Source organism: Bubalus kerabau, chromosome X (genome assembly GCF_029407905.1).
Source record: "Bubalus kerabau isolate K-KA32 ecotype Philippines breed swamp buffalo chromosome X, PCC_UOA_SB_1v2, whole genome shotgun sequence".
Classification (NCBI taxonomy): Eukaryota; Metazoa; Chordata; class Mammalia; order Artiodactyla; family Bovidae; genus Bubalus; species Bubalus kerabau.
The window spans coordinates 928,068-1,000,156 of record NC_073647.1 but is presented as its reverse complement, the minus strand read 5'-3'; the positions used below and the strand labels follow the sequence as shown (position 1 = coordinate 1,000,156).

At 46.4% G+C, this 72,089-nt stretch overlaps 1 protein-coding gene and 1 pseudogene across 1 annotated transcript; both read right to left on the bottom strand.

Moving 5' to 3' along the window:
* Positions 1 to 6,326: 6,326 nt before the first annotated feature.
* LOC129639126 (heat shock transcription factor, X-linked member 3-like) lies at positions 6,327 to 7,795 on the bottom strand (annotated as a pseudogene).
* Positions 7,796 to 19,952: 12,157 nt separating this feature from the next.
* LOC129639469 (melanoma-associated antigen 9-like) lies at positions 19,953 to 40,392 on the bottom strand. The gene is made up of 4 exons (XM_055564626.1): positions 40,277 to 40,392; positions 37,611 to 37,773; positions 32,504 to 32,614; positions 19,953 to 20,666 (listed from the first exon to the last, which is right to left on the bottom strand). Exons 1-4 carry the CDS (start codon positions 40,390 to 40,392, stop codon positions 19,953 to 19,955), a joined length of 1,104 nt encoding a protein of 367 aa, XP_055420601.1.
* Positions 40,393 to 72,089: the final 31,697 nt, after the last annotated feature.

The window sequence follows — 72,089 nt, the reverse complement described above, 5'->3', positions numbered from 1 at the left end:
ACCCATCCTGAGAAGGCTGGCCCTGGAGTGGTCTGAGGAGAGGTGGCAAGATCGGGCCTTTGTACGGGGTTGAGATCCCCTGCGCCACTGATTATGAGGAGCCATCCTAGAGATAGTCGGTGTGCACTCAGCCCTGGGCTCAAGGCCACAGTCCAGCTGCTAGAACTTGCACTGGGCTGGCAGGGGTAGACGAATTCCCTGGCATGTGAGAAGATCCAGGTGTGTGGGACAAGGGAGGAATAGAGGGAAGTAACTTCTTTGCTCTACTCTCCTCAGGGAGATGAGCAGCTCAGGGTGAAGAACAGTCAGAAACAAGGGGGGAGGGTCCAGGGTCTCCCCACTAGCTGACAAAGCCTGAGAGTGGACAAACATTGGCCCAGGATTCGACAGGAGTGGCTGAACCTCAAGAACACTGAATATTTTGCCAAGGCAGGCCTGACCTGCTGGCATCGGAGGTCCTCTTGGGAAAAGCTGCATCCATGACACGAGGGTCAGGGAGACTGGGAGGCAGGCCCCTGAAGACCGGGAATCCTCAGACATCTCTGAACTTCTGTGCCTGTGGCAGCAGCCCACTCATCCAGCCCCATAAAGAGCTGGTGACCCCCCGCACCTCCACCCTAAGGGAGCAAACGGGAGTGGAGCCCTCCCTCACAGGTGCCTTCCATCCCAGAAAGAAGGGGACCTGGCTGTCCCTGATCTGCTGCAGGACCCACAGTACTACCAGCAGGAGAGCCCAGGAACCACGGGAAGAGCTGGTCACCTACTGCCTGGCCACTAACCAAAGGGAAGTCACTGTGTAACACAGGCCAGGCTCGCCAGGTCTCATGATGGAGGAGACGGACGACACCCCCACCCCCACCCCCATCCCCACAGTAGAGACTGCAGGGTCACACTGAGCAGCCAGAAGCCAGGAACCAAGACGAGTGCTGCTGCCACCCAGGAGGCTGGACCCACAGAGCAGGGCAGGTGGTCAATAATGGATGGGCAACCAAACATGGCACAATCTAAAATGACAGTGAAGCCAAGGGCTGCCACCACAGTAAACAGGTCAAGATCCTTCATCCAGTTTGGCCTCTGAGCCAGTTCTCAGGTCTGAAACCGAGGAACAGTGATGGGGCAGGTGCTGTGGGAAGGACCACAGCAAACAGACACAGGAACAATCCCAGTCCCTCCTAAAGGGGCCTCAGGCTCTGCAATGGTGAACCCACTCAGGGAGGTGGGACCACCAGAGGGGTGGAGGTTGCCAGACCCAGGGTGAACTTGACACTGATGTGAGAGACTCAGTTAACTCTGCCTCTACGGCTGCCTTGGGAGGACCCCCTGGACTGGAGTTTCTGGACACAGGGGGTCAAGGGGGAAGGGACACAGGGCCAGTCCCGAGGATTTGTTGGTCAGTCTTGAGCTGGGAGAATCTGGAATGCAGTATCACCCAGAGCCAGGTGCAGGGCTTAATGAGATATTTGTCCAGGACTCCTTCAGAACCTGGGGGAACATGTGGCATGAGGAAAAAATGGTAAGGCTGAATGGAAATCCTGCATGAACTCCAGAGAGTAAAAGAGAAACACACAGAAAAAGAGGGGGGATACTCACCCCACTCATGAACTGGAGAACTTTCTCATCTCTGGTGTCACCTCATGGGCATCCTCTGCTCCTGATTCCTCACACCCTCTCTGTGCTTGGCCAAGTAACCACGGTGGGCAGGAAAGTACTCAAAGGATAGACAGATGGGGCTCCCACCCAGAGCACAAGAATCCACTCACTGAAGTCCTTTCACCATTGGTATGAGATGGCAATGTGCACTCCAGACCACCCTCTCTGCTCCTCAATCTCACAAACTAAACAGATGGACCCATTCAGTGGGCCACAGCCTGGTGTCCAGAACCCTGCTCCCATGGTGGGCTGCTACACGCTGACCCTACCTGGGTCTGACCATACAGGGCTCAGCTGCTTGTCTGCTGTTCCCCTCCTGGTGGCGCCCAACCATGAGTCCTTGGAGGGTGACCCACTGACTGTGGCAGCCTCTGGATCCTTCCAGAGTGCCAGTGTGAGGGGAGGAGTCATTTTCTCTTCTTCCTTGAGCGGTCTCCTGTGCTGTAAATCTCCATCACTCCTGGAGGATGGGTTTCTATGCTGCGGGATTCCTGTCACATCTGCATGAGGATAGGCCAGCTGCTGTGATGAACAGAACCCCCCCCCCCGAGGTAACCTGCATGTGTGTTTCTCACTGGTTGGGCCTCCTAGTTCCTCATGGTCTGAGGCTCCTGCCAAGGACAAGACCGTGATGTCTTGTCCAACATTGCTGTCTTGTCACAGATTATTTTCTCCCTGTTCCTCTAGTCCTCATGCAGGTGAATATGCCGGACAAACAGGCAGGAGAGTGTTTTCTCCTCTGGCCCCCAAGAAGGCACCCTCTGCTTCAAGTGGTAGGAGCAAGCCCCTTCTTGCTCAAGGATGCCATCCACACAGGTGAGATTTGGAGGTGCCCAGGAGGAAGGGGTTGGGTTGACTGAGACACTGAATGGTGGAAACTGGCCAAGCTTGGGATTCAGTAACATACCCCAGTAGAAGACATAGCAATGGCCAAGCCCCAGGGGCCAGCCAGGCTTCCTGGTAACCAAGCCAGACCCAGTGAAGAGGGAGACACTTTGTCACCCAGCAGGTGGGTAAAGGTTCAGCCGAATGATGATGCTCAGGGCCAGCCAGTGTCTGAGGTCATGGCACTCTTGCCTGTGGTTGGGGAAGTGGACATGGGGGAAGCCTTTGCAGAAGGCAGTTTGCTGGTATGTGTCAGCACTTCGGGTGTGTGCCTGTGCCCTGGGCCTCTTCCTGCATGGCTCTTCAGTCAGTGTGTGTGCAGTCATGGCTGTATTGGAAGAATGAGTTTTCCCTTTCCTTCCATCAGGAAGGAAGAGTCAGTACTTTGTGGGACCCTCGACACTAGGAGGTGTAAACAAACACCGTGTAAGGGTGAAAACAGATACACGAAGATGTGCAGATGTGGAGGAGTGTGCCTGAGGTGCTGAGAGTGTAGAAGTCATCCCTCCACTCCCCCTTGACCCTGCAGAGAGATGTCCAAACAGAGCTGACCCTCTGCCTTCATTTTCAGGCAGTCATGTAAGGATCGCATAGGCCAGGTGGCTCAAACTATGAACCGTGTTGTTTTAGGAGGCTGGCAGTCGAAGTCGAGGTGTCTGCTGACATTGGTTCTCATGAAGGCTGTGGAGAGTCTGTAACATCTCTCCCCCCTCACTTCCAGGACAGTTGGCCATATTGGGCACCTCTGGTCTCCGAGAGTTCTGCCTTCCTCTTCACCCGAGTTCTCCCGTGTGCCTGTCTGTCTCTAAATGTGTCCTTTTTATGGGGACAGCTGCCCTGTTAGATGAGGGTCCATCCTAATGAGCTCACTGGACCTCCATCAGCTCTGTGAAGACCTTTCCTTTGTCTGTAAGGTCACCCTGAGGTACTTGTGATTGAGACTCCAGCACCTGATTCTGAGGGGACGTGATATGACTCTTTACACCCTGCAAAGGCTCTGTGGTAGGAAAACATTGGAATGTTCTAAGGATGGAAGGATGGCCTTAATGGCTACCAGGGTGAATCCAGGGGCAGGTGGGCAGGCCACCAGGGTAGGAGCCAGATCACGTGAGGCCTGGTGCATCTGTGAAAACTGTGACTCTGCTGTGCTCGGGGAAGGAAAGGCCCAGGAGGCTCTGGGCTGGGTGCCTCTGGGGCATTGTCCACGTCCTCACAGCCATGTGGAAATGAAGGCTCCCTCACAGGTGCTGAGAGCCTGCTGAGGTTAAGCCCTACAGCTCTGCTCCTCTGCCTCAACCCCCCTCCAGTGAACAGGGACCCCCCCCCCCATCCAGGTACAAGGAAAGAGGTGAGAATGGAGGTGTGTGTGGTCAGATCCCCTTCAGTCATGGGCTATCTCTCAGCACCTCTTCAGTCATGGAACGAGGTGACAGTGACCTAGCAGGTTTTTCAGGTTTGAATTCTATGATTCCTGTGTGGTGCCATCCCAGACCATGGCGGGGACACAGAGCACGCCCATCCCAGTTGTTCCTGCTCTCCTTTGTTCTTTCTATTTGCTCTGGGCAAGGGCCAGGGCATCGGCTGACAGTGGAGGCCATGGTTCAGGAAGGGCTGAGAGGAAGGTGGCTCCCAGTGGTGTGGGGAGGACTCCTGGCAGGGCCGTCTAAGGTCCAGGGTGGCCCCAGGTCCGAGGCCAGACAGGTTAGCACAGGTCTGCCTCAGTGACCCTTGGCTCAGATGTGGGATCTGCAGAGCATGGGCAGGGATGGGACCCGGGAGCTGAGGAGTCTTTGTTAGCTGTGGCTCGGGAGACAGTGGGTCCCTGGGCTGGGAGACGGTGGCCGAGGTGCCTGACCACCACTCTGGGCCTCAGTCCTAGTTGTGCTCTGAGGCAGAGGTGGGTCCATGTCTGCATGTGTCACTTATCTGTGTGTGTGTGTCCATGTGTGTCTGTGTGCCCGGCAGAGGCCATGAGAGGCACCACAGCACCCAGGCTGGGTTCCCCACCCACCCTCCCTGAAGCCAGGCCTGAGCAAGTCCCCTGACTCCCAGGGGTGAGATTCCACAGCAACACCTGTATGCTGGTGATTCGCTTGGGGACCTGATGACTGCAGGTTCCCTGCCAGGGGCCTCCTGCTCTGTCTCTTCAGCCTGCAGTGGGCAGACTATCAGCTGCCCATGTCCTGGTGGGTTCATGGAGCACCAGGCCTCTGCCTTTCATTTCACTACCTCTCTCGCTTGGCCTTGCCCTGACTTCCCTTTGTCGAGGTGAGCCCTTCTGAAAGGCTCAGAGAGAGGACCCATTTCACCTCAAGTCCCGTCTGTGATATGGTCTTAGCCTTTAGCAGTTATGACATTGAATCACCTTGTTCTCCTTCTGTGTCCTGTCTTTGCGCACAAGTCTTGTGGACATTGGGGACACTTTGCTGTGCCCAGAAAACCTAGGGCCTGACGAGGTGGAGGAGCTGGAGAATCAAGCCCTTCTGGCTGACCTACGAAAGAAGTACCTGATTGTGCTTGCCGACCCCTGCTGGCAGCTCAAGCCCATCCTGGGGAGGGCCGGGAAGGACATTTTCCAGGTGGACATCCCCGAGCACCTGATCCCCTTTGGTCAGGAGGCCTTTCCAGATTGGGCTTTCCAGAGGAAGGTGACAGAGAGAGCAGGACATGGTGATACCATCTAGTTGCCACCACACCCTAGGCATGCCCATCTGGTTCGTTCTGAATCGGCACTGTCCTGGGGTGGGCTGGCCACTTGGTGCAGGGCCAGGGGCTGGGGACTCCCCTCGTGTGGTTCTGCTCTGGACTCAGTGAGAGTCTCTAGGGCATTGACCTTTATGAAAATATGGGAGCACCACTCGTTTTGGCCCTGCTGGGTCTGGGTGGTTGAGAGAAATGTGTTGTTAGGAAACCAGCTAGTGTTTTTCCCTCTCTGTTCTGGTCCAGACTCCCCGATGTTGGAACCGTGTCCAGGGGGTGATGAGGGAAGGCTGGGGGCTGGGCTGAGTGTCAGCAGGCAGAGAGGCCTGCAGGCCCAGAAACAGGCCACAGTCTGTCCTTGCAGGTGACACTTGCCTTGTTTTAAATTGTCCCTAGGCTCACAAAGCATGTGTGTTGGACATGGTGCCTGGCTGCCTCATGTCAAAAGACAGGCTCCTAAATACACCTCTGAGGGCAGAGAGACAAGGGCAGGTGCTCACCTTGTGGAAACTTTGTACTTCTCTTTGGGTTTGGGGTCATGTGTTTGCAAGACCTTTGATGAGTCGGGTGACCCTGCTTTCCAGTGAACCTCTTGGGGAGGTCCCTGAAGCGGGAGCTAGAGACACTTAGCTGCTGATCAGAAACTTGTGGCAGCATTGGGGAGACCCATGAGGAGCCCCTTCTGCTTCAGGATGCATGAATCATGGGAGGTGACACCCCCAAGGTCAGGAGCCCAGTTGGGCCATTTGCTGAATGGCAGGCAAGGCCCAGGGACCAGCCTGTCCTGGGCTTGCCTTAATGCTTGGCTTGTGAGCCAGACCCTTGGCCAAACGTGTGAAATGCTACTGCTTCAGATGAAAAGCGACCACAGGCACCGGACTGAAGCCTGCCTGGGGCATGGGTTTCCAGCCTTATTCTGGCTCACCCAGTGCCATGTGTGAATAGCATGGACAGATGGAAAGAACACAGACTCACAGTTCTTGTTTGATTCCTTATTAACTCCAGTGGAGTTTAGCTTTACTTTATTAGATTCAGAAATCAATTTTAGATTGCAAAAGAGTGCTTTTTAGTGTCCCTAGGGGCCTGGGAACTCAGGGATTGGGCTTTTCCTTGACCTGCTCACAGAGGACACACTTATAATCTGAGGACTCTCCCTGCTCCTCCTCTGCCTCAGAGGCCTCATTTGGGGCTGTGACAGAAAGGGCTGCCATCAGGATGGAGGAACAGGTGTTGTACAAAGCCATCACTGATTTGTAATCTGTGTACTCTGGGAAGCTCTCAGGAAGTTCCCCTGGGCCATCCCTTCCAGAAGTACCTAGGGGTACAGACATGGCATTGCTGGATGTATCCTCTCCACTGGGGCTGCCCTGCTCACTGGGGAGATGGTTTCCCTTTGCCCGCCCGTCTACACTGCCCATAGACCAAGGCAAGAGAGCACAAATGAGTGCAGGCAGGGGGTTCTGTGAGCAGCTGGAGCTCCCTTCTGGACTTTCTTGCCAGCCTCTTAGGAGCACTTCTTGTGATGGAGTTGAGGAGAGTGTCCGGTTGCCACCACTCACTTCTGCCTCTTTGGGGTTGTTGTTGCACCAGTGGTGGGCTGAGCAGTTGTTCTGGGGTCACCTTTCCTCTGGGTGATCTGCAGGAAGAGAGGCTTGTCTCTCTGAAAATTGGAGTTGTGATAGATCTGAAAGGAAATGAACCACTTTAGCCATTGTGGGGGAGAGGAGCCCTTCCTCGCCACCCTCCTCCCCACCACCGTCCTCACCCTGCCTAACTATGGAGACAAGGTCTTTTCATGCCTGGCATGTTATGAGGCCCTGGCATGTCACTCCCTAGAGCTCACCTGGGGCCGGCCTCCCTTGAGGTGCTACTGGCCATCCCTGACATCAAGCGGCCCCTCAGGGTCTGGAGTCACCCCTGGGCATCCTGTCTAAGGGGGTTTTTGGAACACGACAGGCCCTGCTTTCTCTTTCATTAGCCACCCTCTCACAAGAAAAACATTCTGCTGGGAAATGAAACCCGTCCAGCACTTGGCTTATCTAGTCTAGTCTTCCTGGAATGGCTTTCTACGTTACCATCATCCTCTTCTTCCCTGCAGAGCTACCCAGAGGGTGGATTTTCCTGAACCTACAGAGGTTCAGTTCATGGATGAAACTCTTGATAGTGTCTGTCTCAAAGATGATCTCTGTGCCTCTGTGCTGGAGGACCTCCCTCTGGAAGAGATCTGCCTCAATGACCACCATGTCTCCCTGATCATTCCAGTGCACAGAGGTGAAGGCCACATCCTCCACGATCATCCAGAGCTTCCTGGGGAAGGACAGCCCTAGGACAGCATTGTTCTCTTCCTTGTTGGCCATTTCTGGGCTCAGGCCCTGTGGGGATGGTTTTTCTTGGGAGCCCAGATATGGGTCCTAGGGTTGGTCACCCTGCTTTGCCAAAATTTCCCCCGAATCCACATGTACATCAGGGAGGAATCAGGGGGGTCCTCTGCTGTGGGCTCCCCATCAGTTGATGTGGCCAGTGGGGTGTCACGTGCCTCATGGGGACTCTGACTAGTCATGGAGCCAGTCTAGCTCAGGAGCATTCTCTACCCAAGCAGTGAACACTCATGGCAGAAGGGCCTCAGGCCAGGGTTGAGGTGTCCCATACATAACCTCTGGAAATTCTAGAATCTTTGTTGAGGGTCAGGCAGCCAATTAAGTGGTCAGCCCCCTTATTGTTTCATGAGGTCACAGAGGTGATGTGGAGAGGCAGCCCTGGCCCAGTGTGGGGGAGGGGGATGGAGACAGATATGGGATCCCCAGCTTGTCTCTTGTCTGAAAGTACATAAAAGTATTTTTCTGATTGCCTGCAAAAGCTTCCATCTACTGCCAGGTGCCTTGTTTCAGGGAGTCAGGCCCTGGATGGGCTGACAAACATACCACTGTCCCCACCCCCACCCCTACAAATGGGCAAGCCTGTGGCTGGCTTTTCCTGAAGGCCAGGCCCTGGTGTGTCCTGGCTCAGCTACCACTGAGAGAGACCCCAGGGGTCAGATGGACCCCTGGCAAGAGACCCTCCCAGAAGATGGGGTCCGTAGCAGGCTTTTTGGCCTATCCTGAGTTGCTGGTCCCACTCCTCCACCCCTGGCCCAGCCTTGCCCCTCTTCTGGCTTTGGTCTCTTCAAGCTGATGCTGCCAGTTGGTAGGTCCTGCTCAGATGGCCCCAAAGTCAGAGTCCTGTTGTCCTGCTCCCCCCAACCCCCATGTCGAGCTCTCCCCAGAGTAGGGCTGTGCTCGAGCACAGTGGAAGTGACCTCATGTTCCAGTTGACCGTTCCCAAAGCACCTGAGACACAGACTCCTCATGATGCTGTGTGGGAGGGCACAGTCAGGCGCTCCACTGAGCTTGCAGCCTCCCCGAGCTCCACCCACCCCCAGATGGCATCCATAGGCTGTTGTCCTCAGTTTCAATTTCTTCCCATAAAGACCCCTCTTGTGGCCCTAGGGTGCTCACTTGGGAACACCTGTGTGTGCTTTTCCCATCCCCCTCCAAGAGCCTCAGATTCAGACTCCCTGAGGCTGCCTCAAAATTCCTGTTTCCTTTCATCAATGGGGTGGTTGGGCTTCTGGTATCCCTGCTCCTGGCCTGCCACATCCAACTTGGGTCTCCGTGGGTACCTGCCCTTTGAAGGACTTGACTGGGGGCTCAATGCACAGCCTGTTCTGTTGAAAACAAGCACTTCGAGGAGGAGCCAAGATGGCGGAGGAGTAGGACGGGGAGAACACTTTCTCCCCCACAAATTCATCAAAAGAGCATTTAAATGTTGAGTAAATTCCACAAAACAACTTCTGAATGCCGGCAGAGGACATCAGGCACCCAGAAAAGCAGCCCAACTCTTCGAAAGGAGGTAGGAAAAAATATAAAAGACAAAAAAAGAGACAAAAGAGGGAGGGACGGAGTTCCGTCCCGGGAAGGGAGTCTTAAAAAGAGAGAAGTTTCCAAACACCAGGAAACCCTCTCACTGCCGAATCTGTGCCGAGCTTTGGAAGCACAGAGGGCAACATAAAAGGGAGGGGAAAAAAATAAACAATTAAAAATCGCGGATTGTGAGCCCTACGGTAACTCCCCCAGCGGAGAAGCTGCGCAGACGCCTGCACAAGGCATTAGCAAGCGGGGGCTGGGCAGGGAAGTGCGGCGCGGGCTGTGTCCCTTAGAGTAAGAATCGGGCCGAATGTCCTGAGCGCTATCTGAGCGAAATAATTTGGGCTAGCAAACCAGACTGTGGGATATCTACCACACGAAAAGCCAGCCCTAACCTAAGACACTGCCAGGCCCGCGCACGGAACAAAGGACTGAACAGAGATAGCCGGCTGCAGACCTTCCCCCCTCCGGTGACAGGCAGCCAGAGCCAGAAGGGGGCAATCGCAGCCCCAGAGAGACACTATCTATAAAACTGTAAGCAGGCTTCTTTGCTAACTAAAACGTCTTGGGGGTCTGGACGGGCAACATCTGCCTGAGAAGGTGCGCCGGTTTTACACCCAGATAACCGAGTGGCGGGGAGGCGATAAGTCGCAGCATTGGCGCCCGCCAAACACCTCATCACCTGAGCTGCTCGGATCTGGGAAGAACACAAAACGCAGGCCCAACCGAGTCTGCGCCTCTGAGGACTACCCGAGTGCCTGAACCTGAGCGGCTTGGACCTGGGAGCTCAGCCCAGGGCCGGCCTCTGATTGTTCCCGGCGGAACAACCTAGAGCCCAAGCAGTGTGGGCAGGGAGGCTACACGCGCCGTGAGTGGGGGCAGACCCAGTGTGGCTGAGGCACTGCGAGCGCACGCCAGTGTTATCTGTTTGCAGCATCCCTCCCTCCCTTCCCACAGCGCGGCTGAACAAGTGAGCCTAAATTAAAAAAAAAAAAAATAGTGTCCTCAACCATCCCCTTTGTGTCGGGGCGGGAACCAGACACTGAAGAGACCAGCAAACAGAAGAAGCTATAACAGAGGGAAACGCCTTGGAAGCTACAGGCCATAGATTAAAACCCTGTGGTTACTACGGATTACATAGGAAGGGGCCTATAGATCTTGAGAAATATAAGTCGGACTAAGGAACTGCCAAAAATGAACTGAACCCACAATACTCACAACAAAACCAGAGAAAGACCTAGATATATTTTTACTATTTTTACGATCAATCTTTCTTTCTTTTTTTTTTAATAAAAAAATTTTTTAAGTCCTCTATTGTCCTTTAATTTTCACTTTTATAACTATTACTTTGCAAAAAAAAAAAAAAAAGACCCTATTTTTGTTTTCCTCTTCAGCAAACTTCTTATATATATTTTATAATTTTTTGACCGTGTTTTTTTTTTCTTTTTTCTTTTTCTTCTTTTCTTTAACATTGTATTTTTGAAATTCCAAACTCTACTCTAGATTTTTAATTTTAGCCTTTTGATATATGTTATCAATTTTGTACCTATAGTTTTTTTCATAATTTCTGTGACTTTTTTTTCCCTCTGTTTCTTTCTCTTCTTCTTTTATATAACATCGTATATCTGCAATTCCAAACTCTACTCAAGATTTTTAATTTATGCTTTTTGGTATTTGATATCAATTTTGTACCTGTATTTTCTTTATAATTTTTGTGACATTGTTTTTGTTGGTTTGTTTTCTCTATTTTTCTTCTTCTTCTTCTTCTTTTTTTTTTTTAACGTTGTATTTTTGAAATTCCAAACTCTACTCTAGATTTTTAATTTTTGCTTTTTGGTATTAGTTATCAATTTTGTACCTGTAGTTTCTTTATAATTTTCACGACCTTGTTTGTTTTTCTTTGTTCGTTTTTTCTCTCTTTCTTTTCCTTCTTCTTTTCATTAACATCGCATTTTTGAAATTCCAAACTCTACTCTAGATTTCTAATTTTTGCTTTTATGTATTTGTTACCAATTTTGTACCTTTAAGAACCCAATCTTCAGGACCCATTTTTCACTAGTGTACGAGATTACTGGCTTGAGTGCTTTCTCTCCCTTTGGACTCTCCATTTTCTCCACCAGGTCACCTGTATCTCCTCCCTAACCCCTCTCTACTCTACCCAACTCTGTGAATTTCTGTGTGTTCCAGACGGTGGAGAACACTTAAGGAACTGATTACTGGCTGGATCTGTCTCCCTCCTTTTCATTTTCCCCTTTTATCCTTCTGGCCACCTCTGTCTCCTGCCTCCTTCTTCTCTTCCCTGTATAACTCCGTGAACATCTCTGAGCGGTCCAGTTGTGGAGTGCACATAAGGAAGTGACTACTGGCTAGCCCACTCTCTCCACTATTGATTCCACCTCATCTCATTTGGGTCACCTCTAACTCCCTCCTCCCTCTTCTCTTCTCCATGTAATGCTGTGAACCTCTCTGAGTGACCCTCACAGTAGAGAAACTTTTCATCTTTAATGTAGATGTTTTATCAGTGGTGCTGTATAGAAGGAGAAGTTTTGAAACTACTGTAAAATTAAGACTGATAACTGGAAGTAGGAGGCTTAAGTCCAAACCCTGACTCCAGGGAACTCCTGACTCCAAGGAACATTAATTGACAGGAGCTCATCAAACGCCTCCATACTGACACTGAAACCAAGCACCACACAAGGGCCAACAAGTTCCAGGGCAAGACATAACAAGCAAATTCTCCAGCAACAAAGGAACACAGCCCTGAGCTTCAAGATACAGGCTGCCCGAAGTCACCCCAAAACCATAGACATCTCATAACTCATTACTGGACATTTCATTACACTCCAGAGAGAAGAAATACAGCTCCATCCACCAGAACATCGACACAAGCTTCCCTAACCAGGAAACCTTGACAAGCCACCTGTACAAACCCACACACAGCAAGGAAACGCCACAATAAAGAGAACTCCACAAACTGCCAGAATACAGAAAGGACACCCCAAACTCAGCAATTTAAACAAGATGAAGAGACAGAGGAATACCCAGCAGATAAAGGAACAGGATAAATGTCCACCAAACCAAACAAAAGAGGAAGAGATAGGGAATCTACCTGATAAAGAATTCCGAATAATGATAGTGAAATTGATCCAAAATCTTGAAATTAAAATGGAATCACAGATAAATAGCCTGGAGGCAAGGATTGAGAAGATGCAAGAAAGGTTTAACAAGGACTTAGAAGAAATAAAAAAGAGTCAATATATAATGAATAATGCAATAAGTGAAATTAAAAACACTCTGGAGGCAACAAATAGTAGAATAACAGAGGCAGAAGATAGGATTAGTGAATTAGAAGATAGAATGGTAGAAATAAATGAATCAGAGAGGATAAAAGAAAAACGAATTAAAATAAATGAGGACAATTTCAGAGACCTCCAGGACAATATTAAATGCTACAACATTCGAATCATAGGGGTCCCAGAAGAAGAAGACAAAAAGAAAGACCATGAGAAAATACTTGAGGAGATAATAGTTGAAAACTTCCCAAAATGGGGAAGGAAATAATCACCTAAGTCCAAGAAACCCAGAGAGTCCCAAACAGGATAAACCCAAGGTGAAACACCCCAAGACACATAGTAATCAAATTAACAAAGATCAAACACAAAGAACAAATATTAAAAGCAGCAAGGGAAAACCAACAAATAACACACAAGGGAATATCCATAAGGATAACAGCTGATCTTTCAATAGAAACTCTTCAAGCCAGGAGGGAATGGCGAGACATACTTAAAATGATGAAAGAAAATAACCTACAGCCCAGATTATTGTACCCAGCAAGGATCTCATTCAAGTATGAAGGAGAAATCAAAAGCTTTTCAGACAAGCCAAAGCTGAGAGAATTCTGCACCACCAAACCAGCTCTCCAACAAATACTAAAGGATATTCTCTAGACAGGAAACACAAAAATTGTGTATAAATTCGAACCCAAAACAATAAAGTAAATGGCAACGGGGTCATACTTATCCGTAATTACCTTAAACGTAAATGGGTTGAATGCCCCAACCAAAAGACAAAGACTGGCTGAATGGATACAAAAACAAGACCCCTACATATGTTGTCTACAAGAGACCCACCTCAAAACAGGGGACACATACAGACTGAAAGTGAAGGGCTGGAAAAAGATTTTCCATGCAAATAGGGACCAAAAGAAAGCAGGAGTAGCAATACTCATATCAGATAAAATAGACTTTAAAACAAAGACTGTGAAAAGAGACAAAGACGGTCATTACATAATGATCAAAGGATCAATCCAAGCAGAAGATATAACAATTATGAATATATATGCACCCAACACGGGAGCACCGCAGTATGTAAGACAAATGCTAACAAGTATGAAAGAAGAAATTAACAATAACACAATAATAGTGGGAGACTTTAATACCCCACTCACACCTATGGATAGATCAACTAAACAGAAAATTAACAAGGAAACACAAACTTTAAATGATACAATAGACCAGTTAGACCTAATTGATATCTATAGGACATTATATCCCAAAACAATGAATTTCACCTTCTTCTCAAGTGCACATGGAACCTTCTCCAGGATAGATCACATCCTGGGCCATAAAGCTAGCCTTGGTAAATTCAAAAAAATAGAAATCATTCCAAGCATCTTTTCTGACCACAATGCAGTAAGATTAGATCTCAATTTCAGGAGAAAAACTATTAAAAAATCCAACATATGGAGGCTGAACAACACGCTACTGAATAACCAACAAATCACAGAAGAAATCAAAAAAGAAATCAAAATTTGCATAGAAACGAATGAAAATGAAAACACAACAACCCAAAACCTGTGGGACACGGTAAAAGCAGTCCTAAGGGGAAAGTTCAGAGCAATACAGGCACACCTCAAGAAACAAGAAAAAAGTCAAATAAATAACCTAACTCTACACCTAAAGCAACTAGAAAAGGAAGAAATGAAGAACCCCAGGGTTAGTAGAAGGAAAGAAATCTTAAAAATTAGACCAGAAATAAATGCTAAAGAAACAAAAGAGACCATAGCAAAAATCAACAAAACCAAAAGTTGGTTCTTTGAAAGGATAAATAAAATTGACAAACCATTAGCCAGACTCATCAAGAAACAAAGGGAGAAAAATCAAATCAATAAAATTAGAAATGAAAATGGAGAGATCACAACAGACAACACAGAAATACAAAGGATCATAAGAGACTACTATCAACAATTATATGCCAATAAAATGGACAACGAGGAAGAAATGGACAAATTCTTAGAAAAGTACAACTTTCCAAAACTCGATCAGGAAGAAATAGAAAATCTTAACAGACCCATCACAAGCACGGAAATTGAAACTGTAATCAAAAATCTTCCAGCAAACAAAAGCCCAGGTCCAGACGGCTTCACAGCTGAATTCTACCAAAAATTTAGAGAAGAGCTAACACCTATCCTGCTCAAACTGTTCCAGAAAATTTCAGAGGATGGTAAACTTCCAAACTCATTCTATGAGGCCACCATCAGCCTAATACCAAAACCTGACAAAGATCCCACAAAAAAAGAAAACTACAGGCCAATATCACTGATGAACATAGATGCAAAAATCCTTAACAAAATTCTAGCAATCAGAATCCAACAACACATTAAAAAGATCATACACCATGACCAAGTGGGCTTTATCCCAGGGATGCAAGGATTCTTCAATATCCACAAATCAATCAATGTAATACACCACATTAACACATTGAAAAATAAAAACCATATGATTATCTCAATAGATGCAGAGAAAGCCTTTGACAAAATTCAACATCCATTTATGATAAAAACTCTCCAGAAAGCAGGAATAGAAGGAACATACCTCAACATAATCAAAGCTATATATGACAAACCCACAGCAAACATTATCCTTAATGGTGAAAAATTGAAAGCATTTCCTCTAAAGTCAGGAACAAGACAAGGGTGCCCACTTTCACCATTACTATTCAACATAGTTTTGGAAGTTTTGGCCACAGCAATCAGAACAGAAAAAGAAATAAAAGGAATCCAAATTGGAAAAGAAGAAGTAAAGCTCTCACTGTTTGCAGATGACATGATCCTCTACATAGAAAACCCTAAAGACTCCACCAGAAAATTACTAGAACTAATCAATGACTATAGTAAAGTTGCAGGATATAAAATCAACACACAGAAATCCCTTGCATTCCTATACACTAATAATGAGAAAACAGAAAGAGAAATTAAGGAAACAATTCCATTCACCATTGGAACGGAAAGAATAAAATACTTAGGAATATATCTACCTAAAGAATCTAAAGACCTATATATAGAAAACTATAAAACACTGGTGAAAGAAATCAAAGAGGACACTAACAGATGGAGAAATATACCATGTTCATGGATTGGAAGAATCAATATAGTGAAAATGAGTATACTACCCAAAGCAGTATATAGATTCAATGCAATCCCTATCAAGCTACCAACAGCATTCTTCACAGAGCTAGAACAAATAATTTCACAATTTGTATGGAAAAACAAAAAACCTCGAATAGCCAAAGTGATCTTGACAAAGAAGAATGGAACTGGAGGAATCAACCTACCTGACTTCAGGCTCTACTACAAAGCCACAGTTATCAAGACAGTATGGTACTGGCACAAAGACAGAAATATAGATCAATGGAACAAAATAGAAAGCCCAGAGATAAATCCACGCACATATGGACACCTTATCTTCGACAAAGGAGGCAAGAATATACAATGGATGAAAGACAATCTCTTTAACAAGTGGTGCTGGGAACTCTGGTCAACCACTTGTAAAAGAATGAAACTAGAACACTTTCTAACACCATACACAAAAATAAACTCAAAATGGATTAAAGATCTAAACGTAAGACCAGAAACTATAAAACTCCTAGAGGAGAACATAGGCAAAACACTCTCTGACATACATCACAGCAGGATCCTCTATGACCCACCTTCCAGAATATTGGAAATAAAGGCAAAAATAAACAAATGGGACCTAATTAACCTTAAAAGCTTCTGCACATCAAAGGAAACTATTAGCAAGGTGAAAAGACAGCCTTCAGAATGGGAGAAGATAATAGCAAATGAAGTAACTGACAAACAACTAATCTCGAGAATATACAAGCAACTTCTACAGCTCAACTCCAGAAAAATAAATGACCCAATCAAAAAATGGGCCAAAGAACCAAATAGACATTTCTCCAAAGAAGACATACAGATGGCTAACAAACACATGAAAAGATGCTCAACATCACTCATTATCAGAGAAATGCAAATCAAAACCACTAGGAGGTACCATTTCACGCCAGTCAGAATGGCTGTGATCCAAAAGTCTACAAGCAATAAATGCTGGAGAGGGTGTGGAGAAAAGGGAACCCTCTTACACTGTTGGTGGGAATGCAAACTAGTACAGCCACTATGGAGAACAGTGTGGAGATTCCTTAAAAAACTGGAAATAGACCTGCCTTATGATCTAGCAATCCCACTGCTGGGCATACACACTGAGGAAACCAGAAGGGAAAGAGACACGAGTACCCCAATGTTTATAATAGCACTGTTTATAATAGCCAGGACATGGAAGCAACCTAGATGTCCATCAGCAGATGAATGGGTAAGAAAGCTGTGGTGCATATACACAATGGAGTATTATTCAGCCATTAAAAAGAATACATTTGAATCAGTTCTAATGAGGTGGATGAAACTGGAGCCTATTATACAGAGTGAAGTAAGCCAGAAAGAAAAACACCAATACAGTATACTAACGCATATATATGGAATTTAGAAAGATGGTAACAATAACCCTGTGTACGAGACAGCAAAACAGACACTGATGTATAGAACAGTCTTATGGACTCTGTGGGAGAGGGAGAGGGTGGGAAGATTTGGGAGAATGGCATTGAAACATGTAAAATATCATGTATGAAATGAGTTGCCAGTCCAGGTTCGATGCACGATACTGGATGCTTGGGGCTGATGCACTGGGATGACCCAGAGGGATGGAATGGGGAAGGAGGAGGGAGGAGGGTTCAGGATGGGGAACACATGTATACCTGTGGCGGATTCATTTTGATATTTGGCAAAACTAATACAGTTATGTAAAGTTTAAAAATAAAATAAAATTAAAAAAAAAAAAAGAAAAGAAAACAAGCACTTCACTGGTCTCCTGTGAGGCCAGCTCTGATCTTCTCCACCACTACCCCTGTCCCCACCACCACTGTGGACATGATCCCCCTTATCCAGATGGCAGGTACATCAAATGGTTTTGTTGGCTCATGAATCAGGCACTTTTCAAGGGGCCTCCTTTAGACACACTCACTCCCAGGGACATGTTTGACTCGTTGAGCTAGATGTGACCAAAGGAAGCCCCCATCTACCTGTTGAAAATGGATGAGAGTCCAGGTGTGGGATTGGACGAAACCCCTGTGAAAGTCACCTGTCTTCACCAAACATGGCCTATAGGGCAGTGGATTGGGAGATGCATGTTCTCTGACCTTTGTGGGCCACTGTTATTCACAATCACCATGTGGGGGACAGACTGGCACCTTGGAAAGGCCAATGTGTGAGGACCCTAGGGCACTGTAACCCTAGGGACAGTGTCCACCTAGTTCTGCCACTCAGCAGGGTCATTTGCCCTGTGTGAGGGCCATTGGCTTGTGTCTGAAATGGGAGAGCTAAGAGGGTATGGAAGAGGCTCTCCCAGGGGCCTTTCAGCCTGAGGGCTGGCAGCCAGAATGGAGCTCACAGGCCTCGACCTGTGCTTGCTCCCTTGCCTTTGCTCTCCTAAACAGGTGGACAAAGCATTCCTTCAGGTCGGTTCATCTGACTGGAACATGACCCTGGAGGCTGTGATTGTTGGTGGGGGTCCCTGGTGGCTCCTCTGAAGGGGGCTGAAGACCACGGTATCTGTGGCAGCCCAGCTAGGTGGCCTTTCCTGCCTCCATCCCCCATACCACTCAGGGTCCCTTCTTACCCCCTTGGTCCTGTGGGAGCTGCCTTTTCTTGTCCCCTTCCTCTAAGTATCATCCAGGCCCTGGCACTGGGTTTGTGTGGCACCAACGAGTCTTTGTCAGCTATGGCTCAGGACACTTGTGTTGTGCACACACAAAACCTCATGATGTCCAAGGCCTTCCTTTCTCAGCCTCCCTCTTCTGCCCCTGCACTTGGCGTCCCTGCTGCAGCATGCCCAGCCTAGAGGCCCTCCAGCTGCGCCCCACCTTCACTGCATCTGGGGAGACCTGGAGCCTCAGGGTCCATCCATTTTACCTTCCCTCCCATATCGGAGGAGTCTCCTGTAGGGGTCTTAACCCAGCGGGCATGCCATGCCCTTCTCCAGGTGATCTTCCTGACCAAGGAATTGAACCCAGGTCTCCCACAATGCAAGTAGATTCTTCATCATTTAGCTACCTGGTAAGCCCCATTTCCAGTAAGAGAACCTGTTAAATTTGGGTGTGGAGTAGTGTTACAGCAAGACCCAAGCCGCTTTAGGAAATAGAAGCAAGAAACACTCTCCACCTCTGCCTCAGCTCGTCTTCCATCCAAGCCATTATTTCTCTTCATTGCAGCCCCAACAAAAGTTGTATCCTTGATTACAGTGGACAATTACAATCAAGATAATTCAAAGCTAATTAACACCTTGGGTTCTGGATCCCATGGACCAGGAAAAAGAGGATAGTTTCATGCATTTCTTGGGCACCACTTCAAGGGAGTGTGACCAAGTTCTGCAGGATTCCTAGCAGATATGGGGTATGAAAACACCTGTTTTGCCCCTGCGATCAACAGCAATGCAACAAGAGCCAGGACCTCTTCCTTCATGCCCAAGAAAGAGATCTCTCTAGGCTTTATCCAAGATGCAAAAGACACCTCACAGCGATGATCCATTTCAGAATTTCCCGTCACCCCCAAGACACACTGTCTGAAAGTCTGAGGGCTTCAACCACCCAGGCTCATCAAAATCTTATCCCACAGAAGGAACCTAGCTTGTCAAAGTCCCAAACTGCTCTGGCTCAGGCACTGACACTCCAGTGTTCCTCCTGGAGCCCCATCCTGGAGCTCCTGTGTTGCCTTGTTCAGTGGGACTATGGGACGTCTTTCCACCTTCCTTGTGTGACTGCAGCTCCTAGACCATTGCTCTATGTGTGGCAGTGTCCAGCTTATCCTAGTGCCCCTACTGCTAATACGGCTTTTCACAGAGCAGAGGTTCCATAAAGGTCTTTGGAATATGTGAGCCATTGAGCAGGGGCCTCAATTAATTATCTGCTACTTCCTGAAATAACCCAGGCAAATCCAAATGAAAAAGAGATAATTTAGTTTTTGAAAATGACACACAAGAAGGACAGAAGCATGGAATCACTACAATTACTTTTATCATCTAATTCTTCCCCCTCAATATTACTGCTAAGTAAGCTCACTTTTCCAAAACAGTTCTAATTCCAATTCCACTGCATCCTGTTCAGAACCACAAACACAATGGAAGAGTTTCCAATCTCTTTTATGAAACAGCAAAACTCTTGTTCTTGAACTGAGTAAGTACAAACACACTGTGGTCAGCATCATTCACAAAGCTAAGACACTGAAGTTTATTTAGCCTTCTGTGGAAACAATGAAAGTTTGAAATTTTTTCTAAGGAGAACAGTGATGAATCTCCAAGTCATCGTAGAGAACAGGAACCCAAAGATGTTATATACCAGTTTCCCCAACTGGCTCGGGCCATCACTTCTGAGAAGGCTGACTGCTCCCTCTTCAATCACAGAGGGAAGGATCAGCCTGGCTGGTGCTCTGGCTCAGGCTGCCTCATACTCCTCCCTTGCAGCCTCTACAGACTGCATTGGGAAGGCCCTCAAAGCCTTACATTTGAACCTGAGCAGAAATGCCATGACTTGCCACTTGCTGTTCTCTGCATAGGCCCGAGTACCCCACAGAAACTCATAGCAGGCAGGGTGGCTGTAAAGCACCTGCTGGTACTCCATGTACCCCTGCTGCACCCACACATGGGTCAGAAGCGTCCTGGGCTCCCCAAAGACGCAGTGCTCACTCTCAACACACACTCCCATCCTGCTGAGTGCTCCCCAAACCTCCTCAGGGGTGTGGTCTCCATTCCACATGATCAGGCTGAGGACCAGCACTGCAAGGCTGGCCTTGGGCAGGCCCTGCCCACTGCTCAGCATTGCATAGCAGGTGATTCCCAGGGTGGGGACCATGCTGGGGTCTACCTCCTTCACCTCAATGCCACAGTCCAGCTGCAGGCACTCTGAGCCTTGGCTGAACACCACTGGGAAGTGTTCCTGGTTATCCCTGAGCACCTTCTTCAGCATTTCCACCTGGGAGGTCAGCTCTTTGGCCTGACACTTAAGGAGCAGAAACTTCATCAGGTTAGCCACCATCTCATTCAGAGCTTCCTGGGGCAAGGTTTCCTCAAGGGTGTAGCAGGAGACTGGGGAGGGGGAGGAGGCTGAGTCTATTCTGTTTCCTATTGAGCTGTTGATTTTCTGAGGTGTCTTGAAAACAAAAAAAATTTCCAGAGGAGAGAGGGACAGAGTCTGTGATCTGAATAACACTAGAAATAAGTACTCACCAGTAAAGATGTAACATCTGCCAGCGTCCCTGGGTTCAGGCAGGTTGAGAAGTGTGGAGGCAGCAGAGGACTCACAGGTTAATGCTGTGCCTGGCATCAAAAGGCAGGAGCGACTTCCGGGCCTAAGGAGGTGGTGAGATCACTGTGGTGGGGGGTGCAGAAGGGTGCAGGGGGCTGAAGGGGCAGCTCTCCCTGCTGAGTGCCAGAGAACATGGGAACAGGAGATGTGATTCTGGCCACATATGTGGCAGCTGCTACATAGTCAGTGGACACTTGGAAAAGGTGGAGAATTTCAAGACCCATGTGACCTACTCAGACTCTCCTCCCCAAAACAAAGGAGATTTTGTCATTATAAATTCTAACTGCTGCTCTTTATTGAGCATTTGCTTGGCACTATGAAGAGATGTTAGGTGTTCAGCCACCTTTTGTTTTATTCTCTCCCTGCACACATGAGAACATGACCCTTCCAGGCCTCTTCACTTAGGAAGGGTGATGTGATTACCTGTGACCAGTGAATTTTAAGCAGAAGCATTTTTGTCAGGACCATTTGTTTTGAAGGGACACAGGCTCCAGGTGGTTAATCCTCAAGCCAGGACATCACACAGACACAGACCACTCTGAGTGTGGTTCCTCTCCAAGAGACTAAAGTCCTGCACCTATGAACCTTGAGAGAGGCTGCCCCACAGGAAGCTGGCTGCAGGAATTCCACCCACCCCCCACAGAGGCCCACACCCTGCCCCCACCCACCATGAGCTGCACTGTCAGCCCCCTCAGGGCTGTGCTCAGTCTCCATCAGGAGGGCAGCAGCCAAATGCCAACGTTCCCTGTTGGGGTTGGGGGCATCCTCCTCATGGGGCCCAGTCCTGAGTCCCCCCACCCCATCTGCTCACAGTGCCCCCTCTCCCCCGGAATCTGGCCTTGGGATATGTCCTGCCTGTCCCCTCACTGAGAGTGGGTTAGGCCCTGGTCTTGATGACCTCATGTGTATATCTTTATCTGGAAGTCCCATGGCAGCATCCCCTTCCAAGGTGCTTCAGGTGCAGCCTGCAGGACTTGATGCAGCCCCAGGGCAAGTCTCCTCTTGGTGGGTCAGCAGTAATCATTGCCATGGAAGTGTGGGGAACATCTACATGATCCCGAGGTGTATCAGACCATTCCCTGTGGAATCCCATGTGTTGGAGTAAACTCAGGGTCTTGTGAATGTAACTGTGAGGTCCTGGCTTTTGAGCCTGAGTGTGAGAGGCAGAGGGGTATCTGTTCAGCCACCTTCAAAGTCAACTAGGAGCCAGTTGGGCTGTTTGAGCAGAAGACAGGCTCTAGCAGATGGCAGAGGTGGTACCCAGGATGCTCTCCTAGGTGCCAGAAGCCCCAGACTCCAATGAGGATTAGGAAAGGAGCCAGGCAGGAGTGAACTTGGGGGTCCCAGGGGTGCAGGCTTCAAAGAGGGTCGGCTGCCCCAGAGAGGTGGAAGCAGCAAGCCCCTGGCCTGCCCCAGGGCTGGCTGGGAGAAGGAGTGGGTAGCAGATGCCGCTGCAGGTGAGCTGCCACCCCAGCCTCCATGAGGACAGCTGTGCTTTGGAGCCAAGGCTGGGACCACAGCTTCACGGGGCAGTCCAGGATGGATACGTGACAGCTCTCATAACATGTACTCCTCATGCCCCTCATTAGATATGACTGTTAGGTGTGGTTGGGTTCTTGCTCTGGGTACATAAGAACCTCAGGCCTTTGGTTGCTAGGAGGCCCAAACTGCCCCCTGCCCCCACTGACTTATCTGGACCTAATTTCCAAGATCCAGCATCTTTAGCAGCAGCTTCTGTGTGGACACACACCACCCTGTTCCCAAGCTGATCTTGCCCAGGGCACCACAGATTGGACAGGCATCTCCCTGGGTTAAGGACTCTCAGTGAATGTTCTGCTCCTCTGAGAAGTCTGTGTGTTTCCTAATGGCTTCTCTGGAAGCTCAGTGTTAAAGAATCTGCCTGCAGTGTAGGAGACTCAAGTTCGATCCTTGGGTGGAAAGATACTCTGGAGGAGGAAATGGCAGCCTACTCCAGTATTCTTACCTGGGAAATCCCATGGACAGAGAAGCCCAAGGGGCTACAGTCCATGGGGTAGCAAAGAATCGGACGTGACTGAGTGACTGAGCATGCTCACACATACGTACAGGTAAAGGTTTGCTTTGGACCCTTGTATCTTTGGCAAGACACTGACCCCTGCCTGGATCTTGACATACTTCTTCTGAGGCAAATAACACTGGCAGAGGTCTTAAAGTGGTTTTTGAGGAAGTACTGGGTTCCAGGTCTATCCCTGGCCTCTGTTGGTGGCTCTTGCCATATCCAGGCAAAATATCCATGAGTTTGGATCAGGGCAGTGTTTGTGGGGCTTGGGAAAAAAGTGGATCCAGAGATGTTTCTGTGGTGGAAGAGGCCAGGTTAGTATGTTATATAGGATTGGAAGTTAAGGGAGAGGAAAATGTGAAGATTACTTAGGTAGGGCTGTTTCACACTTTCAGGTTCTGTGTGCTTGTGTTTGGTTTCCTTTCTATTTCCTTTTTTTTTTTTTTTAACATACTCAGTATCTTTTGCCCAAAGTTTCCTTGTCTTTTTTATTTTGCAACTATCAACAGAGTTTATCTTGACCTTTTCCTTTTTGACCCTTTAAGATTTGAATAATATTTGTGAAAATAGCAGAATTGTCATATGCCCTCACCCAGTTTCCCCTGTTCCTAATATCTTACATTAATATGATACATTTATTACAATTACTGAGGAAGTATTGATGCATTATTTATTATCAACTAAAGTCCATACTTTACTCAGATTTGTATAGGTTTTTCCCACTGCAGGATCCTGGCCAGGAAATTATCCTAACCTTTAGTTGTAATGTCTCCTTGGGTTCCTCTTAGGTTTAACATTTCTTTGTTTAGGATGATCTTGAGAGTTTTGAGGAGTACTCAGCAGATGTTTTCTACAATGTCCCTTGACTGTGATTTGTCTGATATTTTACTTGTGCCTAGTCTGGGATTATGAGTTTGGGGACGTATATTACAGATGTAAAATCACATTCTCATCACATTGTATCAAGTGTACATACTATTAGCACAATTGATCACTGATGATGCTCTCATTGATCATCTGGCTGAAGTAGTGCTTGTCAGGTGTCTATGTGATAAAGTGATTGTTTTATGCCCCCTTTCCATCCTGTCCTCTTTGGAAGAAAGTCACGATGTGGTCCATGCTTCAGGGGTGGGGAGTTGTGCTCCACTTTCTAGAAGCAGGAGTGTCTGCATAAACTGGAATTTTTCTCTGTGGGAGATTTGTGTATCCTTGTTTGTGTAATTAGGAAATCATTTATTTTTCTCAGTATGGACTCATGGTATTTATATTACACTTTGGGTTAAAATCCAATACAACTTTATATATTTTTATTTTCAAACTGTTCTTGGATTGGCCATTGGGAGCTCTTTCTGTCAGCTCCCTTTGTATATACCTTTGGAAATAACCCTGGAAATGTTGCTTCCTTTTTGAAATATTTTTGAGCACATTTTTTCACACCCTACAAAGATGTTCCAGGCTCATTTTCCTATTTCCTGTCCCAGTTCTAGAATCTTCAGTTTTTCCATGGAGCCCTGTTCCTTTTATTGTCAAATGTTATTGACAAAACTATATCTGTACACTAAGTGTGCTCATTGGTACTGAAGGGTCATTGGTTCTGGGGACCTCTTGGTTGACAGAGCAAAAAATTATATGTGTACTTCCTATCCTGTGTTTATTTATATATCTAGAAATATTTTAGATGGTAATGATTTCATGGATATGACACCAAAAAGAGAGGCAAAAAAAAAAAAGAAAACAGATAAATTGGACCTCATCAAAATAAAGAAAAAGTCTGTGCATCAAAGAACACAGTCAAGGACGCTACCATATGATCCAGCAATTCCACTTCTGCATGTATATTCAAAAGGAAATGAAAATAGAATATCTAAAAGATATCTGCACTCCTACATTTATTGCATCATTGTTCACAATAGCCAAAATATGGATACAACCTAAGTGCTCATCAGTGGATGAATGGATAAAGAAATTGTGACATATTCAGTATACAGCCATGTGAGAGAATGGAATCCTGCCATTTGCAACAACTTGGAAGGAGCTTGAGGGCATTATGCTAAGTAAAATAAGTGAGAAGAAAAAGATAAATACAGTTTGTTATCACTTACATGTGGAATCTAAAAAGGACAAACCGGGACTTTGCTGGCATTCCAGTGGCTACAAATCCACACTTCCAAAGTACGGAGCATGGATTTGATCCCTGGTTGGGGAACTAAGATCCCATATGCTAAGAAGCAATGCCAAAACTAACTAAATAAATAAAAATAAATTTAAAAAGTAAAAGGGACAAACAGAGAAGAGAGTGGTGCTTACCAAGGGTTAGGGGATGGGGAAATAGGGAGAGATTGTTCACAGGGTACCAGCCCCCACTTATAATACTAAAAAGTTTTGGGATCCAGTGTACAGCAGGATGCTTATAGCTCAAAATTATTTGTCAAATTCTTGACTGTTGCTAAGAGAGTAGAATTTCTATGTTCTCACCACAAAAAAGAAATGTGACAAGATGGAGGTGGTAGCTAATGCTATGTCAGTAATCATTTCACCATTTATAAATATACCATATCAACATGTCAAGATTTTTGCTTGAACTCCATCCCTCCTTGCTAGCGAGGATTCTCTTCTAGTAGAGTAAACCTAAATGCAATGGTGGTGTCATTCACCCATGTGATGTTTCCCGATTTCAGCAAGAAACAGTTCTCAGCGTGAGCAAAATTTTAAACATCCCTTATGAGATGCTGTCACTTCTGGCTCCAGTACAGCATCTCACATGACACTCTGGAAACCATTCTGTAGATCAGAATCCTTTCCTGCTTGTTTTAATTTTTTAAAGTTGGTATCTGTACACTGTTAGACTTTTTAATTTCCAATTCCTTCACCTTTCCTGACTGAAGAGCAGGAATACCTAATGAGACTAGAGGACACATGCAGGTTAAGAATTGCTTTCCTGGTTCAAAGATTGATTACTCAGAAAGTGTTATCTCTTCCCCCCAAATACAAACAGAGAACAATGTAAGTCCATTTCCCAGCTTTGACAATTACCACCACAGAGTCCAATCTAGTAAACACCATGTGACAGAGCAAGATGCAACAGAAAAGCAGACATAGGCGAAGTCTGTCTAACAGTATCTTCATAGTGTTCTGCTCTCCTAAAGTCTTATTCTGAATTTTGCACTTGGTCTATGGCCTTCAAGTGTATTGGGTCTTGTATATTTTCATCATTTGAACTGCCTTTGAAGTGAACTTGAAATGCACTTGATTAATCCTTAAAAAAGTGATGAATTACTCTTGATTCCAGTTATCTGAATGAAGAGCTTCAGAGAGAGACCCACCTGCCCTGGATTAGAGCCAAGTCCTCCCCACCCAGGGGTCAGGAGCCAGAATCTCTCCCAAAGAGATGAGCATATATGTTGCAATATCTGTAGATATAATAAACAGAGACCTTCATTCTTTATGTAAAAGAGTCTTTGTTCTAGGTCACATTGCCCTGACCGTGGGCATCCCAAGCCATTTCCTCAGCTCTAGGGTTGAACCCAAAGTCCAGTTTTAAAGAGGCCAGGACAAGGGCCACTCTACCCTTGCTCCAACTGTATCTGAGTCTTTCCCACTCTCCCTCCACAAAACTATTTTTGGCAACCCCTGCCAGAAGGGCGGCACAGAGAGCTGGCTCTCCAGGGTAAGATCTTGAGGACACCCTTTTCCCCCTCTGGGAACTGGAGAAATGATCTGTAACATGATAATTCCATGTCTCCCATTGACTGTTAGCAGTTACTCCTGTGATGAGTAAACACCAATGTCTGCAGAAGCTGTGCTGAACTGAGAGTGGCTGTAATTTATTTCCTAGAACTCCATCACCTTTTTGAGGAATCCATGAAATTGTCCTTTAAGGTGAGAAAAGGACCATGATACTCAAATATCTGTGCACCACACCCTTAACTTAATCAGAGTGTCCTGCATTGTGTGGAGCTCAAGCATAAAGTGGTTAGGTATAAAGAGGGACTTGTGGTTGCCACAACCTAGTTTGACGTTTTACATTTTTGGCCACTCTTAGTTCCCTGACCAGGGCTCGAACTCGTGCCCCCTGCAGTGGAAGCACAGAATCCTAACCACTGGACCATGAGGGAAGTCCCTACAATATTCTTAGCCCATATACCTCAAAATTGTCAATGTCATAAAAAAAAAAAAAAGGAATTTCTGAGAAACTGTCACTGCAAAGACAAGTTTTAGGAAACATGACAGCTACATGGACTGTGGGATGCTGGATGTGAAATGACCCTCTAGCAAAAAAAGAACATGAGGTAAAGAATAAATGTAAAAATATAATATAAGCTAATTACTATTATAATGTTATAAATATTAAATAAATTAAAGCTTAATATTAAGTAAATCTATCAATTAAATAACAAAATTAACTGTAAACATAAAATATGAATACATTAAACACAAAATTACTATGACTATAATACAAAAATAAAATACAAAATCTATCTATGTCAGAGAAAATATGACCAACAAAATCAAAAATATTTCCAATTTAGCCATTTTCCATGAAAATTTTCTAATCCCTGGTGTAAAGCAAACTAGGATGAATATACTGAGGTATATATAACATGAGTAGAAGGAAGCCCCAGGCCCAGATCTGTAACCCTGTGGTGGAAGACTCAATAACAACATGGCAGACACCTAAAACTTTGAGAGAGGTCGGTATTTCTCTCTGTAAAGAAAAATTTTTGTGAGAAGTGACTGTTGTGGTATTTTTGTATTATCTCACCACTTAGTCATCTAGGTGAATCTATTCAAGGAAGTACACAACAGAGTGAGGAAACTAAATACCCCCTACACTGAGTAAGAGGACCAGAAGGAGAGTCTTCTGGTAGCCAAAGAGTGAAGGCATGTAGTGGAGAAGAGCAAATATGAGAAAGAGATTCCAGCAAGTTATAGGAACTCCTGAGTTCGACCTGAGCTGTGCATCCAGGAATCTCACCATAGACTGAATACCAAAAGCATGGAGAACTGAACCATTGCCCAAGGGGCAGGCTGGGACCTGTGTGATTCACAAACACTATGGATTTAAATATCACTGCATCAACCACAGAAAAATGCACATTTATTTCAAGCACATGGGAAACATTCACCAAGATAGCATCATATATCACCAAAACAAATTTTAAAAAGTTAAATGATGCAGAGTATGTTTTCTGACAAGAAAAGAATCAAACCAGAAATCAAATAATATGGAAGGAGAAGAAAAATCTCAAAACACTTGCAAATTAAACAACCATCCATACTTCAAAGAGAGATTCTCAAGGAAGTATAAACTGCACTGGAATGAATTAAAATGAAAGTGCAATGTATTACAATTTATGGGATGCAGCTAAATCAGTGTTAAGAGGGAAAATTACAGCATTTAATGTTTTTAAGAAAGAAGAAAGACCTCAAGCAATACTCTGTGCTTCCACCTTAACTTAGAAAAAGAAGAGAAAACTTTACCCAAAGCAGTCTGAAAAGAAACAAACCAAAAACAGAAGAGAAAAAAAAATTGAAATAAAAAAATAAGGAAAAAAATGGGGAAAAAATGGTTCATTGAAAAGATCAACAAAATTGATAAAACACCAGATAAACAAAATCATAAAAGAGAAGACAAATTACTAATAAGAGAAGACAAATTACTAATATCAGAAATGAAATATTGGCTATCATTATAATTCTACAAGCCCTACACTAAACATGTTGGAAGGATAACAAAGAAACACTAAGAACAAATCTATGTACAGTACATAAATTCAAGAACTTAAATGGAATTGTACAATTTCTCAAAATCCAGAAAGTACTCAATTCACCTCTGATGAAATGAATAACCTGTATAGTACTACAACTATTAGAGAATGGATATCATATTTTAAAATTTTCTAAAAACAAAATCTTTAGACCCTCAGAAACATAAAAAACTCAAGCAGAAATTGTCAGAACCAACTTTATCAGAACTCTGAAGAATAGTCAAAAGTTTGCAGCAACTAAGCTATCAAGATTATAAGCTCCTCTGGGTAAGGGTTACTGGTCATGTTCTGTGGTCCTGGTGTCCACCATGGGCCTTGGCACTCAGTGGGAGATCAGAAAGTGTTTGCTAAATAATGTCTTATCACGGCTCTTGCAATCTGGTTGGATCAACTTTACTTGGCCCCCAATACATGCAAAATGTCAACACAACCATAAACACAAACAGGAGCAGTGACACAAGTACACCTCTGCAAACATCTGTGGAGAGGTGCCTACCACTTACATAGCCAACAGAGAGAGAACCATTTTAGCCCATGGGTAGCTTTAAAAAAAATCCCATTTTTCTTGAAAGTCTGATGACTGCTCTGAAAGTACAAAATGATGGCAAGAAAGAGCTCCTCATAGAATGACAAGCTGAGCCCATGACCTCCAACTGCTAGGAGAACCAAAGTGGCATTTAGGAGGAAATAGCCAACCAGGCACAATAGGAAGGCAATTCAGGTTTGGAGGAGTATAATATTCTGATGACTTCCAGAAGTATAAAACCCAGTCCTTTCCTAAAATGTCCTCTGGCACATTCAAGACACAGAGACCTTTGATTCTTCTAAGAAAATAAACATTCTGTCCCTTCCCTGATAGTGTATGTGTTACATGTCAGTACAGAAGACACAAGTGCCCACAAAGTCCGAATTCCAGGCCTGGCCTTCCTATCACTGTTACAGAAAAGTGAGTGTATGAAACAAGTGTTTAGTAATTCTGTTTCACTTTTGCTTAAGTCAAAAGGACCTGAGACTGTGTTTGGTTAGCAAATCCAACCTTCTAGCAACAGAGAGCTCAAGACAGTAAGGTGATAGATACCTAAGCAGAAAAATAGGCCTATGACCAAAATGCAGTTGCAAATACAATGGTGCACATGACCATAGGTTCGAGAGTCCATAAGACACAATGAGGATTCTCAGCAGGTGTTTTCAGCTGTTCATCAAAACTTCATGCTTTCCTGGGTTTGGGGCCATGATGTCAAGCAGTCACTGGATGGAGTTTGACCTGAAAGAATAAAGAGAACACAGGTGAACTGAAAGTGTGTCTTATTGAAATACCTTCATCTCAAAATGAACAAAGGATTGTTCTTAGATGGGAGTTTAAATGGTGCCCTTCTTTTGTGGTATTCATAAATACACCACAAACTAAGAACATTTAAGCCTTCCTCATACCCAGTGGGAGAAGGCAATGGCACCCCACTCCAGTACTCTTGCCTGGAAAATCCCATGGACGGAGGAGCCTGGCAGGCTGCAGTCCATGGGGTTGCTAAGAGTTGGACATGACTGAGCGACATCACTTTCACTTTTCAATTTCATGCATTGGAGAAGGAAATGGCAACCCACTCCAGTGTTCTTGCCTGGAGAATCCCAAGGACAGGGGAGCCTGGTGGGCTGCCGTCTATGGGGTTGCACAGAGTCAGACACGATTGAAGCGACTTAGCAGCAGCAGCATACCCAGTGAGGACAGTATATAAGAAAACGGATCCAAATCCCACTCCCCAAAGGAACTGAGGAGGGTGAGAGGAGCCCAGGTGTGATCATGTCACTCCACTGATTAATTCTCTACCACCCATAAAAGAAAAGCTTCCCAGGTGGCGCCAATGGAAATGAACCTGCCTGCCAATGCCAGAGACGTAAGGGATGCAGGTTTGATCCCTGGGTTGGGAAGATCTCCTGGAGAAGGAAATGGCAACCCACTCCAGTATTCTTGCCTGGAGAGTCCCATGGACAGAGGAGCCTGGAGGACTACAGTCCATAGGTTCACAAAGAGTCTGACACAACTGAAGCAACTTAGCATGTAAAATAAGATCCACATCCCTTCCTCTGATATTCAGGGCCCCTCTAAGTTGAACACAAACCCCCATATATTCTCTATTTACACCATGATCCCATTTATTGTTTTCCATGTTGGAAGACTTCTGTTTCACTGCAGGAAATAGAGCTGAATATTTTTTGTTGGGTTGTAATCTGTGTGACAAGTTAGCCACAGTTAGCAGTGATTTGTCTGGTTATTTAGGAAATGATCCAAATACTAGCTTCCTCTCTTCCTTATTTTTGCATCTGAGCTCAAGAGAGGAGAAAACCTGACAAACACTACTTCAGCTAGGTGATCAAGGTAAATATCAATGGAGATAAATCATGTGGATAAATCATGTACCCTTGATATGATGTGATAAGAATGGCACTTTGTCTCTCTGGTCTTCCTCCCAAAAACGCATTATCCCAGTTGAATACTTTGGGACTTACACTTCTTTTTATGATGACTGGATGTTGATTTTTATTAGATACTTTTCTGTATCGATATAGGTCTGATTTTTCTCACTCAATCTTTTATTGTAATAAGGCAATCCTGGGCTTACATATTCCCAGATCCATCCCTCATTCATCCTTGCTCTGTTCTAGATTATACAGGGGCCGACTCCAGCAGGCTGAAATCAAACTAGCCAACAGTTGGCTGCCATTTTGGTTCAGCTAACCAGAAACATCAGCAAGAGATTAGAACCCTGGAAGACAGAGAAGTCAAAGATTTTTCTCATTCCTCTGCATCAGGTGGCTTGTCCTTCAATGGTTCCATATTCTCCATGGCTCCAACCATTCAACCATGAGATTGACCCATCATGGCTCTGGATCCTATTGAATTCAACACCAGGTTCCAATAACACTATCTCCTTTCTTTGTCCTTCCATCCTAGAAGTGACTGATTTCCTTGTGTTGCTAGTAATTGGGTTTCCCAATTCTCTCCTTCTTAGCATCTTACCACTTTTGTAACCAACCCCGTGCATTAAGTTCCCTCCATGTTAAATGTTTACAGTGGTTTCTATTTTCCTGGACAATCCTGACTGCAACATGCAGCCAATTATAATGACTGATCTTCTAGTGTTAAACTCCTTTGCATTCCTGGTATAAACCCAGCTTTGTTACCAGAAGTTAAATATGTTTGTCTCTCTCTAATTAATAAAAATAAAACAAAATCGCCCTGGACTTCGAAACATTCCCCAAATAATGTATCTTTCATCATCATCTTCACAGCCTTCTCAAAAATAATTTTTACACTCACTAGTTTGGGGGCATATATTGAAAAATTCTATTCATAAGTAATAGATTTAGTCAACTTGCAAAAAACAATTCAAGCAATATACATGAGGTTAAATAGCATGGCTGTGCAACAGAGCCAAAGTGGTACTCAAAGGTAAATATATAGCCTTAAGCAGATGTATTAGAAAATAAGAGCTATTTAAATCACCCAAGAAATTCAAGAAGCCTGGTAACCTAGAAAACCTTAAGTACTAGAAAGTAGGAAATAATGAAGATAAGTGCAGAAATAATGAATTAGAAAGCAGTAAGGCAAAAACATAAAAGCCAATTCTTTGAAAATATTTATGAAACAGACTTTTTTGAAAATACGACCAGATACTAAGGAAAAAAATAACATGTAAATAATATAAGTTAAAACTGTATAAACTATAGATGCAAGAGATATTTAAATGATATAAAAATGCAGCAAATATGCTATATGATTCCCTCAAGATAAGCAAATGGTGGGCAAGGAAAAGTTTCTCCATATGAAACAATTTCAGGTAATGAACTAAAACTGAATGAGAGAATTTTAAATTTACCCCTCTGTAACCCCCAATGGGTAAATGAAGGTGAGGATCATCAATGACTGCCAACTCAGCACAAAGGACAACAAACATTCTGTTCTTCTTAATGGAATTATATGGCGTCACCTAGGTAGCAGTCTTATAAATAAACAAGTAAATCAAGCTTTTACCTGTAACTAGCAATTTAAAGAACTGTTGAGGGGCCAAACATGTTAAATGACATCAAACTGTTTCACTCAACAAAATCTATATTATGGAAAACTTGAGAAATACAAAACCTGCTTTTTCCTCACAACAAAAACTACAAGAAAAAAAGATGATGCAGGGGAAACCTATTGATTAAAAAAATACTTAAGGAGCATAAAAAAAAAATCACAATATACAGACTGTACTTGTGATCCAAACAAGCTAAAAAAAATTACTGTATAAGGTAAATGTGAAAAATTACTAGATATTTGTTCTTGTTAAAACATTTAAATTTTTAGCAATGATCATTGTTTTGGGTTTATGTTTTATAAAAGATTTCTGTGTTTTAGAAATGCATACTGACATAGTTAAAGATGGAACATCCTGATGTCTTGGACTACCTTCACATTAGTCTATTGGCAGAGATGTGGGGAAGGTGAGGGTACATGGGAATGTACTGCAGATGATTGATGCTGGCTGCCAAATATACTGGGTCCCTTATACCATTCACTACTGCTATATGTGTTTTACAGTATCTGTTATAATAATAAAGTTTTATTATAAATATCACGCAATTAAATTTGAAATTCTGTGTAAAATGGACAATTAAACAACAACAACAACAAAACACCAAATCAGTTCATAAAGAAACAGAAACCTTTAAGCAATACAGACATTCAGTTCAGTTCAGTCTGGCTCTGCGACCCCATGAATTGCAGCACGCCAGGCCTCCTTGTCCATCACCAACTGCCGGAGTTCACTCAAACTCATGTCCATCGAGGCGGTGATGCCATCCAGCCATCTCATCCTCTGTCGTCCCCTTCTCCTACTGCCCCCAATCCCTCCCAGCATCAGAGTCTTTTCCAATGAGTCAACTCTTCACATGAGGTGGCCAAAGTACTGGAGTTTCAGCTTTAGCAACAATCCTTCCAAAGAACACCCAGGACTGATCTCCTTTAGAATGGACTGGTTGGATCTCCTTGCAGTCCAAGGGACTCTCAAGAGTCTTCTCCAACACCACAGTTCAAAAGCATCAATTCTTTGGCCTTCAGCTTTCTTCACAGTCCAACTCTCACAACCATACATGACTATTGGAAAAACCATAGCCTTCACTAGATGGACTTTTGTTGGCAAAGTAATGTCTCTCCTTTTGAATATGCTATCAAGGTTGGTCATAACTTTCCTTCCAAGGAGTAAGTGTCTTTTAATTTCATGGCTGCAATCACCATCTGCAGTGATTTTGGAGCCCCCAAAAATAAAGTCTGACACTGTTTCCCCATCTATTTCCCATGAAGTGATGGGACCCGATGCCATGATCTTCGTTTTCTGAATGTTGAGCTTTAAGCCAACTTTTTCACTCTCCTTTTTCACTTTCATCAAGAGGCTTTTTAGTTCCTCTTCACTTTCTTCCATAAGGGTGGTGTCCTCTGCATATCAGAGGTCATTGATATTTCTCCCGGCAATCTTGATTCCAGCTTGTGCTTCTTCCAGCCCAGCGTTTCTCATGATGTACTCTGCATAGAAGTTCAATAAGCAGGGTGACAATATACAGCCTTGACGTACTCCTTTTCCTATTTGGAACCAGTCTGTTGTTCCATGTCCAGTTCTAACTGTTGCTTCCTGACCTGCATATAGGTTTCTCAAGAGCAGGTCAGGTGGTCTGGTATTCCCATCTCTTTCAGAATTTTCCACAGTTTATTGTGATCCACACAGTCAAAGGCTTTGGCATAGTCAATAAAGTAGAAATAGATATTTTTCTGCAACTCTCTTGCTTTTTCGATGATCCAGTGGATGTTGGCAATTTGATCGTTGGTTCCTCTGTCTTTTGTAAAACCAGCTTGAACATCTGGAAGTTCATGGTTCACGTATTGCTGAAGCCTGGCTTGGAGAATTTTGAGCATTACTTTAATAGTCTGTGAGATGAGTGCAATTGTGTGGTAGTTTGAGCATTCTTTGGCACTGCCTTTCTTTGGGACTGGAATGAAAACTGACCTTTTCCAGTCCTGTGGCCACTGCTGAGTTTTCCGAATTTGCTGGCATATTGAGTGCAGCACTTTCACAGCATCATAAATTTTAACTGTAGTCATCACCTAAGCTACCTTCAAATGTTCCAAGACAGGCAGTTTGGGTGGCCAGTTCCACCAATGGTCAGGGAAAACTAATCTCCATCTTATGTAAACTCTTCTAAAGCACACACAAAAAAAGCTGGGAAATTATTTAACTTATTTTCCCAGACTAGCTCTCCTTGACTATAAAACCAGATGCGTACCCCCACTCTCACCATGAAAAGAACACTTGAGCAAAGTTCACCCACACAGTAGCAAATATCCTAAGCAAACTAATAGCATATTCAATATATCAGTGCATTACAACAGCCAGGTTATGAGTAAGGAATGAAAATATGATTCAAACTACAAAATAGCTCAATTATAGTTCTCCACAATAACAAATTATGGGAAATCATTGAAGCATGTCAATGGATGTGGACAAAGCCTATGAAATCAATTCAACATGAGTACAACTTTTACCAAATTGAGACTATACAGGAACTTCCATTTTCTAATATCTACAGCAAACATACTTAAAAGTGAAATGTTCAATGCATTCCCATTAAAGACAGGAAGAAGTCAAAAATGCATCCTTTCCCTTGTACAATGCAAAAAATAACTGGAACAAAGAGTTAGAACTGTGCATATCAAAGGAAATGAGAAGCATGAATATTGAAAAACATGATATTTTGTGACAATATGGTCATCTAGGTAGGGAATTCAAAGAAATCAATACATGGAATACTCAAATTAATAAAAGATGGGAAAAACCTTCATATGGAAGATTACTACAGCAAAACGAAGAGCCTTGCCACACACAAAAAGTTCTATTTAGAAGATGTAATTGAAAAATGTCCCATTCATAACACAAATCCAAAAATTACCTAAGAAGGCTAGCAAAACATATAGAAATCTTAATAAAGGCTACAACACAAATTTGTAAATAGATATGGGTATAAATATTCTCACATAAATAGACTCAAATAAAAAGTCTCTAGCAGTATATATGCACGTCAGGAAGCAACAGTTAGAACTGGAAATGGAACAACAGACTGGTTCCAAGTAGGAAAAGGAGTACGTCAAGGCTGTATACTGTCACCCTGCTTATTGAACTTCTATGCAGAGTACATCATGAGAAACGCTGGGCTGGAAGAAGCACAAGCTGGAATCAAGATTGCCGGGAGAAATATCAATGACCTCTGATATGCAGAGGACACCACCCTTATGGAAGAAAGTGAAAAGGAACTAAAAAGCCTCTTGATGAAAGTGAAAAAGGAGAGTGAAAAAGTTGGCTTAAAGCTCAACATTCAGAAAACGAAGATCATGGCATCAGGTCCATCACTTCATGGGAAATAGATGGGGAAACAGTGGAAACAGTGTCAGACTTTATTTTGGGGGGCTCCAAAATCACTGCAGATGGTGATTGCAGCCATGAAATTAAAAGATACTTGGAAGGAAAGTTATGACCAACCTTGATAGCATATTCAAAAGGAGAGACATTACTTTGCCAACAAAAGTCCATCTAGTCAAGGCTATGGTTTTTCCAATAGTCATGTATGGATGTGAGAGTTGGACTGTGAAGAAGGCTGAATGCCAAAGAATTGATGCTTTTGAACTGTGGTGTTGGAGAAGACTCTTGAGAGTCCCTTGGACTGCAAGGAGATCCAACCAGTCCATTCTAAAGGAGATCAGTCCTGGGTGTTCTTTGGAAGGATTGTTGCTAAAGCTGAAACTCCAGTACTTTGGCCACCTCATGTGAAGAGTTGACTCATTGGAAAAGACTCTGTTGCTGGGAGGGATTGGGGGCAGTAGGAGAAGGGGACGACAGAGGATGAGATGGCTGGATGGCATCACCGCCTCGATGGACATGAGTTTGAGTGAACTCCGGCAGTTGGTGATGGACAAGGAGGCCTGGCGTGCTGCAATTCATGGGGTCGCAAGGAGTCGGACACGACTGAGTGACTGAACTGAACTGAACTGAGCAGTATACCATATTCATTTATGGGGGAAAACTGTTATAAAGATGTCAAGTCTGCTTAAATTATTTATAGATTTAGTGATTTTCCTGTAGCTCTCATGATGGTGGTCAAGTGTAGGCTGCTATCTTCTATTCCCAAAATCTACCCTGGCAAACTAGAGAAGATAAAATGAAGCAAATGAAAAGTTAAATAGCAAAACATGAGAAGCCTCTGGAGGAGACTGAATTCTGTGTTGAACAAGATAATAAAATGCAAGAGGAGAGTGCAAGGGAGTGTCTGGGGGCAACAGTGTGAGAGATTCCTGCCCCACTATTAAATGCCAACAGCTGCCAGGCCCTGTGAGCTCTGTCCCGTCCCTCAGGCACATCCTGCAACCCAACACACGGGGTTCCTCACACCTTCTCACCTCCCAGATGAAGAACTGAGGTCCCAGGGCTTGGGCATCTTCCCAGGACCACGTGATAGTGAGGGCTGGGATGGGCTCAGAGCCCTGGTCTCAATTCCTTTGGAGTCCCCACCCTTCCTGCCAATCTCAGTCCATGGCCCAATCTTCTCACTTCTCACTGCTTCTTCTTCTCAGTGCTACACAGTGCCTCTGAGGTGACAAAAAGCAGACCCGTGGAAGGAAGGGGACAAGGAGAATCAGAAGCACTGTGGCGCTGCTCTGGTGTTTGCTGAGAACTGAGTCTTCAGGAGGCTGGCATCTCTGTCCAGTCCCAGCACCTCCTGCATGAGGGCAGAGCCCTGTCCCTGCTGATGCCAAGGGACCTCCTGCCCAACTGAACCTGCCAGGCTGACCAGCTCCTCTCAGCTGCCCCTTCTGAAGGCTGCACAGGAGGATCTCCTGTCCTTCCCTACACAGAGCATTCTGACTCCCTTCAGAAGTCCTCCAGCTGTCCCAACCCTCACTCCGGAACCCCTCCAACATCTACAGTCCCTTTGCTTTGGATAGTAACCTTTAGACATCTGGTAATCCTTCTGGGCAACTTCAACATATTCTCCAAATGTTTTCCCGTTGAATGTATGAGTACTCTGATTTGCCACATAATTAGCTGGTTCTTTGGATATAAACCTGAAGTTAAAGAGAGGGATTTAAAACCCTCCTGACATTTGCAGCTGTATTATAATGGGGTTTCTTCTTTGAAACTGGCCACCGAACACATGTCTGGATGAATGAGCTTACTAGGTGGTCAAAACCCAAAGCCTCCATCCTACATGGTAGATGAGGAATGACCACAGAAGTGGAGCCAAGGTTTTCAAAGCTGAACTCTTGAAAACAAAACTGTGAGATCCTCATCTGAGGTGAAAAAATAGTTCCTTTATAGCTCAGGTTTTATACCTGTGGTGGATTCATTTCGATATTTGGCAAAACTAATACAATTTTGTAAAGTTTAAAAATAAAATAAAATTAAAAAAATAAAAGAACAAACAAATAATTAGCCAGCCTTCCTTGGCCTCTTGTCTGGTACCTGACCCACAGGAAGGTCATGGTTGTCAGCATGCCTAACAGTACCTGGGAATGTGCTCAGGCAAATCCAGTTATGTGGACGCAGCCGAGACTCCCAGGAGAAGATAGCCTTGCATCAGAAGGAAACAGATCATTCTCAGTCGACTGACGTTACAGTCAGTGTTATTATCAGGATCGCAAAGGGAAGTACAGAATTATGCTATGTGGTGTCGTGAAAATCCACCTGACTGACATTTACATGATAGTCTTAAGATTAATATGACATTGTGTTTGAAAACATCTGCTGTATCAGAGGCATTTAAATATCTGGAGGATATCAGGGCAAATCAGGCCTTCTCAGAAACTCTTCCACGAAATGAAGAAGCTAGTCATAACAAATGATAATGACCACTCTTAATTGAGCGCCTACTATGGATCACTGTATGAGAGAGACTACAAGTGCTTGTCCCTATCTTGTCTTCCTTTCCTCCATCCCAGACACAGGTGACACTACACTGTCTGTCCACTTGTAGTTAGGAAGGGTCATGAGACTAGCCATTGCCATGGAGATATGAGCAGGAGCATTGTTGGTCATGTCTGGAGCCAGTATGCCATTTCTGTGCTTTCTCTTTCTCTCAACAGCAAACATGGCAATCCAGTGGTAGAACTCCAGAATGGAAACAGCATGGGAACTGGGGAACCCTGAGATCAGAGTTAGTGTTTGTTGCTCAGTCTTGTCTGACCCTTTGCAGCCTTGTGGACTGAAGTTCACCAGGCTCCTCTGGGATTCTCTATGCAAGAACACTGGAGTGGGTTGCTATTCTTTTCTCCAGGGGATCTTTCTGAACTAGGGATAGAACCTTCATCTCCTGTCTCCTGCATTGCAGGTGGTTTCTTTACCATCAGAGCCACCAGGGAAGCCCAAGTTGAGCCATTCAAATTTCAGGTTTTGCCTGTTGTGTCAACTAGCAGTTACTTTAGCTGATATACAGCTACTATTTTGGCTTCCCTGACGGCTCAGATGGTTAAGAAACCACCTGCAATGCAGGAAACCTGGGTTCAATCCCTGGGTTAGAAAGATCCCCTGGAGAAGATCACGGCAACCCACTCCAGTATTCTTGCTTGGAGAATCCCATGGACAGAGGAGCCTGGCGGGCTACACCCCATGGGGTCTCAAGGAGTTGGACATGACTGAGTGACTAACACTAACAAATGAACGTGTTGTTAGAGTTACTTATGTATTTTAATTACAGTGATAATAGTACATGCACTCTTCTTGAAAAAACTTTTAAAACTTCAGACAAATCATATTTTTCCCTCTACAAAGTTTCTTCAAAATTCAGCCATGTCTTCAGCAATAACCACAACTGACAATCTGGTGTATGTAATTTTAAAGCTGATTCTAGACTCTCACACATAATTGTTCATGAGTCTGAGGTATGGGGGCTGATTATGACCATGATATGGCAGTGGCATGTCCCAAGTTTTATATGGGCAGTAGTTTGACAAGATGGCAAGTGAAGGGAAGTCCCTCACAGCAAGAGATCTTGCAGAGATGATGGCAAAGGCTTACCACCCAGAAGGGCAAGATGCAAGGGAAGTCCCAGTGGGAAGGGAAATGGAGAGTGATGTCACCTTCCAGCACAGTGGGGAATCTCTGGGTGAGAGAGCTCGGAAGGCAGCAGAGGCTTGAAGTCTTATGGTTCCAAGTTATAGTTTTCTCATCTATGCCCATTTACTGATATCTTTGCCCAGCAAGTTTGGGGTAGAGTTTTTCAAGGTATGTCAAGAAAGCAGGTGGTAAATGGTGAAAATCAGTTTATTTGGACTATATTTAAAGTAATTAGATATTCAAAAATTTGAGCTTGTTGGTGAATATTTTAGGGAAGGGCTCCATCTCACACTTCTGCAACTATTCTGTAGGACACTCCACTCCCAGCCCCAAGCTTAACTTGCCTTCATATTGTGTCTGATGGGTCATTTCTTCCTAAATGCCACCACAGTTCTTCCAGCACGTGAGGGACACTGGCTTAGCTTCTCATTCTATGAGGAGCTCTCTCTTGCCACCATCTTGTTCTTTCACAGTATTGATCTGATTTGCCAGGAAAATGGGACTTTTTACAATTACCCACGGGCTAAAAAGGTTTGTTTGTCTTTGTTGGCTGTGTAAGTATCAGGCACCTCTCCTACAGATGTTTGGAGAAATGTACTTGCGTCATTGCACCTATTTGTGTTTATGGCCATGTTGACATGTATTGAGGGTCAAATAAAGTTGATCCAACCAGATCATGTGATCTGTAAGTCATTTTCTGATGTTCTACTTAGTGTCAAGGCCCATGGAGGCCACCAGGACCACAGAGTATGACATGTGAACTCTGACTTGAGCAACTCATGATCTAATAGGCAATCTGGCACTTCACAGGGTTCTCAAGGTAAGAATACTGGAGTGGATTGACATTTCCTCTTTTGGTGGACCATGTTTTGTCAGAACTCTTCACTGTGACCCGTCCATCTTGGGTGGCCCTGCACGGCATGGCTCATAGCTTCATTGAGTTAGGCAAGCCCCGTTGCTTCAACAAGGCTGTGATCCATGAAGGGTACCCTGATGCTGGGAAAGATTGAAGGCAAAAATAGAAGGAGGCTGCAGAGGATGAGATGGTTAGATAGCATCACCGAACCAATGGGCATGAATTTGAGCAAACTCCATGAGATGATGGAGGACAGAGGAGCCTTGTGTGCTGCAGCCCATAGGATTGCAAAGAGTCAGACACTATTTAGCAACTGAATAACAATAAATGCCCACATAACAAAGTCCTTCTTTATGTTGTAGAAGTGCAAAGACAACAAAAATGGATAATTACAAATATGTTTGATCTTGAGTGAGAATATCTATTCAGACTTAGGTTTAAAGGAGTCGGCAAAGTACATGGCTATGAACAGGGGCTCTGAATCCAGCCAACCTGGATTTCAATCCTGACTCTTCCACTTCCTGCCTGTGTGATCTTGTGTAAGCTTTTGAACTCTCTGTGCCTCAGTATCTCATCTGTAAACCTTGGATAGCAATAATACCTAACTCATGGGGCCATTATGAGGACAAAACCAGGTAATATCTATAAAACACATTCAAAAGCACCTGGCACATAGTAAATGCCAAGTGACTGCTTATTAAATCAGCAAATTCTGACTTCACCAGACACTGCTGTGTAGCCTCATGATCTGTCATTCAGCTTGATAAACAGAACTTGGAAAGTCTGTAAAACAGGGCTGAAACTTGTGCTCCACTGAGATGTGATGAACCTGAAACACTTGGCCCCCTTCAAAGCATGCTGTATGGTTATCCTTATCCTTGACGGAGGCAGGGAAGCCCTCGGATCCTCCCATGCTCCAGAGTGTGCTATTGCACCTCTTGAATGTTCTTACTGTTTCTGCAACCACCCAGTGGTCAATTCTGGTGAAGTCCCTTAACATCCTGAATGTAGTCCATGAATACACCAGCTTACTGTGGTATGCATAAATACATCATGATAACAGTGATAACTGCTTACCACTGCAGGTTATACAGTGGATCATGGAGAGGACCTCATTTGCTAAAACAAGCAACAGGGCACAATAGGCTTGAGATTCTGGCTTTTAATTGAGCCTGAGTCAAATAAATACTTTGGGAGCTCCATTCCTGGAGTTTTTGACAGAACATATGGATGGCCTCCCTTCCCATGACTTAAGGCTCCAGTAGCTAAACTGCAAGATATAACTTGCATTTCACTCTCCCGGTCATCTCTGCCGCCATTTCAGGTCACAGAGGTCACAATAATGATTTGAAACCAGGTATTTGCTATTCTTTAGCCTCTTTTCATTTAGATAAATAAGCATCAGTAGATCAACATCCTGACATGTGCTGCTCATCCACAAACACTCATTTATGCCTTTTCCATCCCCCTCTCATGGGAATGTGCTTTCATTGCCCATTAAACACATCCTGCTGTTATAGCAGAGGTAACTGGGAGCCTTAGCCCGAGTGGAAAATTCACATCAACAGGAATACTCATTATTTACAATCAGCTTCTAATTAATTCCATCATCTCTGTGCTCTTCGGAGAAAAGCTCTAGGTTTTCTCATATGTCTGCTTCCCTGGTACTTGAAGATGCATGTTGCTTTCTAGCACTGGTGGTCAGTAGCCCAGGGTAGACAACATAACCCAGTGCCTGCAAAGACAGTTCCCTACAGGGAAGGAGTGCCAGTGAGAAGAGCCAGACAGGCAGTTTCCTGTGATGCTCTCAGATAAACAGCCATTATAGGGGCCACTTCTGTTATAGGGACCCCAAACAAATTGCTTTGTAATTAGTTGTGAATACATTAAAACTGCCATTACTTAAAATTGCCCAGCACCTCAAGAAACTTTGCAGGCCTCACTTGGGGCTTAATTCCTGAATCATATCAGAGATGCCACACTTCCAGGCATGTTGGAGGTAGCCAATCAACCATGACCCAATTTCCTCAGAGATGTCAAGCTGGTGGAGGAGCTGAAGGAATCAAGGGCATGCTAGTGGGTTTCTCCACACTTGTGTTTTCACTTATAACATAATGGAAACTGCTCCTTCCATCTTCCCCGCCACCTCTGCTTTTAGATGTATGTGATGTTGAACCTGGAAAGGTCCTGAGGGATTGTATCAGGCAGGAAAGGCTATGTTATTCTGGTCCTCCATGACTGGCTATGACTTTTCTGATCTAATTTTCAGATAGTCTGTTACTCACTCCTGATGTATATATATCAATACCAATGTGCCAGTGTATACCAATATACTGGTATGTACCAGTGTACCAATTTATACTGATATAAACCCAAACATACAATAATGGATGGATAGAATGTGTATCTATGCAGGGCTTCCCTGATAGCCCAGTTGGTCAATGGCATATTATTCAACCATTAAAAAGGATTGAACTAAAAACTTAAGGGGATAGAAAGAAGGAATTACTGATGCTTGTTCCAATCTGAACCAACCTTTAACTATTTGAAGGAGGTAGGTTCCAGAGGATGGCTTTTCTTTCTAGAGATGGATGTGATGGGTAATTTCTAGCTAGTGATTTTCTAGAGGGGGATTTAGATGTTTGGTAGGGCTTGGGAATAGATGTATGTATACACTCACACACACACACACACACACACACACACACACGTGAAAGGTTCCCTCTGGTTAGACTTACTGATGCAACACCCAGATGAGGGATATAACATATTAAAAGGACAATTTTGGAAGAATATGAAGAAAATGCAACCGCTGCTTTAGTTGTTTGCTTGTATCTGAGAATAGCTGCAACCCACCTACAGCCTCCAATCCATGACAGGGCAGCAGAATTCCCAGCAATCTTGCTGTTCAGTCTGAAGGGATGTAGCAAAAAGGTAGGCATTCCAAAGGCCCGTGTGAGGCATCCACTGACTGGCAGTCAGCCTCAGTGTCAAGAATAACATGAGCACCACAAACCTGTGTGTCCCTGGCACCCATCATGTTTGTTAACTTCCCTGAACAAGCACCAGTAGATGGTAGGGGATGCCAGCCTTGGGATCAACACTCTAGGGTGATAACACCTGTGCGGGGTTTGGGGGAAGGTAGTTGAAGTTCTAAGCTCGCTGACTTGATTCAGGGATTCAAATGCCTTGTTCAATGCTTCAGGACACAAGTTCATTCTCGAGGAGGAATTGGAAGGAAGGAAAACTCCATAATCCATGTCAAACCCCAAGGTTTGAACATGCGTTTGTAATTGGTTCAGAGGCTGTTCTTTAAGCTGAGTTAAGACCAGGGGAGGCTCTGGTTTGCACAGTCAGGCAGGGACCTGTTTATGTGTACAAGCTGACTTTCACACATATTCTGGTCAATATGCCACAGGCTCTGCATAGACCCCATCTGTGGGCACAAATAACTTTGCCAAGTGAGAAAAAGCCAGTGTCCTCTGCAGAAACCAAAGCTACAAGTGAAGCCTCGAGAGATAAAACTAGGATACTGCTCTCTGAGCTCTTTCTCTGAGCCAGGCCCTTGGTTACACACATTGGGCAGTAGGATGAGGGGAAGGAAAATCCAGATAGCAATGCTATCAGGAGCCAGGAACACCAGCCTAAAGAACCTCCCTTCCCCAGAGCCACTGACATTTTAATGATGTCACTGGCATTTTACCTGGCCAGAACTGGATCGACTTTGTGTCTCCTCTCCTTTTCCCTCCCATGCCAGAACCTGAGCCTCCACACTCATCCAGCCACCAAGGTTCACCAATTCTAGGTCAGAGATGTCTCGACCCCACTTTCTCCCATGGCCATGGTCTGTGTCTGTCTGTTTCTCATTGCTTTTGGTCTTCTAACTGCTCTCTACTCCCAGGACCTCAAATCTGTCCTCCACATTGCTGATGAGGAACTATCTAGAAGCACTGATAGGACCAACTGAGATAGGCTCTGGGCTTTTTGTAGGTAAGGGGAGGAAGTCTCCAGTTCAGAAGCAGCCCACATCAGCAGCGTTGGACAAGGACTCTGGGGCTCCACCCCACAGCCTAAGGTGCAGAACAACAGGCATGGAGCTGGCTGCCACTCCCGGGGGAAGTGGGTAGTCAAGAAGTGGGCCACACAGAAATGTGGAACTTGCCTCTCCTCTGCCCTCTATGCAAATGTCCAGGGCTTCTCGCCTTATTCATAAAAATGTCTTTGCACTTCATGTAGTACCTTTCATCAGAGGATTTCACAAAAGAAGCTCAATGCAATCTACTTACAGACCTGGTTCATAGGCATCCCTCCCCCAGCAGTGTCTGAGGGCAGGAGGAGAAGACAAGGGAGCAGCGCCCTGAAATTTCCTTGGGAGACTTTCTTCTCCTTGTGAATTATTTCCTGGCCTTCTGAAATTTAAAGTAGAACCCCATTTAATATGAACAATATAAACAAATAGCACTGTGTGTTTGAATGTGAGACTGAGAAGGGGGGGCAAAGAAAGGCAGGAAGAACATAATGGTTAACAGTGTTACTTCCTCTGGGGAGGAGGATTGGGGCAGGCTGTGTGGAGTGATTGCTCCTTTCACTTCTGGGCTGTATGATTTTGTTTTTGTTTTTGTGGGTTTTTTTTTTTTTTTTTTTTTTTTGCAAGAAAGTATATTTATTGCTTGGGTAATTTTTTAAAAACCTCTTTATAATGTAAAGTATCATGAATATTGGTGAAAAAAGTAATGAAGCATTTTGGTGGTGCAGTAAACCATGCAAATCTCAAACTACTAAAATATTAAACAAGTAATGAGCATTTATATTGAATATAAATATAAATGAATATTGCCCTTTCTTCTTCAAAACAAGCTTTGGATGCTGTTTTTCTTGGGCTTAAAAAAATGGAAAGGAAAATATTTTTAGTATTAGGGTATTAATAGAAGGTATTCATATCTTGCTTGTAGTGGTAGTTACACAGCTTAATGTGTTTGTCAAAACTTAGAACTGTACACCAAAAGTAGTGAATGTTACTCCATGTAACTTATGCTCCCAAAATAAGGAAAACAATAGGTTATCATTAGAGAATGGTTGGACGTCCACAAGTAACTACCACCACAAATTGCAGATTTTCTGCATGTAAGACTGTTTATCAGCTTAAATACAGTATTTCATGTAATCCCCTCAATGAGCCTGACACCATCACTAATTCCTTTTTCAGATAAAATAATAGATGCTTGGAGATGTAATGTATGCAATGGCACAGCTGGTAAGCACCTGGTCTGGAACGGGAATCCACCTCTCACACCACACACATGGTGATGCACATGCACCACCCTACACATGTCCATCCAGAGGGGCCATTGGAGAAGCCATACTCCTTCCTCCTGGACACCCTTGGCATCTCCAGGGAGAATCTGGGGTGAACTCACTTCAAATCTCTGCTCAACCGTGTCTTTGGGTCTGCCTTCATGTTCGAGTGATGCCAAGGTCACCAAAGGCAGCAGCCTTGCACTCCCTGTCCACTTTCCCAGCTACTTCTCCCAGAGCAGCCTCAGTGGATGATGCCCCAGTGTTCCCCTGGTGAAGTTCGGACTACCCATCTGCCCACAGATGGACCTGCCCCTTGAGAAGAGCAAAACTAGAAGTGGTTGATCAAACTAGCGTGGTCCAGCCTCTATTACTCCATGTCCACCAAAGAATTCATCTTGGTGCACCCTTTAATCTCCAGGGACTTGATCAGTTCCAGTGCCAGGAACTTCTTTGTTGGACTGAACCTCATTTGAGGCAACCAGGACACAGGAGTGACATGTCAAATCATGATTTGCTTGCTGGTGTATAGGCTCAAGCAACCCTGGAGTTCAATTTGTGGGAGGGAGGAAAGCATGTCCATGCCAGGAACAAGCAAGGGCAATGTGGAAAGCCTGCCAGGTGGGGGAGTAGGGACAGGAGCTCCCTGGCCACCAGAAGTCCCCCACTGGCCTTCAGTCACTTGCTGCTCAGGCACAAAACCCAATAGCAGAGTGGGAGAGGGCAGTGAAGTGAGCCCATGCACCTGCCAGGAGCTAGAAAGGGGAGCAGGTACTGGGGGTGGGGACAGAGGTGAGTGGAGGCAGAATCTGGAGAAGGGCAAAGGACCCAAGGAAGAGCACAAACTTGGGAGAAGGGCCAGGCATCCTGGGAAGGTCATGAGAGAGGAGGACTCTGGGTCTGGGGAGGGACGAGGGGTGCTGGCCGGTGGACCATGGGTTTCTGAAGAAAGACACTGGGTTTTTCCAGGGTCTGGAGAAAGCTGCAGAGTGTGGGGTCAGAAGAGGATGGTGGGCTGTGGTGGGGAGTAGGGGCAATAAGCAGATTTCAGAGATGGGGAGAGGGCCTTGGGGCTTGGGGGAGGGGAGAGTGCTCCAAAGGAGAGGGGGAAGTCTGGGGAGAGTGCTAAGGATCACAGATTAGGATGGAGCCACAGGGTCTTGGAAAGAACAGGGGATCCTGGGGATTTTCGAGAGGACCCTGGTGGTCTGGGGAAGTCAGTGAGGTAAGAGAGGGCCCCAGGGTCCTGGGAAGTGGGGCAGGGTCCAGGGGAGGAGCGTGCAGGGTGAGAGGTGGGGCTTGGAATTGGGTTGTGTGCATGGAATCTGGGGAGGGGGGCCAGGTCCAGGGAAGGAATTCAGAAACAAGGAAAGGGCAGGCAGTCTCAGGAAGAAGTGCAGGGTGAGAGATGGGAGCACCCAGAATCTGGGGACAGATGCGGGACTGGGAGAGGGCTTGGGGTCCCAGGGAGAAACACAGAATCTATAGGAAGAGCACAGGGTCCTGGTAAGAGATGCGGATTCCAGAAACTAATGCGGGGTCACGGGGCCTCAGAGGGCCGAGGCAGTGCTTTACCTGCTTCAGATGGAGTCATTGTCCAGGTCCCAGCAAATGTACCACAGGATCATGGAGGATGAGCATGATAGCAAAAAGGAACAGAGCCACAAATATGGCCTTGGTCACTGGGGAGATCAGGCCCTGCATGGTCCCACAATGGGGTCATGAAGGAGGGACAGTGATGAGAGCAGTTCTGGCTGCCACCAGCACCTGTGGAGAGGCACCCTGACAGGGAGGAATCTTCTGCGGGCCAGCATCCCTGGGGCGCCTGTGCACTTGGGGCCAAGGGCGTGCCCAGTCTGGCAGAGATATCAGGGCCCTTGGACCCCCAGCCCCTGCAACTCCTTCTGTTTGGTGCAGCCAGGAGGCTCTGCCCTTGGACGGTGGGAATCAAAGAAGCTTAAGGCAGAGGGAGAGCTTCCAGGAGCTGCGGGGAAACTCCAGAGTGGACCTGGGGTCTCCTTGAGGAGAGAAACTGAGGAGAGGCATGGGGGTCTCTCCTACGTTCCCCAGGGCATCCCTAAAAGACGATCCCACTTATCTCTCTGGCGCTTCAGGAAAGGACATATTGGGGAGGTCATATGGTAGTCCCAGCCTGTCCCATCCCATGTCCAACATGACACACTGGTGTTTTTCCTACACACAGTGACCGGTTCCAGGGCCATCACCATCCTTTGATAGATCTTTAAGGAAATGCGAAATACGCTCAGTCGTGCCCGACTCTCTGCCAGTCTCCTCGTCCATGGAAATCTTGAGGCAACACTAGAATGGGTTGCCATTCCCTTCTCCAGGGAAATTTCCTGACCCCAGAATTGAACCCAGGTCTCCTGCACTGCAGGCAGGTGCTTTACCACGATTCAGAGACACCAGAGAATACCTGATCTCTAAGAAGGGAGAAGCCAAAAGTAGCCACTATGGGCCAGGGCTGCTTGAAAATATCCCAAGACTTCTCAAGGACCACCAGGGTGTGCCCACCTGTGCCTGGGGTGAGCCAAGCCCCACTCTGGCTGCTTTGTCTCCATGGCAACCCACCCTTCTTATCCCCATCCCAACTTCTGCCCTCCTCTGCAGCCCACCAGTGGTTCTAGACCAGCAGCATCCCCATAACCTGGGTGCAGAGAAGAGACAGGGGATCTCAGGCTCCACCCAACTACACAGTGAGGATCTGCATTTTAAGGCAATCCCCAGAAGGGGGAGGGGCTTCCCTGGTGGCTTAGATGGTGAAGAATCTGCCTGCAATGAGAGATACCCAGGTTAGATCGCTGGGTCTGGAAGATACCCTGGAGAAGGGAATGGCAACCCCAGAATTTCATGGACAGAAGAGACTGGTGGCTTCTATTGGCACACAAAGAGTCGGACACGACTGAGAGACTCATGCTTTCACTTTCAGGAGGGGGAGGGTGCAAGTCACCACGTGTTCACTGCCCCTTGTGCTGTGGTCCTCTGTCTTGTATAGTCTGTGAATGCTGGGTCATTTTGTCTTCTATAGTCAGGAATGGCTTCCCCAGTGGCTCTTGCATGCCTGCTAAGTCACTTCAGTCGTGTCCTGCATTGGCAAGCGGGTTCTTTAACCCCTACCTCCACCTAGTGGTAAATAATTCACCTGCAATGCAAGAGCTGCAGGACACACGCAGGTTGGATCCCTGGGGTCGGGAAAATGCCTTGTGTGAGGAAATGGCAACCCACTCAAACATTCCTGCCTGGGAAATTCCATGGACAGAGGAGCCTGGTGGGCTACAGTCCATGAACGTTTTGGCACGCAAGCATATTCAGAAGTAATTGAGCCTTATTTCTTCAGTGGAGACTTTCTGGAAGCTCCAGTTAGTTACTCACCTAGAAAGAGTTGCTCTAAGTTCCTTAGGAGAATGATTTCATTCATTCTTGAGAAGATATTTTTTCATGACTGATGAGCAAGGATCACGAAGAAAAAAAATTGATCTTAATGGTTTTAAAGGAAAACAGAAGTTAGGACTTCTCTTCCCAGCCCCCACCCACCTCCAAACCTCTGTTCTTGGCTTTTTCCTACTGTCCAGGTGGTTTCTCAGGTGGAGACAGGCAATAAATAGTGATTTCTGTGCTCTGCAAGTCAACCCTGCAGTCTAACCTGTTCTAATGGGAGGGAGAAGTAGTGCTTTGCCCATGGGATTGTCAAAAAATGTGATTGTCAGATTTGCAAGCACTGGCTCCACAGGCCAGATCACCTTTCACTCCCTTAGCTGCCACCATGCCATTTACCAGCTACAGTCAGGAGAGCATTGCTGTTGGAAGGAATGAGCTTATTTCCAATTTGAGTGAGATCCTACGTGCTCAGTCGCTTAGTCGTGTTGACTCTTTGTGACCCCATGGAGGCTGCCAGGCTCTTCTGTCCATGGGATTTCCCAGGCAAGAATGCTAGAGTGGGTGGTCATTTCCTCCTCCAGGGGCTCTTCCCAACCCAGGGATCAAACCTTCATCTCCTGCATTGCAGGCACATTCTTTACTACTGAGCCACATTGTGAAATATCTCTGAATGGGAATATATCTGAACAGGTTTAGCTCAGTTCAAGCAAGAAGTGTTTTCCCATCGTCTTTGCTGCTAAATTCCTTCACTTGTCACTGCTCCTCTGAGTTAATGTACCATGCTTTTCTGTGCTGAATCTTTTCCTATGGTGATAGCAACTTTTCTTCCTCAGCATCAGGCCAGGCCAGTGGGACCATCCAGTGTGTCAAATATTAGGCACCTACTGCGTACAGGGTATCTACAGGGTATGGCAGTCAAGGTGGCAATCAGAAAGACATAAACCAGGATGAGAGTCTAGTGGAGGCCCTAGAACAGCATGCAGATACCTAGGGCAGAGGCAGATGCCTACTCAGATCTGAGCAAGATTCAGAAGAGAGACTGAAGAGTGAGGTCAGATATGAATGGAAGAATGGGAGGAGGCTTCATGGAAGAGCTAGCAATAGGCGAGAGGGGGGAAGGTCACTGCATGCACTGCTAACCCAGAAGGTCAAGTGCAGTCCTATGTGAGAAGTCCCAATAGAGTCATTCTGTGGCCAGAACAAAAGGCTGCGGTGCAGGGCAAGACAAAAGGAAAACACAAATGCAGATGCTGATGGGGGCTCGATGGTTGATAAAAATGAATGAAGCTGCCCAGCTGCAGGAGAAACACAGGCCAGACACAGGGGCCAAGTGTTGTCACTGCTTCCCCTACCCCCTTTTTTTAATTGAACTGTAAATCTAGATTTTGATGTGGCCTTTCCCCATTTTAAATGGTTGGCAACCATTGTGGAAATGCTAAAAGCATCCTTTCTCTCATACTGACATGTGTCCCAACCCCATTCCCCCACATATGACTCCCTCTGCTTTTTTCTGCTCTCCTTCCCCAGGGTCACACAGCATCCAACCGAGATGGTACCTGTGGGTAATAGGCAGTGGGTGGGAAAAGATAAAGGGAAGAGAAAGTGCCATGGCGATTGAAACTATCAGAGTTGAAATTACTTTCTAGAGAGGCAAGCCATAATTTCCTGGTAGTTTCTTTATCTCTACCAATCAGAAATAGCACCCAGGAGACCAAGATGAACAACTGATCTACCAATTTTATTGACACATATTTTACATACCAGAAAATTTACTCTTCACTCATTTTCAGTGCATCATTTGATGCATCTTAGTATTTAGTATGATGTTTGCTATAAGTTTTTCTTTATAGATATCCTTATCAGGATGAGGAGTTATCCTTCTATTCTTTACTCATTGAATAGTTTTTAATTAAAAAAGGGTGTTAGATTTCACCAAATGCTTTTCCTGTATATATTGAGGTAATTCTGTAGTTTTTGTCCTTTCTTCTATTAATATAATACATGGCATTAATTGATTTTCACATGTCAAAACAACTGCATATCTGGGATAAACCCAACTTGGCTATGGTGTATTGTCCGTCTTATGTGGTGCTGGATCCAGTTGATCAGCCTATTGTTGAGCATTTTGTACATTTGTCATGGCCTATCGTTGCCTTGCCCTGTGATGACTTTATTCAGTTTGATATACAATACTGGCTGTGTAGAATGAGTTGGGAAGTGTTCCCCCTCTCTTTAATATTTTGGTACAGTGTGTGAGGATCGGTGTTAATTTTTTAGTGTTTGGTAAAATTCACCAGTAAAGCCATCTGCACATGGGTTTTTCTTTGTGGGAAGAATTTGTATATACTATTTAGAAATTCTTACTCTTTAAAAAATTTTATTTCTTTTATTTTTGACTGTGCTGGGTCTTTGTTGCTGCACACAGGTTTTTTTTTGTTTTTTTTTTTTTTGTTTTTTTTTTTTTTTTTTCTGGTTGCATCTACAGGAGACTACTCTCTTGTTGTGGAGCACTGGCTCTAGGATGCACGGGCTTCAGTACTTGTGGCACATCAACCCAGTTGCTCAATGGCACACAGAATCTTCCCAGACCTGAGATCAAACCCGTGTTCCCTGCGGTGGCAGGCAGATTTCTAACCATTGGACCACCAGGGAAGTCCCCGAAATCCTGACTTTTAAGTTTTATTTAGATATTCTATTTCTTCTTTTTTAATATAGTTTGAAATATATTTATGGATACAAATTCATACAGCACACAATTAATTCATTTAAAGTGTAAAATGCAATCATTGTTAGTGTGTTTGGACACTCAGACAAGCATAACCACAATCAATTTTAGAAAATTTCCAGCACACCTGTAAGAACCAAAGTGGATGAACATTCACAGACACTGTATCCACCACCACCACCCCACCAGCCCACCTCAGCCTTGTGTGTGTGTGTGTGTGTGTGTGTGTCCAGTTGCTCAGTCATTTTTGACTCTTTACAACCCTATGGGCTACAGCCTGCCAGGCCCTTCTGTCCACAGTATTTCCCAGGCAAGAATATTGGAATGGGTAGCCATTTCCTTCTGCAGGGTATCTTCCCAAGCCAGGGATTGAACCTGAGTCTCCTGTGTCTCCTGCATTGGCAGGTGGATCCTATACCACTGTGCCACGAGGGAAGTCCACAGCCTAATGTAACCATTAATTTTCTTTCCTTATCTGTTCAGTTCAGTTCAGTCTCTCAGTAGTGTCCAACTCTTTGTGACCCCATGGGCTACAGAATGCCAGGTCTCCTGGTCCATTGCCAACTCCTGGAGTTCACTCAACCTCATGTCCATTGAGTTGGTGATGTCATCCAACCATCTTATCCTCTGTCATCCCCTTCTCCTCCTGCCTTCAATCTTTCCCAGCATCATCATCTTTTCAAATGAGTCAGTTCTTCACATCAGGTGGCCAAAGTATTGGAGTTTCAGCTTCAGCATCAGTCCTTCCAGTGATTATTCAGGACTGATTTAATTTCATCCACCAGGATGAACTGGTTGGATCTTCTTGAACTTCAAGGGACTCTCAAGAGTCTTCTCCAACACAACAGCTCACAAGCATCAATTCTTCGGTGCTCAGCTTTCTTTATAGTCCAACTCTCACATACACATGTGACTACTGGAAAAACCATAGCTCTGACTAGGTGGACCTTTGTTGGCAAAGGAATGTCTCTGCTTTTTAATTATATGTCTAGGTTGGTCATAACTTTTCTTCCAAGGAGCAAGCATCTTTTAATTTCATGGCTTCAGTCACCATCTGCAATGATTTTGGAGCCCCAAAAATAAAGTCTGCCACTGTTTCCACTGTTTCCCCATCTATTTGCCATGAAGTAATGGGTCCAGATGCCATGATCATAGTTTTCTGAATGTTGAGTTTTAAGCCAGCTTTTTCACTCTCCTCTTTCACTTTCATCAAGAGGCTCTTTTGTTCTTCTTCACTTTCTGTCATAAGGGTGGTGTCATCTGCATAGCTGAAGTTATTGATATATCTTGAGTCAATCTTGATTCCAGTTTGTGCTTCATCCAGCCCATTGTTTCTCATGATGTACTCTGCATATGAGTTAAATAAGCAGGGTGACAACATACAGCCTTGATGTATTCCTTTCCCTTGGAGCCAATCTGTAGTTCCCCGTCCAGATCTAACTTTTTCTTCCTGACTTGCATACAGATATCTCAAGAGGTAGGTCAGTTGGTCTGGTATTCTCATCTCTTTAAGAATTTTCCGGAATTTGTTGTGGTCCACACAGTCAAAGGCATTGGCATAGCCAATAAAGCAGAAGTAGATGTTTTTCTTTTCTGTAGATTTCCCTATCCTGGATATTTCATATAAATGGAATCATAATATGTGGCCTTTTGTGGCTGGCTTCCTTCACCTTCCATGATATTTTCGAGGTTCACCCACATTGTCTTTTTTCATTTTGTTCTTCATGCATTTGGTGTCACATCTAAGAATCCATTTCTGAAATCCAACATCATAAAAATGTACCTCTGCATTTTCTTCTCAGAGTTTTAATGGCTCAAGTCTGGAAATTGATCAAAGGACTGAGATTCTCTGTTTTTGTGATTCAGAATAGATTTTTTGTTCATTTGATCTGTGATATCTCTGCTTATACAGATCAAGTAAGAACTTACTGGACTTCCTAACTCTTTTACTTCTAGGAAGATCATGAGCAACTAGGTAAAACCATAGAGCTGCCCAAGTCAGACTGTTTTGATTGGTACTTTGACGCTTGTCTCCATTACTGTAACCAGGCCCACCTTTCCCTTGGTGGTTGTGCACTGCCACTTGGCTTCTGCCACCTGGGGATCTAAATACTCCCACTGCATTTAGGTTTCCCAGTTCAGTGACTGCAGTTCCTACTGTGAGTTCTGGCCTGCAGAGAAGAGCAATCACAGAGTTCGTCAAGGGTACGGGGAATCCCCTCACAGTCTTGGTGAAAGGTATGTCTTTGGGATTCTCCCAGTATGGATGAGTAGGTCTTCAGTGACAAATCCACACTAACAGTCAAATCCATAAACCTCTGAATGCCTTCCTCTGTATTCAACCAAGGCAGTTTTGAAAGTTCCAACTCACTCACTATGGGCCAACTTTTGGTCCATAGTTCAGCCAACCAGACAAACGAATAAGAGCCTTTTCTAACTCCCTGAGTTGCAGTATCAAATGCAGAATCTATGCTTAGTGAATCATGTTGGCCTAATCTAGCTTTATGTGCAGAGGCTGATCCCACTGGGGGTCAGGAGGCTGCTTCCAAATGAAGATGGGGAGATTTCTTCTACTTGCAAGGATGACTCACCAGACTTGACTGGCTCAGTATCCCCAGCTTCATCAGGGTCTCCCCATACAGCTCTATCAGAATGTACAGAATCCCATTCTTTACCAGTCAATGCCCTCATTTTAACAGGAAACACTCTCGTGGCACAATTCAACTTCCACTTTAATTCAACCAGTTGCAGAATGAGCATTTGCATGTCATCATTAGCAATCTCAACTTTGTATATACAGGAGATAAGTGTCTCCTTATGGGTACACATAGAATCTTTTACATCTTTTACTGAGCTAATCATTTCCTTTCACCACTCTTTCCAACTACATTTGGAGCAACTAGAAAGCTCATTAAATCTATCGGTGTTCTGAAAATGTTCAAAAGTATCATATGCATAGTCACAGAACACCCTGCATCCAGCACTTCTTTTAAGTGGTTCATCAGGCATATCCAAATCAGATACTTTGCATCTACCTATTGCATGGTCTATCGATAATGTCCATTAGCAGCTTTGCTGCTTCTGCTGCTGCTAAGTCACTTCAGTTGTGTCTGACTCTGTGCGACCCCATAGACGGCAGCCCACCAGGCTCCCCCGTCCCTGGGATTCTCCAGGCAAAAACCCAGGTAGTGGGTTGCCATTTCCTTCTCCAATGCATGAAAGTGAAAAGTGAAAAATTAAGTCACTCAGTCGTGTCCAACTCTTAACGACCCCATGGACTGCAGCCCACCAGGCTCCTCCATCCATGGGATTTTCCAGGCAAGAGTACTGGAGTGGGGTGCCATTGCCTTCTCTGGGATTAGCAGCTTTAACCCTAATCAAATTACAGACCTAATTCTAGAAACCCCAGAACCAATTAAGAAAACTCATTTTTTTAAATTGAAGTATAGTGGCTATACAGAACTGTATGTTACAGATGTACAATATAGTGATTTGCAATTTTAAAGGTTATACTCCATTTATAGCTATTACAAAATATTGGCTATATTCCCCATGTTTTGCAATATATCCTTGTAGCTTATTTTATACATAATAGTTTGTACCTCTTCCTCCCTTATCCCTAACTTGCCCCTTCCTCCTTCCCTCTCCCAACTGGTAACCACTAGCTTGTTCTCCATGTCTGTGAGCCAGCTTCTTCTATGTTAATATTCAATTGTTCTTCAGTTGCTGAGTCGTGTCTTACTCTTTGTGACTGACCCCATGGACTGCAGCACACCAGGCTTCCCAATCCTTCACCATCTCCCAGGACTTGCTCAAACTCATGTCCATTGAGTTGATGATACCATCCAACCATCTCACCTCTGTCCTCTGCTTCTTCTCCTGCCTTCAGTCTTTCCCAACATCAGGGTCTTTTCTAATGAGTCAGTTCTTCTCATCAGGTGGCCAAAGTATTGGAGTTTCAGCATCAGCCCTTCCAATGAATATCCCAGACTCTTTTCCTTTAGGATGGACTGGTTGGATCTCCTTGCAGTCCAAGGGACTCTCAGGAGTCTTCTCCAACACCACAGTTCAAAAGCATCAATTCTTCAGTGCTCAGCCTTCTTTATGGTCCAACTCTCACATCGATGCATGACTACTGGAAAAACCATAGCTTTGACTAGATGGGCCTTTGTCAACAAAGCAAAGTCTCTGCTTTTTAATATGCTGTCTAGGTTTGTCATAGCTATTCTTCCAAAGAGGAAGTGTCTTTTAATTTCATGGCTGCAGTCATCATCTGCAGTCATTTTGGAGCTCAAGAAAATAAAGTCTGTCACTGTTTCCATTGTTTCCCCCATCTATTTGCCATGAAGTGATGGGACCAAATGCCATGATCTTTGTTTTTTGAATGTTGAGTTTTAAGCCAGCCTTTTCACTCTCCTCTTTCACCATCATCAAGTGGCTCTTTAGTTCCTCTTCGCTTTCTGTCATAAAAGTGGTGTCATCTGCATATCTGAGGTAATTAGTCTGTTTTATTTTTTAAATTCAACATCTAAGTGAGATCATACAGTGTTTGTCTTTCTCTGACTCATTTCACTTAGCATATTGCCCTCCAAGTCCATCCATGTTGCTGCAAATGGCTAAATGTCATTCATTTTTATGGCTGTGTAGTATTTCATTGTGTGTGTGTGTGTGCATGCCACGCCTTATTTATCCATTCATCCATTGATGGGCACTTAGATTGCTTCCATATCTGACAATTGTATATAATTCTACTGTGAATATTGGGGTGCATGTACCTTTTCAAATTAGTTTTTTTTTTTTTCTTTTCAGATATGTATCCAGGAATGGAATTGCTGGGTTACATGGCTCAAGTTTAGTTTTCTGAGAAATGTCCCTACTATTTTCCACAGTGACTGCACCAATTTACATTCCCACCACAGTGCACAAAGATTCCCTTTTTGCCACATTCTTGCTACCATTTGTTATTTGTGTTCTTTTTGATGATAGCTATTCTCACAGGTATGAGGTGACATCTCATTGTGATTTTGATTTGCATTTCCCTGATGGTTTAGTGATGTTGAACATCTTTTCATGTGCCTGTTAGCCATCTGTATATATACTTTGGAAATGTTTCTATTCATTTTTTCTGCCCAATCTTAAAGTAGTTTGTTTTTCCGACACTGTGTTTTTGAGCTATTTATATATGTTGGATATTAACCCCAAATCAGTCATTTGCAATATTTTATCTCATTCAGCAGGTTCTCTTCATCTTTTCAATGATTTCTTTTGCTGTGAAAAAGCTTTTAGGTTTAATTAGGTCCCTGTGCTATGCTAAATCGCTTCAGTCGTGTCTGATTATTTGCAACTCTATGGATTATAGCCCACCAGGCTCCTCTATTCATGGAATTCTCCAGGCAAGAATACTGGAGTGGGTTGCCATGCCCTTCTCCAGGGTATCTTCCCAACCCAGGGATTGAACCCTCGTCTTTTATGTCTTCAGCATTGGCAGGCAAGTTCTTCACCAGTAGTGCCACCTGGGAAGCCCATTTGTTTATTTTTGATTTTGTTTCTTTTACTTTAGTAGATGGATCCAAAAACAAGGCTGTTGTGATTTATGTCAAAGACTGTTCTGCCCATGTTTTCATCCAGAAGTTTTACATATTCAGTCTTACACATACATCTTAAATCCATTTTGAGTTTGTTCTTGTTTATAGTGTTAGATAATGTTCTAATTTCATTCTTTTACATGAAGCTGTCCAGTTTTCCCCAGCACCACTTACTGGAGAGACTATCTTTTCTCCACTGTATACTGTATTCTTGCCTCCTTTGTTGTATATTAATTGACCATTGGTTCTTAAGCATGTTTCTACTATTTCTATCCTATTTCATTGATCTCTGTGTCTGTTTTTGTGCCAGTACCATACTGTTTTGTTTACTATAACTCTGTAGTATAGTCTAAGGCCAAGATACTTTATTCCTCCAGCTCCATTTTTTTTTCTTTTTACTTTATTTGACAGTGTCTGGTCTTTGCTGTGGCACATGGGATCTTTCATATTTATTGAGGCATGTGGGATCCTCAGGTGCAGCATTTGGAATCCTCAGTTTCAGCACTTTGGATCTTTTATATGCAGCATGAAGGGTCTTTAGCTGCAGCATGTGAACTCTAAGTTGTAGCATGTGAATCTCAGTTGCAGCATGCTAACTCTTAGTTGCTTCAGGTGGGATCTAGTTCTCTGATCAGGGATCAAACCTAGCCCCCCTACATTGAGAGCATGGAGCCTTAGCCACTGGACCACCAGGGAAGTCCCTCCAGCTCTGATCTTTTTTCCCAAGATGGTTTTGGTTATTTGGGGTCTTTTGTGTCCATACAAATTTCTAGTTCTGTGAAAACTGCCGTTAGTAATTTGATAGGGGTTACATTGAATCTGTAGATTGCCTTGTGTAGTATAGTCATCTTACAAAATTGATTCTTCCAATCCAAGAACATGGTATAGTTTTCCATCTCGTTGTACTGCATTCAGTTTCTCTCATCAATATCTTACAGATTTCCAAGTACAGGTCTTTTGCCTCCTTAGGTAGGTTTATTTCTAGGTAGTTTATTCTTTTTGATGCAGTTAAATGGGATCATTTAATGGTAAATAGGACAATATCCTGAAGTTCTCTTTCTGCTAGTTGCTATTAGTGTACAGGAACGCAAATAGATTTTTATATATTAATTTTGTATATTGCAACTTCACTGAATTCATTGATGAGCTCTAGTAGTTTTCTGGACCAGGAAACTGAGAGTTCTCTTGGTCAGAACAAAAAGGAACCTCAAGCTGCCATGGGCAGCCAAGGGGAGCAGGGGTGGATGAGCATCTCTCAGGAGTATGCAGGGGCAACCAGAACATACAGAGAGGAAAGGGGGAGCCCGGGGATTCAGCCATTGACAGGGAGCACCTTGCCACAATCCTGACAGATGAGGAGGCAGCCAAGAGTGTTTGCAGGTTCCTAGACAGTCTAAAATGGAACTCGACTTTTCAGGGGTCTGAGGCATCCGAGGTCACTTGGGAGGGCACTGAGTAGGGCTTCTGCCTATGGGAAACACTGGGCTATTCTATCTAGCTTGCCTGAGATGTGTTGAGAACCATTTAATTCAGGTGGTATTTCAGCCCCTAGTTTGCAAGAATTGATGAGGAAGTCCACTCCTCGCTGGTGACAGGAGGCTTCCTGCACAGAGCCAAGGTCCACTGGGAGGTCAGTGCTTACACACCCTGGATGCAGACTTGCTGTGAAACACAGCACACTTCCTCATAACCATGTGGCAGACTTAAGTGTCAGGATCCTCGCCACCTCCTGTACCTCCCCTGAGTCCTCAGGACCCTGTGAGGCAGGTGGCCCTAGGATTACCAATGTGGGGAAGCAGAGGCACAGAGTGGGTGAGCCAGGCAGCTGGGGATCATCAGGGCTGTAGTTCCCACCTTGGCATCTCCTCACCCGAGCCCTCTCTCTCACCCACTGGGCTGGGTACCTGGGCCCCAGATGGCTGACACCTCAAGTCAGAGGCATTTCAGATTTTGGAAATCTTGGGAAGATCTTCAACCCCAGGAGCAGAGATGGGGTGGGGGCACATTTATAGGGTAGGATGCCCGTGTTGGCTGCCCTGCATGGCCCACTCTTTGATGCTAGAGCACCAGGCCCCAGAGCAGGATGGCAGCTCTCACAGCTTGGACACAGAGATGGACAGAGTTCCCGTGGATGGCAGTAACAGGAAAGGGAGCCGCACTGTGTGTGAAGACACAGGGTGACCCCCCTCTCCTGCATGCCTGGGACCATGGTGTGTAGGGTAAGACCAGCCTGAGGTGGACATGGGCAGGTTGTGGAGCCCAGAGGATGGCGGCCTAGCCTCCTTCTGTGTCCCCGGGACCTCACCCATTGCCTCTACAGCCCCCACCCTGGAGCTTCTGCAGACCAATGGCAGGGCCTGGAGAGGGTCTTTGAGGGGAGCCAGATGCCCAGCCAGCGATAGTACACAGAGGGCCGGGTGGCTGTACCTTTGACCATGGGCCCCACCCTGGACGTGGCTGTGCTTTAGCTCAAGGGTGTCATGCAGAACTCCTAATTCACCTATGAACACAGAGGAGGGGCTGACTTTGAGGGTCACATATTTGTTGGTATGCATCTCCCTGGCCCCTGGGCTCCAGGACCAGAAGGCCATGCTTGGTTTGCATGAGTTCTCAGCCTGAGACTTCACACCCATGCACGAGTGTCATGGTGCCCCCTGCCATGACAAGCATGGACCAAGAGTCTGAAAGGCTGACAAGCCTGGGTGCAGCCAACACTTTGTAGGTCACTTAATGACTGCCTTATGTCAGCCGTGAGCAAGTAGAGGCCTTTGGTGAGGGGACGAGCACCTGTGTGAGCCTGGACTGCTCCTGCCCACTGCACTGTCCCTTTTCCAGGAAGAAAGGATGCACCCTCGCTCTGTGTGGCTGTGGACAAGGAGGGTCCCATGATGGATGGGATGCCTGGCTTTGGGTGGGCTGCCTTTCTTCCAAACAGAGGGCTTCCAGCCCTCAGCTCAGGGAGCTGCACCCCTCCCTGCAGACCTTTCAGTCACTCTGGCCCAGCCTATGCCCACAAGCCACCCCAGCTTCAGGCTGCTGCTGGAAAAGAGCACTTTCCAGGTTTTGAGGGAACAGCCTTCGTTGAAGAGGCCACACACCGAGTGTGGTGCCCTGCCTGGGAGAGAGGGCAGCCTCCTCTCCCTCCCCTTTCCCATCATCAATAGTTATCGCTTTATGTCCTTCTAGTGGGAGGAAGATGGCACTTGCATAGGCATCAATGAGGAGCTTTTTGAGAATATTTTGGAGAGGGTGGGCTCAGACAAGGTTTTTGAGACAGACTGCATGAAGAGCTTCATGCCAGTTTAGCCTCTACAGATTCAGCAAAGCATGCCAGGATGTGCTAGCCTCCCTCTGCCTGATCACCCTGCTCATGGAGGAGCCACCTGTCTGTGTCCTGACCAAGGTAAGGGCAAGAGAGTACTTGCTGGTCCTTGGGGGCAGGGTGGGTGCCAACCTCAGGGCTTCCAGGGACGGTGACCAGCCTGCTGGGAAAGCTCTGTGTAAAGACAGGACTGGGGATCGGCGTGACTGCCAGAGCTGCCGGTGCTGCGTGCTGCATTGGGGAGTTGTGAGGGGGAGAGCCTGAGCATTCTCAGCACAAAGTCACTGCCCCTCCTCTCTTTCTCTAGTGGGGATGTCTGTGTGAGATGATGGAGGTGAGCTGAATGCACAGTAGGGATCAGGTCACGATACCTGGGGGCCAGGTGTTACTCTATACCACTGACCCATGGGCCCTTAGATCACACTCACACCAGGGAAAGAGATGACACTGCTCAAATGCTGGACCTTCCTGTCCTCCAGCCAGGGCACAAATGGGCCCAGGACGGATGCAGGCAGGGAGAGGAGTTTGTGTGCCCCATGACTCCCTCATGGCTCAGACCTGAAAGAATCCGTCTGCAAGAAGGGAGACCTAGGGTCGATCCCTGGGTTGAGAAGATGCCCTGGAGGAGGGCACAGCAACGCACTCCAGTATTCTCACTGGGAGAATCCCCACAGGCAGAGGAGCCTGGTGGGCTATTGTCCATGGTATCACAAATAGTCGGACAGGACTGAGTGATTAAGCACATGACTCCCATAGCTGTCAAGCAGATGTTTAGTGCAGGGAAGCACAGGTCCTTTCCTGGAAAGTGTCCTGGTCAGCCAAGGAAGTGCATTCCAGGGGTCGACACCTGCACAGAAAGCAGAGAAGCTTCTGTAGTCTGCCCACTGCAAATGCCAAGTCACTTCTCTGGGACTTGTACAGATACTCTTGGGCCACCCTGTGTCATTTTCCGAGGTCGAGAGGTGATGGTGAGTTACTGAGTCCTGATGATGTGCAAGCAGGGGCACTGCCTCCTGTGGGACAGGGACCCACTTTCTCCATGAGGCCTGGGGATGGCTGGGTGAGGGCACCTAGGGGCCTAGTTGGGACAGTGCTGGTTTCAGTAAGCCTTCTGAGACTTGGACTTTTCTATTCTCTCTCTCTCTTTCTCTCTCTCTCTCTCTCTCTCTCTCTCTCTCTCTCTCTCTCTCAACCCCAGTTACAGTTCTGCTGCAGTCCCCTGTTTAAGAGAGACAACCTACACCTCCTGGGGAAGATGAAGAGGAGTCTTGTGTCTTGGCAGGTGGAGGGCAGGCTGGAAGCCTTGGGCATCTCTCCTGCAACCAGCACTGCACAGCCACAGGACAGCCTATTACCCTACCCTGAGGGTGCCCAGGGGATGGCGAGCCACCTGGAACCACCTCCACCACTGCCCTGGCCAGGACCTATGCCGCCCCTGCTGCTGGTCTGGGGACAGCAGCCATGTAATCCTTGATGTGTCCTGACACCTGGTAGCCTGAGGAGATGCAGGCTCCAGTCTCTCTAGTCCCTGTCCTGACAAGGTAGCCCTGCCCATCAAGAACCAGTGGCTCTGCTTCACTTGGCTTCCTGCCCAGATGGCTCTTCCCATGTTGGTGGTGGGCCCCAACACTGTGCCCACCCAGATCTTCAGCCTGTCCCCTAGGCAGCTCCAAGTGGCCACACTGGTGCCTCTGTGCACCACCTGGATGCCCCTCATGGCTGGCAGGCCAGACCCCAACCTGACCTTGACCACTCAGGCCCAGAACCCCTTCTACTACTGCTCAGGCAGCCCCTCTTTCCCATAATCTCCAGCCATTCTTTCCTGTAATCCCTACCCCCTTAAGGTGCACCCCCAGAGGGCCCCAAACATGCACCCTATTCAGACAGATAGAGGTGGCTCTGTGGTCAGAACACCACATGGCAATAAAGAACATGCAAAAACGAGGGATTTCCCACCCAGCACACTTCTTCAGCACCTCTATCCTGGGCCTAGCTGAGCATTTGAGTCCCCTCAGGCATCTGCTTGCTCGTGAAGGCAAGACGGATGTCCACCCACCCCCAGCACAATGTGGGCACCTCGTACACACCTGGGGAAGCCCCTCAGGCACTCTGCACCCACTCATTCAAAAGACCCATCAAGGGTTTGGCAAGAGCCTGGCTGAGTGGCTTCATGGGCACAGGGACATTGTCCAGCAGGCTCCTCACTTGAAAGATGAGAAGTTAGGCCTACCTTTGTCAGAAGCCCCCAAAGAGCCCTTATTCTCCTGAAACACACAGGGCTGGAGCCTGTGGTCCCTGCCCAAGGCCTGAGGTTGTTCATTTTGGGGGCTCGCTGGTGTCTGGACAGCAGACCCGAGGTATGGCTTCATTGCAGGGCCTGCATCTGGTGACATTGTCTTGTTTCTCTTTTCTTTTCCTTTTTCAGCTGAGCACTCTGAGGGTGTCACACCTCAGCACCCTCTGCTCACTGGGGTGCCCAGTTTATAATGCACTTTCTCATAAAAGGGTGTTTGTCTTGAGGAGCATAGCAAATAGACCTCCAGGGTCGTACTGCAGAGACAAGAGGTGAGGGAATAGCTCACACACCTGTCCACTGGAACCGGAAAGCTGGGTCTCCCTTGTTGGCAGTCTGATGCAGGCAGTGGAGGCCCTGAGAAAGGACATAGGGTGGTGCAGGCCAGGGTTCTGTCAGCTCCAGCACTGAGCTGCCGTGATGCCTGACCAGGCTGCTCATTTCCAAGCTAAAACACAGCCCCTTATGAAGGTTCGTTGCCTAGGGAATGCCTTAAGTTTTCAGAAGATTTCATTTGTTTTTTTTTGTTTTGACTTCCGGATGCCTCCTGACCTGGAATCACATGTAGATGCTGCTATTTAAAAAACATGTTCCCAGAAACCTCAGCATGTGTGGCACCTGCTTACCTGTAAATCTATAGAGAAAATGGAGATGGGCAGATTGAAATCTCAGGTCATTTGCTTGTCACAAAAGGCAACTTTTATTTAAAAAGTCAAGGCTGCCTCACATCAAAAGAGACCAATGAGGTACTTCACTCCAACTGCTCAGTCCTTGGTAGATTTTGACTGATGTCTGTGGAGTGAAGTAGCTAAGTACATGTCCTTGTGGGCCAGGCAGAGAGGGAAGCCTAAGGTCACACAGTAGTGTAGGGAGGGAGCATAGCCATGATGGGCTGGCACTGGACAGTCAAACTGTCTCGAGCCCCACATATGCCCGGGTCACCAGAGGAGAGGCCAGGAGGCTCCAGAGGCATGGGTTTAGTTCTGTCCCCAGGGCTGCACAGGCGACAGTTTCTAGATGAGTGGAAATGAAATTCAACCAAACAGGGTGTCTTAGAGAGGGGACCTGCCTCACAAGTGCTCCAACTAGGTAAGGGTGAACCTGGAGGCCCATATGGGCAGACCCCGGGGAGCCAGTAATCCATGGCTATCTCACTTTCCACCAGCTCTGCATGAACCTCCATTGGCCCAGTGCTCATCTTGGGTCCTCAGTGGCTCTTTCATCCCCTGGGCTCCCTTGTTCTGTCCTTTCACAAAGGGATGTGCCATGGCAAAACAGGGATGAGGTGGGAAGGCTGGAAGAGGCTGATTTCTGGATGACAGAAACAAGGCTTAGCCTGCGGTGAGCAAAGCTGGTGGTGCTCTGGAATGCCAGCTCTCTGCAGGAGGAACCGCCTGGGACTCCATGAGAACTGTAATGAGCCAAGGCCCTGGGATGAATCAAGCTACAAATCGGCAGGGGAGGCTGATGAAATGCCATGGCCTGGGTCTTGTATACACCTGACCCCAAAAGCAAGGCCTGCGACCAGGCAGCAAGGTGCTCAGCCATGTGCTGAGCCTCTGAAAAGGGAGGGAATGTCCCCAGCTCCAGGGTCTGAGGTCCCGGCCAGATGATGATCTCCTCACGCTCCCACCCTCAGCAAACCTGGGGACCCCCAAGCCTCACTCAGGCAGCACCTGAGTTTCTGGTTTTCCAGTGGTGCTCTGGGGGGTTGTAGGGGGGCTAGGGGTGCAGACCATTGTGGGGGCGGGGGTGGACTGCAGTGAGGCTGAGTCCTTGGCCCTCGGTGGCCCCAGGAGCAAGGCAGGTCAGCCACCCACTCTGCTCCCGAATGTCTCTCCTTCTTGGGGAAAGAGTCTAAGGTCACCCAACCAGTGGGGACTTAGAACCTACAACAAATGAGTTCTTGTCCCCCGAGAGGCCCTCTGGACACTCTGCACAAGAAGGGCTTGTGGAGGGGGCATCCATGCAGACCAGTGGAAGACAGCCACCAGGAGACGACCCTGGGGATACCCCAGAGAGGAGTGTGAAGTCAGCCAAGGCCATCTCCAGGCTGCTGAGTTCTTGCTAACCCACCTACCACTCCTCACCCTCTTAGGCTAAAACAACATCATTTATACAAAAACTTACAAAGTCTGGTGACCCCTGAGGGACCCCCATGGGAAGGTAAGTGGTTCCTGTTCTCCCTGACGGACATGGGTACAGCAGTCCCCCATCCAGCATCTGTGCTAGGACTGAAGCCTTCTCTCAAGAGTTAAGGAGGCTCTCTCCTGAGAGAGGATGAGGGGGTCCAGGCACCCCAGAACAGAGGGTCCCATAGAATACAACTCCACCCCTACTGGGCCTGCTAGGAGCCCCAGTCTCGGCTGTCAGGCTGAGACCCCACACCCCCTCACTTTCTCAGTGAACTTTGGGATTCAGAGGCTTTGGTGTTTAGGGCACAGTCACAGGTGGGCAGAGGGAGGTGCCCACATCCTGCACAGACTCGAAGTGAGGAGTAGAGGAGACTGAGGGTCCCCAGGGGATGCATTTGCCACCCTGCTGACAGCCCTAGGGGACCAGGGGAAACAGTGTCCAGGTGTGATGACACTGATTCTGATTGGAGGGGAGAAGTGAGGGCCTGAGTCAGGTGCCCATGTTCAGGTCAGCAGAGTGAAGGAATCCAGCTGTGCTAGGAGTCAAGGTAGAACACTGAGGGGAGCTCTGGACCCCAGGACATCCAGGTCATCAGTGCTCTCAGACCTGGGAGACCCCAGTAGGGTTGTAGGAATGAGATCCCTGCTCCCACTTGATTCTCAGGAGTCCTGGCTTGGAAGGGCCTGGTTCTAAAGGGAGCAACGTTGAGGTGAGAGGGTGGTACCCTGACCTGCTGAGAGTCAAAGTGAGGAGCAGAAGGAGAGTTGAGGTATGGAGGGGGATCATCTCAGCTCTGGGAAGCCCTGGGCTTGGAGCCCTGATGTCATGTCTACAGACACCTCCTGAGGGTCTCAGTGCAGTGATAGCCTGGTGTGAAGGTCCTGCCACTGGTCAACACAAGGGGCATACCCGGACCTGCTGGGGCTCAAAATGAGGACCTTGAGAGAGGATACAGGGAACCCCACAGATCCCAGAACCTGCTCTCAGCCCGAGGCAACTCTAGTGCCGGCATGAACATGGGGTCTCAGATACATTGGAGACTTGATATAAGGGATGAGGCCTCAGATATTGGAGGGGAGATTCTTAGGTTCTGAAGTAGTTTAGGTGAGGACCCTGCAGGACTGAGGGGACGCCTCAAGAGGAGACTTTTAAGTGGCCTATGTCAGACTGTCCCAGGTGCATTTCTCAGCTGAGGCCCGTGGTCCCCATCTGTCCCCCTGCTTCACTCCTGTCTGTGGTTTCATCACAGTCATCCTGCTTGCGGTCGAGATGTGTGAGCTGACCAAGCCAAGCAAGCCCGAGGAAGACCTTCAGGACCCAGGGAAGGCTCAGGGCCCGGTGGAGGTGCAGCTCTTGGGGGCTGAGGTGGGGAAGTCTGCATCCCTCTCGGCCTCCTCCGCCCCTGGGGAGGGCAGCCACCCTGCCTGCTATGAGTTGTTGTGGGGTCCCTGGGCCTATATGGAGACCAGCACATGGCAAGTCATGGTGTTTGTGCTCAGGGTCAACCAAAAGGCTTTGAGGGCCTTCCACCCCTGTCTGCAGAGGCTGCAAGGGATAAGGAAGAGGGAGCCTGAGCCAGAGCAACAGCCAGGTGATCCTTCCCTCTGGGATTGAAGAGGGAGCAGTCAGCCTTATCAGAAGTGAGGGCCTGGGCCATTTTGGGGAACCACTGTGTAGCATCTTTGGGTTCCTCTTCTCTATGATGACATGGAGATACATCTCTGTTTTCTTTAGAAAATTTTCAAACTTTAATAGTTTAATAGAAGCCTAAATAACCTTTAATGTCTTAGTTTGTGAATGATGAGGATCAAAATGTATTTGTGGTTACCCAGTTCAAGTACACGACTAAGCGACTTCACTTTCACTTTTCACTTTTATGCATTGGAGAAGGAAATGGCAACCCATTCTTTGCTCTTTTGTAAAAGAGATTGGGAACTCTTCCATTTTGTTTTGTGACCCTGAAAGGGATACATTGAAATTGGAATTAGAACTGTTTTGGAAATATGAGCTTACTTAGCAGCAATATTGATAGGGGAAGATTTAGATAATAATAAAGGTGATCATAGTGAATTCATGTTTCTGTCCTTTTTGGGTATCACTCTCAAAAACTGAGTTATCTCTGTTTATTTGGATATGTCTGGGTTATTTAGGGAAGTAGCAGACAAATAATCTGATGTCCCTGACCACCGGCTCATTTATTCTGAAGAACTTTACAGAGCCTCTGCTCCCTGAAAAGCCGTGTTAGCAGTGAGGACACTAGGAGAAGCAGGACACCCCCACACCTAGAGCAATGATCTAGGAGCAAGAGTCATACAAGGAAGGTGGAAAACTTCCCCTAGTCCCATAGACGGAGAAGGCAATGGCAACCCACTCCAGTACTCTTGCCTGGAAAATCCCATGAACGGAGGATCCTGGTAGGCTGCAGTCCATGGGGTCGTTAAGAATTGGACACAACTGGGCGACTTCACTTTCACTTTTCACTTTCATGCATTGGAGAAGGAAATGGCAACCCACTCCAGTGTTCTTGCCTGGAGAATCCCAGGGATGGGAGAGCCCGGTGGGCTGCCATCTATGGGGTCGCACAGGGTCGGACATGACTGAAGTGACTTAGCAGCAGCAGCAGCAGCAGTCCCACAGAACAAAGTAACAAGGGGCAGGGCAGTGGGGGTCCACAAGGAGCACCCCGGGCTTGATGCCTGAGCCAGAGTGGTTTGGGGCTTTGGGAAGCTGAGTTCTTTCTGTGAGAGGTGATTGTGGTGAGGCTGGGTGGTGGCACCCCTCAGTATTGCATTGTCTCTTGGGAGTGATAAGAAAGTCTGAAAGGGATTATTGCTGGGAGGCGTCCTTTTGGATCTTGGATAAACCCCAGAGAGATCTCTTTCTGGGGCAGGAAGGAAAGGGGCCCTGGCTCTTGTCACATTGGTGTTGACCACAGGTGCAAAAGAGGTGTTTTCCACCCTATATCTGCTAGGAATACTGCAGAAATTTGGTCACACTCCCTTGAAATGATGCCCAAGAAATCCATGGAACTACCGTCTCTTTACTGGTCCTGGGGATCAGGAACCCAAGGTGTTAATGAGATTCAAATTATCTTCTTTTGTAATTGGACATTAATCAAGGACTTGGCCTTTGTTGGGGCTGCAATGAAGGAATATAGTGGTTTGGGTGGAAGACCAGCTGGGACAGAGGCAAAGAGTGGTTCTTGCTTTTCCTGGAGCAGCTTGTGTCTTGTTGGAACACTTCTAAACACCCAAATTTAATAGGCCCTCTAAATGGAAATGGGGCTTCTGGGGTAGCTAAAAGGATAAAAACCTGTTTGCATTGTGGAAGACCTGGGTTCAATCCCTAGGTCAGGAAGATCACCTGAAGAAGGGCATGGCAACCCACTCTGGTATTCTTTCCTGGAGAATTCCATAGACAGAGGACACTAGCAGACTAGTCGATGGAGTCTCAAAGAATCAAACACAACTGAGCTAATAACACTATGGTCCACCATGGTCTAACTGGAAAAGTTAACTAGTTTTATTTATGAATCGTTATGTTTGGCACAGAGAAGGTAATGGCACCCCACACCAGTACTCTTGCCTGGAAAATCCCATGGATTGAGGAGCCTGGAAGGCTGCAGTCCATGGGGTCACTGAGGGTCAGACACGACTAAGCGACTTCACTTTCACTTTTCACTTTTATGCATTGGAGAAGGAAATGGCAACCCACTCCCATGTTCTTGCCTGGAGAATCCCAGGGATGGGAAAGCCTGGTGGGCTGCTGTCTATGGGATCACACAGAGTCAGACACGACTGAAGTGACTTAGCAATTAGCATGTTTGGCTGATTAGCTATTCCACATCCTATTGAGGTGCATATTCTCTCACACGCCCTGGACCACAAAGTAGTCAATCCCTTCCCAGAGTGGAGAGTGGAGGAGTGTCTGTGGGCAACAGTGTGAGAGATTCCTGCCCTGCCATTACAGTACCAATGGCGGCCAGGCCTTGCGAGCTGTATCCCATCCCTCAGATCCATCCTGCAACACATGGGCTCCTTAAAGCAGCTGCCTTCACAGATTAAAAACTTAGGCCACGAGGCTTGGACATCTTCCCAGGATTACATGCTAGTGAGGACTGGAATGGACTCAGAGCCCTGGTCTCAATTCCTCTGGAGCCCCTGCCCTTCCTGCCCATCCCAGGCTGTAGCCAAACCTTCTGACTTCTCCCACCTTCCTCTTCTCAGTGCTACATGATGCCTCTGAATTGAGAAAAAGCAGGCCCATGGAAGGAAGGGGACAAGGAGAATCAGAAGCACTGTGGGGCTGCTCTGTGGTTTGCTGAGAACTGACTCTTCTGGGAGCCAGGGTCTCTGTTTAGTCCCAGAGCCTCCTGCATGAGGGTGGTGCTCTGTCCCTGCTGCTGCCATGGGGCCTCCTGTCCAACTGAACCTGCCAGGCTGACCAGCTCCTCACTGAGCGGGAGGGAGGGAGGGCCTGACTCTATGGCCCCAGTGCCCATTGGGATAAGGCCCCTACAGGAGCCTTCTCCGATATGGGAAGGAAGGTAAAATGGGTGGACCCCTGAGGCTCCTGGTCTCCACAGATGCAGTGAAGGTGAGGCACAGCTGGAGGGTCTCTGGCCTGGGCACACTGTGGCAGGGATACCAAGCACAGGGGCAGAAGAGGGAGACTGAGAAAGGCAGGCCTTGGACATCATGAGGGCTTGTGTGTGCACAACACAAGTGTCCTGAGCCACAGCTGACAAAGAAAGCTTGGTGCCATACAAACCCAGTACCAGGGCCTGGATGGTTCTTAGAGGATGGGGACCAGAAAAGGCAGCTCCCACAAGACCCAGGAGGTGAGAAGGGACCTGAGAGGTGTGGGGAGTGGAGGCAGGAAAGGCCACCTAGCTAGGCTGCCACAGATACAGTGGTCTTCAGCCCCCTTCAGAGGAGCCACCAGGGACCCCCACCAACAATCACAGCCTCCAGGGTCATGTCCCAGTCAGATGAACCGACTTGAAGGAATGCTTTGTCAACCTGTTTAGGAGAGCAAAGGCAAGGGAGCAAGCACAGGTCGAGGCCTGTGAGCTCCATTCTGGCTGCCAGCCCTCAGGCTGAAAGGCCCCTGGGAGAGCCTCTTCCATACCCTCTTAGCTCTCCCATTTCAGACACAAGCCAATGGCCCTCACACAGGGCAAATGACCCTGCTGAGTGGCAGAACTAGGTGGACACTGTCCCTAGGGTTACAGTGCCCTAGGGTCCTCACACATGGGCCTTTCCAAGGTGCCAGTCTGTCCCCCACATGGTGATTTTGAAGAATAGTGGCCCACAGAGGTCAGAGAACATGCATCTCCCAACCCACTGCCCTATCGGCCATGTGTGGTGAAGACAGGTGACTTTCACAGGGGTTTCGTCCAATCCCACACCCGGACTCTCATCCATTTTCAACAGGTAGATGGGGGCCTCCTTTGGTCACATCTAGCTCAATGAGTCAAACATGTCCCTGGGAGTGAGTGTGTCTAAAGGAGGCCCCTTGAAAAGTGCCTGATTCATGAGCCAACAAAACCATTTGATGTACCCGCCATCTGGGTAAGGGGGATCATGCCCACAGTGGTGGTGGGGACAGGGGTAGTGGTGGAGAAGATCAGAGCTGGCCTCACAGAAGACCAGTGAAGTGCTTGTTGTCAACAGAACAGGCTGTACATTGAGCCCCCAATCAAGTTCTTCAAAGGGCAGGTACCCACGGAGACCCAAGTTGGATGTGGCAGGCCAGGAGCAGAGGTAGCAGAAGCCCAACCACCCCATTGATGAAAGGAAACAGGAATTTTGAGGCAGCCTCAGGGAGTCTGAATCCGAGGCTCTTGGAGGGGGATGGGAAAAGCACACACAGGTGTTCCCAAGTGAGCACCCTAGGGCCACAAGAGGGGTCTTTATGGGAAGAAATCAAAACTGAAGACAACAGCCTATGGATGCCATCTGGGGGTGGGTGGAGCTCGGGGAGGCTGCAAGCTCAGTGGAGCGCCTGACTGTGCCCTCCCACACAGCGTCATGAGGAGTCTGTGTCTCAGGTGCTTGAGGAACAGTCAACTGGAACATGAGGTCACTTCCACTGTGCTCGAGCACAGCCCTACTCTGGGGAGAGCTCGACCTGGGGGTTGGCGGGAGCAGGACAATAGGTCTCTGACTTTGGGACCATCTGAGTGGGACCTACCAACTGGCAGCATCAGCCAGAAGATACCAAAGCCAGAAGAGGGGCAAGGCTGGACCAGGGGTGGAGGAGTGGGACCACCAACTCAGGCTAGGCCAAAAAGCCTGCTATGGACCCTGTCTTCCGGGAGGGACACTTGCCAGGGGCCCATCTAACCGCTGGGGTCTCTCTTGGTGGTAGTTAAGCCAGGACATGCCAGGGCCTGGCCCTTCAGCAAAAGCCAGCCACAGGCTTGCCCATTTGTAGGGGCGGGGGGTGGCATGTTTGTCAGCCCATCCAGGGCCTGACTCCCTGAAACAAGGCACCTGGCAGTAGATGGAAGCTTTTGCAGGCAATCAGAAAAATACTTTTATGTACTTTCAGACAAGAGACAAGCTGGGATCCAATATCTGTCTCCATCCCCCTCCCCCACACTGGGCCAGGGCTGCCTCTCCACATCACCTCTGTGACCTCATGAAACAAAAGGGGGCTGACCACTTAATTGGCTACCTGGCCCGCAACACAGATTCTAGAATTTCCAGAGATTATG

Bases quoted from the DNA above. Each gene is read 5' to 3' on its own strand.
- LOC129639469 (XM_055564626.1), bottom strand. From the start codon at position 40,392: ATGGCCATAAACACAAATAGGTGCAATGACGCAAGTACATTTCTCCAA. The intron at 32,615-37,610 runs GTGAGGGTTGGG...ACTGCTACCTAG, and splicing joins GATGTTGGAGGGGTTCCGGA to GTGACGCCATATAATTCCAT. The intron at 20,667-32,503 runs GTAAATTTAAAA...TTTGTTTTCAAG, and splicing joins CCATTGGGGGTTACAGAGGG to ACACCTCAGAAAATCAACAG.